This window comes from Eublepharis macularius, chromosome 7, assembly GCF_028583425.1.
Source record: "Eublepharis macularius isolate TG4126 chromosome 7, MPM_Emac_v1.0, whole genome shotgun sequence".
Lineage (NCBI taxonomy): Eukaryota > Metazoa > Chordata > Lepidosauria > Squamata > Eublepharidae > Eublepharis > Eublepharis macularius.
Window position 1 is genome coordinate 108,952,937 of NC_072796.1, and position 72,089 is coordinate 109,025,025.

Below are 72,089 nucleotides of genomic sequence, written 5' to 3' on the forward strand. Positions count from 1 at the left end.
CCTCGTGGCCTGGGAGGGGGCACTTTTGGTGCCAAAGAAAGCAGTGTGGTTTAAAAAGCACATTTGAGCGGCTGCTCCGGGCTCTGTCGCAATAGAGATCTGTTTGCCCCACTGGTGCTGGCCTCCACGTCCTGGCTCTGGGTCAGGCTAGGCAGGGCCCTCTGGTTTGGACTGTGGAGGGGTCTCTTAGGTATCAGTGGTGGAGCGGCTCTCCTTTTACGCTTCCACAGACAAAAAATTCCTTGTGTGTTCATTTTCAATTTTTTTTAAAAAAATTCAGCCCTTCTATCAACATAGTGATAAAAGCTTGCAGAAAAAAATTAGAGGGGGAGGGAGTGCCATCATGACACCAATGATGCCACCGATGAAGACAGCCCCCCCCCTTGAAAATCCTGATTCTTTAAGGCATGTGCAGAACAAAATAAGCCTGCTCTATAACTGTCAAAATGCTGTGGGAGCACAAACGTGCAGAAGATCTGCACCCAAACTGATTCCAATGCTTGGGAACTGACTGCTCAGAAAATAAGGAATAAATCGAGTCTGTCTAATGCATGTACAAGGATCAAAAGCATTACACTGGGTTACCAGAAATATACCAAGTGTGTGTTAAATTTAACTGCAACATTGTCAAGAAAAAAACCCCTTCTGTTCTCCTCACTTCTGCAATGCATGCAAAACATTGGAGTGGCAAAAACTAGAAAATAACTACCATACCGTGTGCCACACCATACAGGCTTTTTCTAACTCCTCCTGACTAAAGAATCTGCACTCCAAAATCTGGCACAATGTTTGTGAGTGCTAATTCTTTGCTAAACAGAGAAAACTTTCTTTGCAATCAAATAACAACTCTGATCCCCCCCACCTCTGATTTAAAAAAAAAACATGGAGAAACAGCAGGGAATAGCTGCTTGACCCTTTCTATTCTACTCCAGCCGAGCTGCTGATCCAAAATGTCATTCACCCTGTTTTTCACCCCACGATAGTCCCAGTGTAATTTCTTCTGCAGGTGATACTGCAGCTTTGTGAATTGTCTTGAGCAAAAAAAGCAACCAAACAAATCGGCCTGCATGAGTCTCTTTGTTATCACAGGCTCCTTCAACTAGCACCATTTGTTACACTTTGGTATTTTACAATGACGTCCTAAACAGTTACAGCCTTCTAAGGCCACTGATTTCAATGGGCTTCGGATGGTGTATCTGTTGAGATGACACTAAGAATGCTGAACCAAACCTTAATAACTTGGTAGACTCTTGTTCTGAGAATACTTGTCTGTAAAGAAGGAAAACAAAAGAACGGCAGGGAATGCCGACTAAGAGCCAAGCTACAAGTGATGCCTGACACAGGTTGGACACTTGTCAGCTTCCCTCAAGTTTTGATGGGAAATGTAGGCATCCTGGTCTTGCAGCTGTAATGGAGAGCCAAGCTGTAAAACCAGGACACCTACAATTCCCATCAAAACTTGAGGGAAGCTGACAAGTGTCCAACCTGTGTAAGGCATCACTTGTAGCTTGGCTCTAAAATGTGTGTGGGATTGAGCCCTCAGCCCTCCCTCGCTTCCATGCCTTCCATTGGTCCTTCAAAAATCAGTGCATCCCAATAGTCATTCACTGTTATTCCTTTTAACATCATCCTGCATTCATTTGCACGGAAAAGTGATATAAATGTGCTTAATAACTCAGTACACAATTTTATTTTATAAAAGTAACAGTGGGGTAAAGGAAACCAGTTTTTATAATAATGAATAGGAGAACTCAGTTTCATCTCTCTAATCTATGATGGAACTTTGCTGGGTGACCTTGGGCCAGTCACATGATTTCAGCCTAACCTACCCCACAAGGTTGTTGTGAGGATCAAATGGAGGAGAAGAGAACCATGTAAGCTGCTTTGGGTCCCCATTGGGGAAAAAGGCGTAGTATAAGTAAAGTAAAATAAATAAAATCTGTTGTTTTCCTTAGGCAGCACAATTGACCACTTTCCCATGGACTGTATATTGGGGCAAAGGGGAGTAGGATCCCATGAACCATAAAAAGAACAAGTTCACAAAACAGATTTCCACCCCCCCCCCGAACCTCCCATATCTCCCCAAAACTGTTCCTGGTGATCTGGAGACACTTGGAATAGAGATGGAGGCAACAGAGAGACGCTGCAGCACCAAGGGGTATCAGCAGAAATTACCACCTTATTTGCATGACTTCTGTTCACACTAGAGCTTACACAAGAAAGGAGGCAGATGGTTTCTGCTCTGATCCCCTCTGGCTACAGCCCACTCTTTCCCAAAGTGTCCCTTGATGCTCAGGAGCAGCTTTTTGAGGGTGCAGCTGGTCAGGAGGAGGAAGATGCATTTGATGAGTTTCTTCTATTCACAGCTGATTAGATGATTTCCTTCCCTCCTTTCTTAACCCTTGTGTAAAGGGTTATGAAGTATGCTTATATTTGTAATTTCTAGTAGGTAGAAATAGGTATTTACAGAGCACCCTTTTTGTAGTAAACCATTTCACCCACATTCATCACTATCCGTATAGCATCGGTGGGAGTTCCAGATAAGCCTGTTCATTGCTGAGTTTGTGTTAAACTGATAAGATCATCCCTAATGGGACTTAAGGAAAAGTGATAAATCTTTGCAGCATTTCAGGAATGTTGCTGTAGGCTCTGCAGGCTGGTCCTATTATTGGACAGAGGAAGCAAGAAGATCTTGGGGGACCATTGAAAGGTATGATTCTCTGTTTACAGCCATGGGGAGTGTAATTTGAATCTTACGCCTTTGGCACAGAAATGTCTCGGGTGCTGTCTTCCCTGTGCCCTCAGGATGGGTTTACTTCTGTGCTTAAAAGAGAAGGGAGGGGGAAGAGGGAAAAGATGCGCCCACATTATTGGATGCAGATGTTTCTGCAAGGGCAATGATACCAATAAACAAAAGACACGTTAACTGTTCCTTTGGTGAAACAATTACGTCAAGTTTCTTAATTCTGATGGGTTCAGGGCAGTTACTGGGTTGGCTTTTTGCTCCTTCTGCTTCTTGTGTTTCAGGTGAAAAAATACAGCTCCTAAAATGATACCTAGAGAGGGGCAAAAATGAAGAAGATGATGTTTAAAGCACACCAAACATATCTTTTTGCAAACATTTCACAGGCAAAGCAGGCCCAGACTTTAAGTCTCCCTAGTAAGCTAGATGTGGGGCTTGGGAGCTTCAGTTGAGCCCTGGCTCTTAATATGGCTTAACTCCAGAACCTGGTTTCATTGTTGGAGCCTCAAACATGGGAAGCATGCTGTTAGCAGCCAGAGCATTTCTCTCTCACTCACTATTGATTTTGCAAGAGCTTCCACAACTAATACTGCATAAAAGTGCCATGTTCTTTTTAGTTCTTAATGGTGTTTGTTTCCTTTGTATAATAAGGTTGCTTTATTTAATTCAAGCCTATTTTTTCTTTATAAATGCAAATCTCACTTAATTCAGTCTGTTTCAAAAATGTATGTCCTTCCGAAAGAACTGTGCTCTTTACAAATTTAAGGGCCAGATTCCTCCATTAGTCATCCTGGCTTTTTCCATGTTTAATTTACTTTAAAAACCAGCCCTCTGGGTTTTAACTTGTGAGGGGATCAACTTTGTCTAAATCCCATCGACTCTTGCCTGTCAGAATATGATGTAGCATAAAGAAATCTGCCCTAATTCTGTTTTGTTCAAGGTTTGGGGACAGTAAAGTGGATAAAGTCTAGCAGCAACTCACTGGAAATTAATGAATACATACAATGCATTCGCTGATAATTTCCACTCTTAGCCTCAAATTGACTTGGTATTGCATACTAAGGAGCAAAAAACACACACACCAGTTTGGGCAAGTAAGCATAGGCTCCCTTCAGACACAATACAAAACTGGGGTGCAGTTAAACTATCGATCCCTAGTGTGACTACAAATTCAGACCACTCCACGGACTATGGCCCTTTCCACACGCTTATTTTTCAGCGATTCAGATTCCATTCTGCTTCCCGTGATCTTCAGAGTTCCACACATGCAAGAGAATCATGGGACACAGAACTGAATTATTTCTGTCTTTCCCCCAAGTTTTCCCCCTGCGGACATACTACAAATTTTTTTGATGGCGCTTCCAAGTCGCCGCTGGTGCATCATATGCATGTGCAGAACTCTTATTCCTTTCTGCTTCTCCTCTCCCCCCTCTTTCCTTTCCCCAGGATCTGATTGACCAGTGGCCCGCCGGTAACCACTCCCACCCTCTTCTGCTCTCTGTTCTCCTTTTCCAGCATTTTAAAAAATTAAACAAATGAGGTAGTAATGCTGAAACGTTACTGCACTAATATTCCTTCTCACTTCTAAAAAACTCATCTTGGCTGGCACACAGGGAAGTTTTCAGAGAAGGACCGTAGTGCTGCATCCTCCTTTCTCAGATAACTGTGGAAACGGCTCCCTCCCCACCTCACCATGGCTGTTTTTTCCCATGCCTCCCTCAATAAAATAACTTTATTTACTTCTTTTCCTGTGTTTCTGCATTTCCTACACACAGCACAAACAAATCAAAAGAGCTAGGACAATTTAGGAAGTTTTCTTTAAGAAAAAGTACACCAATCAAAAAAGACTATTCGCACTAAACAATGCTAAGTTGATGTTTTTCTATGTTCCTGCCAGGAGTTGTCCTTTCTGACACTTACTACCATCTACCAAGTCTCCCTCTTCATATTCTGCTTTTTCCCACCAAGCCATTAGTGTCTAGAGTCTTATCCAATACCTTTCAAGCTTTCTAGTTTACATCCAATCACTACGGAGGCACATACTCCTTGCCAGCACAATCTAAACCTTTTCTGCACTTTCAGAATATAAGTATAGCCCCCAGAACTCCCTCGATGGGGATTTCAATTGGGTCTCAACATAGGCTTTTGTGGGGGGGAGGAGAGGGGAGTTCCATGCTCGGAATTTAATTCCAAGGCTTTAACAGGCACGATTTGGACAGGAACTATACCATGTGAAGACAGAGGAGTTAATCTTTCCCTCTGCAAGGGAAAAGCCATTATTTGCCCCATTATAGAAACTTATATACAGCCATTTGTACATGTAAGTTTCCCCAACAGGGCAAATAGCAGCTCCCAGGGCCATTTCAGGTCAGGAAAATTGCATGGAGAGAAGGCTTAAACCACTTCTTCCCATATGCTCCAGTCCCAATTTGAATTTGGCCCACACACTCACCTCAGAATTAAGTTCTGAACACAGAATGTCCTGTGCATATTTGATTGACAGGGCCAATGGCAGACCCATGGGGTAACACAAGGTCTTTATAACATGTGGATTGACTCTTGTTGCGTTATAGACATTTTTTAAAATCCATTTTGATTATCTTACCATAGTAGGGAGGAGAAATGCAACTATTCCAGGTAGCAAGAGTTGAAGCAAACTGACAAGTAGCCATGTCCTGGCCTGAGACCAATAAAACATTTTTAAAGGGCTAGGAGTATTTGTGGGCTTACCAAGTGACCAGTATGGAGAAGTTAGTAAAGAGTTAGGCTTTGACTAGAATGGGTTTGAGGCCAGACACTAAGCTGGGGAAGGAGGAAGAAAGCCATGGAAATTTTCCAGAGCTCCTTGGAGGAAGGGAGAGAGAAACATACTTAATAACAATAAATAATTGGCAAAGCTGTGTTAAGATTGCAAAACTAGAGTGAAGCACACCAAGTAATGGCTGGTGTGGGGAAAAAGTGACAGTCTTATAGTGCCTAAAGGCACCACCTGTTTAACTATATAATCAGGGGTTGTTATAGCAATATCTTAACCTTTGCAACGGGACCCCTCCCTTTCCCATCCAACAGTTATCTGCCAATCCTTAGGAGGTCAAAGAGGTGGTTAGCCCTTAGCTACAATTTTGCCCATTATCAACCATCCTGCTGCAACTCACCAATAACTACCAGTACACCAACCAGGATGCCAACTGCTGTTGCTACAGTCGGAAATGTATTGTCTCGATCGACATCTCGGAAGCACTCTCCGTCATCACCACATATGCACAGTTTTACTGGGAACAAAAAGCAAATTTCCTGGAGTTAGAGAAAATACCACTGTCATACATCTTAATTTAAAAAAAGAATTGAGTTTGAATGTATTTTTACCGTACCTTTCAGAATGACATCTCCAGTCCTTGGTGGCTTTCCATTGTCATTAATTTGTATTGGTATCTCATAGATTTTTGCTTCAAGATTCCTGTTCTTCGGGGAGATGTAAGCATGTTTTCCTGTCAACACAAACAGTAGATGGATTAAGAGGGAAACGGAGAACTGTGAAATCTGCACACAGTGGACACAATCCAAACAAATGATTAGAAATCTTAGTCCTGTTGATTTCAAGGGTAGAAGTTAAGTACTTAACTCTCCCATGGATATCCATGGGAATTAAAAATACTTAATTTTGTCTGGAGCACACTCATTAACTAGGTCAGCTGTAGATCATGACAATTACTAGTTTGATGTCAACCTTTATGTTTTATGACTAAGTAGAGATGGGCACGAACCGAAATATGAACCAAAATTAAGCACGAACTAGGCTGGTTCGTGTTTTGTGAAACACGGTTCATCATATCCCATTTCTGACGAACCGCCATGAACTTTAGGCTGGTTCATTTGGTTCATTTTTTGGTTCATCACTTGCAGACAGCCCAGTGCCAATCAATCAGTTTCCTAGTCAACAGGGGATGGACTTCCTGCAGACCTTCTGCTGACCCAGAAATGAACTTCTGCTGGCCTCGACGTGATGCTTTTCTAACCTGGATGTACCGTTTTCACGAACCAAACAAACCAATTCACGAACCAGGGGCAGGTTTGTGAAAGTTCATGGTTCGTGGTTCATGAAATTTGACAAACCACGAACCAAATGGTTCGGTTTTTCCTGGTTCGTGCCCATCTCTACTCCTAAGTGGTCTGTTGCAAAGAGCATCTCCTCCCATATGAACTTCTTGTGATTATGATCAGCTGGAGAGGTCCTTGCCCAGGTTTCAACTTGCAAGGAGGTCAGCAGGGCTCTTTCAATGGTTGCCCAAGAGCTGTGTAATGCTGTCGCCTGGGAAGTCTTTTTGACACCATCTGTTCATTCCAAAGAGGGGATGAAAACCTTCATGTTTACTTTTTAATAGTTTCTGTTTTCCTGTCCACCTTCATTTTCCACTGATGACTTATCTAAATTATTTTAATTTTATGGATGTATAATATTGAGAAAGAGGAAGACCCAACATGAGTTGGATCAACTCAATAAAGGAAGCTTCAGTCTAGGGTTTGTAAGATCTGAACAAGGCTGTAAATGATAGGATGTTTTGGAGGTTGTTAGTCTATAAGAGGGGTCACCAACTTTGTGCCCATGGGCACAATCGTGCCCACCAACACTTTCCCCAGTACCCACCAATTGTTTTCAGGAAGTATGTGGGGCCAGGTGGGGCTTTTGCAAAGCATGGCTTCTGACTGGCCACTGAAGTATTGATTGGCTGTGCAGATTTTTAAAAACATTGCTTTGGTAGAAACTGCTTCCACAGCATAAGGATCTTCACTGTGTGATTGAAGATAAGCTGTGGCAGCCATTTTGTGGCTGGCTCCATCTTCTGTAGCAGTCATTTTGTTGCTGTGCCCACTACACAGTGTCAGATTTTCAAATGTACATGCAGGGTAAAAAAAGGTGGGGTACCCCTGATCTATAGGGATGCCATAAGTGACTTGACAGCACATAACACATACATAATATTTTTATTCTCTTTTATTGCACCCTGGTTTAAAATGTTGGAAAAGTTGCTTTAAAATCCCATAATATAAACCAACTAATCCCCTGGCTGTATTTGCAAAAGCACTTCACATGGATTATTTATTTTTATTTATTCATTTCCACTCACTGCTCTTTCATTTAGACATCCAGAGTAATTAGGAAGTTTTAGTTTTTTTAAAAAAAAATTCCAAGGGTGAAGTAATTATTCTTATGATAGTGAAGGTTTCACTACCAAATCTATTAATCTGTTAATCTAACATATGATTGTGAGAATACTCTCAAGTCCCAAACATGACATTAAAGAATGCAAATAAAAATCAACCATTTTGCTACACTTTATTCTTACCCTGCTGATATCAACATTGAAGAGTGTAAAGTGGCTAGAAAGTTAGGGCGTGGTCAAATGTTCATTTCTTTAAATGGGATAAGTTGGAGCTTGTAATTAAACTCCCAACTTGATATTACTTGGGAGAGGGGAAAGTGCTTTTGTGTAACCTGTTATGCACCTGAGTACTAAACTAAAAGTGACAGCAGCAGCCATGTTTGATTATTCACACGTTACTGCTGTTCATATATGAAGTGCAGGAGGAGTGGAGGTCTTAATTTTACCCTGCCCTCTGAAGTGTGCATGGGTGAAGTGTACTAAACCCTGTCTCCTCTTCCTTTCCCTTACCACTTCATCATTTCAGATAGTTGTGTGTGTCCCCAGCCTATTCATTTCCAGTGCTGGAGCTGGCCTTTGAGATAAGTGCCTGCTGCAATGGAGCCTGAGGGCATGAGGTGGGAGGAAGGAGGTCAATCCTGATTTTTGTTATGAAAATGAGACATCTTCCACTCTATACATGAGTGGAACTGGGGCAGACATGTGAGCCACAAACAGGGCTGCCGCTGTCTGCTTTGTCCCAAGGCTTGGGAACAAATTGAGATATTTTATTTATTTTATTTTTTTACTTTAGTTATATCCTGTCTTTCTCCTAAAGCATCTTACATCAGATCAACAAACTATGTAGTTGTAACACAGCCTGAAAATTTTACATTTTCCTTCAGGACCTTCCCAGTTCCTCACAACCCGTACCAGCTTGCAAGTTCCCACAGGGAAGTCAGTTCTCAGGTGTGTGGGACCCAATTTGAATCAGGATAGCAGCAAGGAGAAGAGAACTCCAAGCACATGTCTAATTGCATGAACTTGAGGAGAACCAGGGGACAACGTAATGCGTAGGTTCTGAATGCTTAATTCAGGGTAACTGCAGAAGGGTTTGTTTCTGCATGTAGACTGCTTTTGGCATAGGCTTACCTTCCATTTTTGTAAGATTCCAGTCATGTTTCATTGCACTCCCACCCATGAGGGTATAAATGAACCTTTGATAATGTGAATGTTCATCGGGGTCAATGACTTGAATCTGCTTTCCCTCCTCATTTCCTTGGAGTGGGTGGCAGAAGAACAAGGAATAGTCTTTTGGCAGTGCCGGAGGGTTATCATTCACATCCTTAAGGTGTATGATTACTTGTGCTGAGGAGCTCCGAGCTTCATTAGCTATGGATTTGAATAAAGTACAGAATTATATTCCAGAGCTTGTAACCTCCCCTTATTTGTGCCAGGATGGTAATAATAATGAGTATAATAAATGACCAGCAAGGCTGCATTCACACTGGCTACTCAGTCTGGAATGGACACCATTTGCTTACTCAGTTTTACAGAAAACTTCAGGCAATGATGTTGCCACCTGTTGCATCCCCGTTTTCTGTGCTTTTTCTCCATCCTTTTTCATGTGATTTGCAGTTTATTAAAGATTAAAGGCCATTGCAGTACCAGCCAAATTGGTGTGAAAAGGCAAAGTGCTACTGAGGTTTCTGGGGGCTACTGTCCTTTTACATTACGCTCCTTCATTTTATAACTACTTTTACTTAATTAGTGGCTGCTGAATTCCTAAACTGATCTTAGATAAACAGTTCTTGTTCTCAAAGTAGGCTTCATGTACTGCTTTTCTCTTTGCAGCCAAAGTGATTGTTCTTTAATGTCTTTCTTTTTTCATGATCATACTTTCATAATTATACAAACAAAAGAAAACATGAATGGCCAATCCTTTTTTTGCAAAGGAAAAACAACAATTAAAACCTCCTGCCCATGGAATTGATAAATATCTATATATATGAACAGAAGTGTGCTGACTGACTCATCAATGCCCAGCTCAAACCCCTGGAACTAGAAACATGAAATTTGGGGAGAATGTTCTTTTCATGATGTAAACACCCACTAAGAAGGGATTTTAAGAAATTTGCCCCCTAAGGGGGTAAAAAGGGGTAAAATGTGTTTTCTCAAAGGGATACAGCTTCCCCTTGTGGCTGGCAGGCTGCTGCCTGCTTGCGCACCCGCTCACTGCCAGTTCAGCCACTCTTCCCTGATTGGGCCAGCCTTTCAAAGTCATTTGCATATGCAGCCTGATTGGTCCCCCCACACACACACATTCTAAACAGTATGCAGTTGCTATTGGGAGTCATTGAATGTGTTCTGAGGTAAAATGCACCTCCCAGTCTTCCCCTAAAAGTTCACTAGGGTTATCAACTAAAAAAAAAAAAACACAACCCAAAAATGTTACATACCCATAAATATTATAACTGGGTTTAAAGTAGTTAAATACTGTAGCAAAGCACAGGTATCAAGCTAGTCGATTTTATAAATGCTGCTACCACTGCAAGTGCACAAGAAATAACTAAGCAGAGTAGGAGAAATGACTTTAACATGAAGGCAAAATATGTAAATGGGAAGTTGCAGAGAAAACTTTCATGGAGATGGGAAGAACCATATTAACTGTCCCCAGTTCCTTGGTGGAAAGGCAAGACAAAACAGCTGTGGGGGGATTTGTTAAACAAATCTTAGATCATATTTCAGGACCTTGCCCATGAAAGTGGGCATTGTAGATTTTTATGGAATTTTAAAAAATGTATTCTGCCTTTCAACTATTTGGTCACTAAGTGGCACCACTAAAAAAGATGTTCAATATACTGGATTTTGAGAGATGGGAATGGGACAATTAATTGTTATGTCCTGTAAAAATATTGTGTATATTGTCCTGTGTACATTGCAAAGTTGTTAACTGATATTTAAAAAGAAGGGGGGTGTAGAAAATTTGTATCATTCAGAATCCCTGTAGTATATCCAACATTCCCTCTTTAAAGCATGTCTTCTCCTTCTTGGGAATCACCACCACCAAAATCTATAAATCATATTTTTGCTTACTTTCTTCAGTTGCAACTATTTGCACAATGTAGGTACGTTCAGTTTCCCGATCCATTGGAGCAGCTACATATACAGTACCATCTTCAGGGCGAATCATCAGCCATTTCCTGTGGTCATTTTTCAGTGAATACCTTTGCAAGAAGAGCAAAAGAAGACGAGCTTGTATTCAGTGATAGCATGGACCTGTCAGTATTTGTGTACTATCTATAAACCGAAAGGCACTCGGCGGGGCGTGGGGGGGGGGGGACGACGACTCCAAACGACAACCAACAATTCCCCAGTCTGCTATCACTATACAGTACAGGGATTGTAAACAATTTTAATAAAGTGCTAATTATTAAAGTGCAATAGATAATAAATGTAATCACTAAATACCATATACAACAATTCTATTCATATAAACTACAATCAGCCAATCAATGTACCATGAATAACATGTATAATGAATAAATAACAACCAGAATCCAGTTAATGAGCAGTTCTAACAGCAACCATACATTCCATATCAAAAACAATTGTTCAAGGTTCCTCAACCAAAATGTCCATTACAATTAGTCGATGAAATCCGAAGTGCGGCCAGCCACTCCCTCCACAGGAGTCCGTAGTGTAACTGCCTGTAGTTCAAATGGTGATCCGATTTATTATGGGACTATCTGCCAACATCTCCCATGATAAATTGGATCTCTTTCATTAAATCCATTTCCCACAATTATATTTGTTATCTATTGCACTTTAATAATTAGCACTTTATTAAAATTGTTTACAATCTCTGTACTGTATAGTGATAGCAGAGTGGAGAATTGTTGGTTGTCATTTGGTAGTTGTGTACTGACAATGCCACTTTTGTTGGAGATCCGTGTAAGGTGCATACAGGACCTCGGTATGCCTGGTTCGTGTGCTGCTGTCATAGCTGCTTTCTACTATACCTGACAAATGCATTTCATGTTTCTGCCATGAAGATCATTGAAAGGAAAATTAATGTTAATACTGTGCCCCTACATGTGTTTGTAGACATATATCTCCTCTTCAAACATTACAGTGTTTCTTGTTGAAGCATTCAGTGGAAGTCATCTGCCAAGCAAGCCACTTTGCCAAGTTTTTGCAATGAATTATAGAAATACCAGAAAACTGGTATCCAAAACAAACCAAACAACAAAACAACCAAAATGAGCTACGTCATTGTTGCCATCCATCTAGCCTCATATGGTGGGGGTATTTGAAGAAGGACCTTGAAGATGACTGGAATGAATGGGTAGGTTCATATCGGAGAAAGGTGGTCCTTAAATTCAAACTGACATTGGGTGCTCCTTCCTCACCCTTCCTTTCATTTGTGGCTAAGAAACACAAGAATTCCTGGTTTGGAATACCTGCAGTTTGCTGTCTGGGACAAAACAAAAAATTTATGGTTTGTTCTCATGCCTAGAAATCCTAGTTTTGTATGGAAGAGATCAAATTACAATTTGTCAATTTACACCATGTTGATATCAAAATAAACTGTGTATTATTCCAAACCAGAAAATCTTCATCTTCTTGCTTGAGGGGAGGAGGAAGTCTGTGAGCTCAAGAACCCATGGTCATCAAAAGAACACTGAGATGTAAATGTAATATTTTGCTTCACTGAACCTCGCTGGGATGATGCTTATGTAAAATGAAGCTAGGTATGGATCCTACAGCTCTTTACTTTTCCTGTATCAGCTTAGGACAGTAGAATCTTGAGCAAAGTCTGTCTTCTTGTCAGGAGGAGAGAAAAATGAGGAAATAATGACAAGGAGGCAATGGCAGCTAATTTGTGAACGCATGGAGCAGCCTTATATTGAGCCAGAGCACTGACCCATCAAGGGCTATTTCCACACGGCTTACCTGAAGCCGGGCCATGGCACAACGTTGCGGATCATGCCGGGGAAAACGCGAAATATCGCGTTTTCTCGCGCGAGTTTTGCGCGACGTTGTGCAAAACTCGTGTGAGAAAACGCGATATTTCGCGTTTTCCCCAGCATGATCCGCAACGTTGCACCATGGCCCGGCTTCAGGTAAGCCGTGTGGAAACGGCCCAGGTCAATATTGTCTTCTTTGACTGGCAACAGCTCTCCAGGAACTCATGTAAAGGTCTTTCACATCACTTACTTACCAGATCTTTTAACTGGAGATGCTTTGGATTGAACCTGGGGCCTTCTTCTCGCCAAGGAGATGCTCTACCACTCAACCACAGCCTTACCCCATTCAATAATTCAGTCAAATTATTAAAACACTGTGTCCTTTTTTACAGCTTATCTTTCCAAGTGTATACTTTTGTATACTTTTATTAAAGCAATTCCTTCCTACTGTGATCCTGAGAGACTTCTGTGGGCCAAGCTACACATGACGAATGACACTTGAACGGCAAGTGGATTTAGTGGAGGGCAAGTGAACAGGGAGAAATACACTTGCTGTTCAAGTGTCATTCGTCATGTGTAGCTTGGCCCTAAGTTGCTAACAGAAGACTCCAATATCCCAGCAACTGATTGAAAAGATAAGAGGATATTTTCATTACCTTATTCGGTCTCCTTCAGGATCGAAGGCTGATGGGATTACCACCTCAGTACCTACAGGAGCATTTTCAAGTATACTAGCTATGTAGACGAGTTGGCGGAAAACTGGTGCTTCTTTCACATCTGAGACACTAACTCTCCAGTAGGCAATAGAGCTTGAATTATACTGTACCCCAGGCACCAAAGGTTCAGGGTTCGTGGCACTGATTGTAAGGTTATATACCGGTGAAGTTTCAAAATCAAGAACCTGGTCAGAAGAGAAAATGATAGTGTTAGCAGCAGTAGAGTTCTTAATATATCTCCAGTTTAAATATGAGGAACAATAATTTTAATTTCTCAGCCTTCCCTTAAAAAGTGTTTATACTGCCTGCTTGGATGGATATACATTTAATGGTCTCTCATTTCTCTAGTGCTTAATTTCTTAACAAGCATAACAACAACAACATTCGATTTATATACCACTCTTCAGGACAACTTAACACCCATTCAGAGAAGTTTACAAAGTGTGTTATTATTATCCTCCCGAAAGTAAGTCCTGCTGCTCTTAACCACTACACCAAACTGGCTCTGTGTTGGGAGTCAAGCCACTACTTGAACATTTCCATCTAATCGCTAATACGGAGGTGTTGTGTGGAAGAAAATTCATCCTGTACCTCTTCAGATACATTGCAATCACTTCATAAACTTCAAAGCTAAGTGCTAGGAACAGCTGTTGCCTTTCTTACAATTTGTAGGTTCTTCCCATTTGCTCATGGACACACTCCTTAGCAACTTGTTTATGAGGTAAATATTAAACATTTTATTAACGATCTTCCCTTTCTACCCAAATTATTCACCTTATTAATTTTAACATATCCTTTGTTTGTTTTGAGATCTGTCTCTATTAAAAAAGTATTGTTTGGATCTCCTTTTGTGATTGTGTATATGATTTGAGAGCTTCCAGTGAATGGCTCATCAGCATCTGTAGCTTGAATTTCCAATAATATAGTTCCAACTGGTCTGTCTTCTGGCAAAGTAAAAGAACCGTACTAAGAAAGAAACAAGAAATAAAACATGAAACATCAGGTTTGGTGTGGTTGAAAGAACATTGCCTTTGAGTTGTTCAGGTTTATGCAGTGAATGGAGGACTTTGTGCATATGAACTTATCATTAATTGCTGCTGCATTGATCAGAGAGTTCTTTCTGTACCTTTCACAGTATGCATCTACTGCCTTGCACTATTCCAGTTTGCAGTCCCCTTTTTTAAACATTAAAAGAAATTTCTTATGATCATTCAAAAGATTCTGGTTTTACCATGATGCCACATTGTATATTGTCTGACATTTCACAGATGAAAATAAGTACAGCACTCCTTTCTGTTTCCAGTATTACTCATTTTTGAAGACTCTATTCATAAAGCTGCCTTATACTAAATCAGATTATCAAGGTCAGTATTGTCTACTCAGACTGACAACAGCTCTCTGTGGGTCTCAGGCAGAGGTCTTTCACATCATCCACTGCCTGATCCTTTCAACTGGAGATGCTGGGAGTTGAACCTGTGACCTTCTGCATGTCTAGCAGAGGCCTTACCACCTCCTAATACTCACTGACATACTTGCTGTATTAGGGCCAATTCACATGATACCAAGTTCTTGTGGCTGCCTCCAGGACTTGGTATCCCACATGTGCCAGGTGTTCTGAATCTCTCACTCTTGTGGTTGCCATATTCCCATCAAGACTGCAGTGTACATGAAGAAGGGGCATCAACCTCCACCCACCCATTTTTTTTCCAAACTGAAATGGCCCCAGGGAGCTACTGCTTGCTCTGTTGAAAGTCTTGCAACGTAGCCATTCATGACACACAAGTTTCCCAATGGAGCAAGCAGCAGTTCCACAGAGCTTGTAAAAAATGGAAAGGGTGGCTGATGTCTTTTCTCTGTGTATAGCATAGGCACAACCAGAATTCGATTCCATGTATTGGGGAGGCACAGAACTTGTGGTGCATGTGTAACACAGAGTCCTTGAGATGGCCACAAGGACGTTGTTGCGTGTGAATCAGCCCTTTATTTGCTAGCACAGTTCAGCCATTGTTTGAAAACACAGTTACACCCAACAACTGGTTGGCACTGTCCAATTTAACAGTACTAATCACCAGTTAAAATCAGTCTGGTTCATCTTTGGGCTACGTGTTTCACTTGTCATGCGGATACCACAGAAAATGTGCAGCGAGCTCTTCCTTTCTCCACCTTAAGGTCTAGGAGTACTTGCCACATAACCTAGAATCCTCTCAATTGCTGCTATTGTGTTCGCTCACAACAAGGCATGTCAACGTGTCTGCCTCCAGTGCCACATCTGTTTCAGAACTTATTAGCAGAGCCCTCAGACTGAACGGATATATCTAAAGAGATGGCCCTAGGAGTTATGGCAAGGAAAAAAGAGCTTTCCATAGTAACACCATTTTTGCTAGCACATGCTTAATCTACCCTTTAGTTCCACATTATCAGGTGGTTAAGTTTGCCAGCCCCCTTTACCTTGAAAGTCAGGTAGGGGGTAATTTAGCTATGAGACCCATACACATACTTCCTTTCTGAATTAACAATTCCTAATCTAGTTGGGCAAAATTTGAGTCCAGTAGCACCTTAAAGACCAACAAGGTTTTCCAGGGTATCAGCTTTTGTGAGTCAAAGCTCACATCATCAGATACATAGCTGCCCACCTGAAACTATGATCTAATTGGGAATGTGTGTGCAGAAAGCTGCTTCTGCATGCTTGCCCACCCTTATGGGACTGGAAGAACCATGATGGTCAAGTACATGATATTTGTAGATACTGTAAAAGCAAAGTAAATAAACTGTATACTTACATCTGATTTTTCAAACACAGGGATCTGATCATTGATATCTATGACATTTATTTCCACATTGCACAGTGTTTTGAATGCTGCAGAGAATACAACAGTGTCAAATACCAGCTGTTCTATATAGATGAGTGATTCTCAAATATTTCACTACAACATTTTAAAGTATATACAACTAAAACACAATCATAATTATGCAATGATTTGACACATTAAATTTGTTATGTGCATGAGGCAGCACTGTTCCCTACAGTCAAAGGTTGAGGTCCAAAGATCATTTTCCACTCAGAGAAGGGAAAAGAATATAACTGATTCCCCCTCCCATTGCAAATTCCTACCCTTCATTTTGTTCCTGAGGGACTCTCATCCTCCAGAATCAGAATTTGGCTGCTCAAGTGTATTGTGTGAGAAAAATTCCATTCTACTGGCAGGAATGCCTTATACTAGCGGAATGCAATTTTGGGTTCCAATCCAATCCAATGCTTTTTGGACTGACTAGGCTCTTGTATTTTTTCTTACTGAAGTGGTACCTTGGTGGTATTTAGTGATGGGTTCTGTAGCAATGTGTTTGAAAGCAATGTGTTTGTAGCATTATGTTTGAAAGGCCTGTTGGAGATAGAGTTGCCAATTATCAGCTGGATGCAGTCACTGGCCATTGCAACCCATTGCCCACCATTGCTAAAATCAGCAGTGGGAGGGAAAGGGGGGAGGAAGCCAGTGCCACACATGCTTTGACATCATTTCTAGCCAAAAGCAAGTAGTGACATCACTGTATCACAGTGACACTCTAAGAATCCCTATGGCAGGATTCCCAGAGTGGTGCATGACACCATTTACACCTTTCCACCCGAACTCGAGGCCCCTCCAACCTAGTAAACCTCCTGCCCATTTCCAGGCAAAGGCTGGCAACCATATTGTTGGATCTCTGCATAACTAGAAGTAAGCAATGTTGAATAGACCTGAATAGGATTCCGAGTAGATCTGCTTATGATTGCTCTCTAACAGTGTAACACTGCTTAGGACGATTAAAAGCCAGACAGTTGAACCACTCATGGATTCCTTAATCAGTTGACTATTCCAGAAGCAGCCTGCTCTGCAGACATCGCTTTCCTGCCTTGGACATGGTGAATATGTCCACAAACAACAGAAATAAGTAGGACAGTTCTAGACAAACTGCTTCCCCAATAAGGAACTCACTGAAGTTTGCAGTTTGTGTACTAAACCTCCTCTGTCGTTCCCCCCCCCCCAATGATTTGTTGGGGGAAGAATAATTTTCCAAGTGATATACTGACCTGGATCCGCCACTTCCACCTTCACAGAGTAGTTAGAAGCTACCTGTCTATTTAATGCAGAGCGAAATAACTGCAACTTCCCTGTTTCAAATTCGATGCGGAACATGTTCCCTAAAGGGACTTGTGGGCTCTGCTCTACAATGCGGTACTTCAAGCGAGAGTTAAGTGTGCCTTGTTCATCTCGGTCAGAAGCCTTCAGAATTCCTATATCATTCCCTGGGTGGTGGGGAAAATATTTGAAATTACTCAAGTTAGCACAAATGCACAATTGAACATATTTTTCTTTTAAAAATTGTAAAACTACTAAAAATATCTCAGGTGTAAATCCCAGGAAACAAATGGTAGAATAGAAATTCCCAAAAAAGGGATCTTCAAGAGCATTGTTTCTCAAACTTGGTCCACAAGGGTACTCCAGAGCTCCACAAGTCCTTTGAAAGGACATAGGCCTTTCTCTCACCCACCCAGCAAATATAAAAATGGAGACTTCTAAGTTGTCTAGGCATGAAGGGTAGGTACCCTGCATCTCAGGGGAAGGGATTGCCCTTCTTTCAAAGTATGTGAGCTCACTGTAGAGTTGCTGCTGCCCACAGTCACCTAGCTTCAAGATCACATCAGAGTGCTAGCCAGAAACCATGCTGATTAATTGCCAGGATCCAATATCTTGCCAAAGGAACTCTAATTGGCTGAGTGCCATCAATGAGATACAGTCCTCATAGTGATTTCAGGTATAAAACTGAACTTGTCTCCACTCTGTTTTCTTTCTTTTTAATTTTTTTAAATTTTATTAAAGCAAAAATAGGGTACAGAAGAGGAGAAAAAGGGGAGAAGCAAGGCAGATATGAAAAACTATGTACTACAAGGATTATTAAAATATAAAGTATCAAAGTCATGACCTTTACAGTTATTAAAATAGTGATTAAATATTTTACCAAAACAAACAACACATGCAAAATTCAAACTTATTTCTACTCATTATTTTAGTAAGAAAAAAGAACAATTATTAACACTAACACTGCTTATTACTTAATATAACTGATTATCACCTTTAAGAGCCTTAAGATAAAGTACTATTAAGAAATCTAACCTATTTCTGCTCCTTATCTTCATTACCTATTACATATACTTTAGCTAACAGCAGGGCTTTTTTTCTGGGAAAAGAGGTGGTGGAACTCTCTATTATGTCATGTGCGCACATGCCACTGGAAACACGTCATTCCAGAAGTGCTGCCTCTTCCCAGAAGTGACGTCTCTTCCCGGATGTGAAGTCACTCCCGGAAGGGTACAGCTACCCCCAGAGCACTCCCTTGATTTGGGCCCACTCACCTCCCCTCCCCGCCCCTTACCGGGCACCTCCCCACCCCTTACCGAGCCTGGTTTTTTTCTTTCAACACAAGAGTAACAGACTCACCCTTTAAGCTCAGCACTGCTGCTGCTGAACAGAGTGGGCTGAGGAGGAGGAAGGAATCGGATGGGTGGGGCCACCACCCACATGATCGTTTTGCAGAGCTGCCGGAATGCCGTTCAGGGGCGTTCCAGCTCAAAAAAGCCCTGGTTAACACTAACAATGCTGACTTTTTGCCAATATTTCAATATTATACAGTCTATTATCTTTATATAACTAATTATCTTGCAATCAGATTGTAAAATATATCAATATGCAATCATTTTCCAATCTGCAGGACTAAGACATCTTATAAATTTTTTCCATTATAAGCAAAACATTTCCCCCATTTCTCTTCACATTCTTTAATTGGCCTTCTATTTATGTAATTTGTCAATTTGGCCATCAAGGCATTATTTTGTCCTTCCAGATTTCCCTGGTTGGGCATTCTCTTTCTTTCCATTTACTTGCCATTACCACTCTTGCCACCATCAGCAAATATCGAAATAGTTCATGTAATGTTCTGCCCACATTGTCTGGTATAATTCTCAACAGCATGGTCTAGGGTTTCATAACAAAATTGAATCTTCTGAATATCAGCATGTATATCTTTCCAAATTATTTTACTTTTTTCCCATGTCCACCACATATGAAAGAGCCATCTCCTTCCTCACACGTCCAGCATGACCCTACATATTTATTATCCATTTTTTCAATATCTTTTGGTGTAATATATCATCTAAAAAACATCTTATACCAATTTTCTCTGAGTGTTTGGCTTGCTGTAAATTTTATGCCCATTAGCCCATAAATTTGCCCACTGTAAAAATGTTATTCCTTCTCTAAAATGTTGCATCCATTTTATTATACAAGTTTTAACTTGTTCTGTTTCTGTATCATATTGAAGTAAAAGTTTGTTAACGTGGCCCAAAATATTATTCTTTTTCTGCATGATTATCTTCTCAAAATCAGTAAAATCCCTTAATTGACCTCTATAATCCTTAAGAGCTTTCTTCAGTCTAGAGACCACTTGAAGATATATAAGCCATTGTATTTTCTTTCCTTCGTCGCAAATTTCTTGCCGTGATTTTATCTTTCCTTGAGAATTTATCAAGATGAAAAAAAGAGGATTGGCAATTGAGGCCAGGGAGGCTCTCCTGGCCTCAACTAGAGCCAGGGCCTTTTCAGTCATGGCACCAATCTGGTGTAACCCTCTATCTGTTGAGGCCCAGGCTCAACAAGATTTCTTATCTTTTTGCCAGGCTTGCAAGACAGAGATGTTCTGCCAGTCATATGATTGAGACTGAGTTATGGATGAGCCTTCTGGCTGGCCACCTAAGAAGAGGGAATGTAACTCCTCTCTTCCATCTGTAGGACCATTGCAGTTCCTCACCTCTCACACATAGAAACATTTTAGAAATGGATAATATGGGCTGCTGAACTGTAAGTTTGTATGGTTTTAAATGGTAAATTTAATGTAGATTCAAACTATGTTGTTATCTGCTCTGAGCCTGCTTTCGGGGAGAGCATACTATAAGTTAAACAAACAAACAAACACATTAAGAGGACCAAGGAGCCTTAGCTAATACAGAAGGTGGCTGCCCACATTCTGGCATATCTGGGGAGTCGGTTCTCAAAAGCAGATCCAATTAGAATGTGTTATAGTAGTCTAATACTAAATACAAAGTGATAATGCCTTTGCATATTGGAGAAGGATGTTATGAATGACAGTAACCACTGTTTCAGCAGTTTGGATTCTAAACATATGATACATTACATGCCTGGTGTAAGGCTTTCTTACCTACACGTTCGTTCTCCTGAACTTCAAATGTAGCCAGAGCTTTGTCACACACAGGGGGATTATCGTTAATGTCTTGCACTGTGACACTAACCGCCACTGGATGGGCTAGCCACCCTCCTTCTTCATCCTTTGCCGCTACAAAGAATGAATACTGCAAGAGAAACATTACTATTATGAATAACAGCAACATTTTATTTCATGTAATATGAAGGAAAGCTACAATTCCAAAACTTTATCTCAAACCAAACGACCCTTCTCAACGTTACTTTTTAAACTCAGGATTCTCTGATAATGCTCTGGATAGCTGCTTATGCTAAGCAACATCCTGAGTTATTTTTCTATACATCGTAATGATTAAGAGTATGGCTAAATTCTCCCATTTCTTATACCATACAAAGAGAATTGACATCAATGACCTTGTATTTTCCCAAGTCTGTTAAGCCTTCTGTAGTACCCATTAAACAAAACATTTGATATCCTATTCATTAATGAATTTTCGTCTTCAATTGAAAATTCAAATCATATGGCCATTTGAGAGCCAGTGCTCTTACCCACTAAAGATATGGGTACAAGTAGTGAACTTCAGGGAGACTCTGAGGGGGGGGGGGAGATAAAAGTATCCAACTCTTTGTTCCAGGTGCCAACAATGTTCCTAAGTCATGACCAAATGGTACAGAAGTTGCATATCTTGTATTTCTATTATAAAGTTTACTGTTGGTGACAACAACATCCCAGTACATTCTATCCATCCCAACTGTTTACTGAAATCCATATTGTCATGGGTTGGGCTTGCCCAAGCTGATAGTCCAAGCACTAACACGAGGCCAAATGAGCGTTCAAGATTCAAAAGCCAGATCCAGTTCGTAGTCAGAGCACAAGGTAAACACCAGAGGTGTGTCCAGAATCCAAAAGCCATGTCAAGTTCAATCCGTAGGTCAGAGCACAAGAGTGTCAAGTCAAGGTGCAGGCAAGAACAAGATGCAAGGTTCAAGGGAGTGGTTACAGGTCGTCAACACATTGCTTCCACACCTGGCAGTTTCCCCAGACTGGTTTTTTTGGCCAGGTGTGTTTTTCAGCCAGCTGCTGGGGCTCCATCCTAACGTTACTCATCATCGCTCTCCAGCCACTGCCGTTGGCTCAGGAGACGAGCACTGTGCTGTCTCTCCTGCAGTTTCAATCTCTGGTGTTGTCTGCGGCCTTCTTTGGGCATGGGTGAATCTGGGTGGGTGGGTAGAGGCCCTTGGCTGGGCTGTACCTGTAGCCTTGTTGTCCTTGGCTGAGCTTCCCCTGTGGTATTGGGGCCAGAGGGTGCTGGTGCCTCTGCCTCAGCTGCTGGCTGTGAGCTCTGATCCTCCAGCAGCTGTTGTTCTTGATCACCGGCTTCTGCTGAGTCAGGGCTAGGGCTGGCTACACAGAACTCCTCTTCTCCTGAGGAGTCCTGGCTGGCTACACAAGGCTCCTGTCCTCCAGAGGAGACCTCACCCTCACTGAGTCCAGACTGGGCCATGACACATATAGCAAGTAAGGGCCAGGGGGGAAAATCTTTCTCATCTACCTCCCCACCCCCACCAAGCAAGATTCTCCATCTCTAGCCCAGTTTAGAAATTAGAAAATGTAATGCTAGTAGTAACAGCAGCAGTTGTAAAAGTCTTCAAACATTATAGGAATGCTTTCACTTCAAAGATCCTGTGCAGTCCACTTCCATATACTTACTATTTCTCTTTCTTCTCTGTCCAGTGGTTCAGTCACATAAATGTTCCCATCTTGATTAACTGTAAACGGGAGTTTATTAGGGGGTTTCTCCTTTTTTACGATTTCGTATATTGCACCTGGCTCATTCCACTGAACCTGAGCAAAGCAGAGTAAAAATATAGGTTTAAAAACTGAAAGCTCTGATCTTGATATATGGAGGCGCAATAAGGACCTCTTTTATTAATGCTGGGCTATTGGCGTAAATTAGCTACAACTGAGAGAAATGCGGTAAACAGCTATCAACCAACAAAAAGAATGATTATGATACTGGTCTTCCTACAGGTCTACATAAGCGTGGAAGGTGTAAGCAATGTCCCCTTGTAATGACAAAGGATGAAGTGAAATAATTGGGAGTTTGGTCTCTACATGAGTTTGTTAATTGCAATACGGAAGGGGTGGTATATCTTTTCAAGTGTCCATGTGGTCTACTGTATGTGGGCAGTACAACACGCTCCATCAGGATACGTTTAAATGAACATCAATCACGGATAAAAAATTGCGTAGTGGAGGCTCCATTTGTGCAACATTACATATAAAAAACTCATAGAGAAAATGACATACATTTTACAATATTATTTAAGACTAATTCAAGATGTTCAGAGACTGCTGTAAGGGAACTTCGTAGGAAGGAGACCTATTGGATTTTCAGGCTAGGTAGTCTGGTACCAAGAGGTTTAAATGTTGCCAACGACTTCTCACGCTGTCTAGGCTGAGGTGGTATTAAGTAGGGTTCACTTTAAGAAAAGGTTTTCCCCAGTATGAAGGTGTGGTAAGGACAATATTTAATGGTTACCAGCAATGATATATGCTTACAGTGATGAAATGATTGGTTGGTTGGGTATTCAAAAAGGGACATTATGAAGAAGTCATCATGTAAGTGTTACTATGCCGTTTATTATTGTCAGTTATAAAAGCCATATGTTGTATATTATTATTAATTGCTGTATTTTTCTCTAGTGTCTGTACTCTTTGAAAAAGATATTTTGAAACGGGCATTATTATGATCTAGATAACCCGTTAGAGGAATCATTATTACAGAAGAAGCAATATCAAAGGACTGCTCATATATTGGAATCCATACAGTCAGCTGGAGTGAACTATTTATGATTACATTTCACCCTACAAGTTGGATGCATGGTGCTCGGGACCTTATATGCTACTGAAAAGACTAGTGTTTGTATGGTGCTGCATTGCATTTGCACTTTATATCTTTGTGCAATAATAATATTGGAAACACTTAGAGCACTAAGCACTTTATCAACTATTGTAGGAACCTGAAGGTACCAGTGAAAGTGGTTTTCTGACTGTGAATAGAGTTATCATAAGTATTTATGTGATTCAGCAATTAATTACTTCTACTATTTGTGGTGATGATACGTGTTGAGTATGTTATAAATAAATTTTTGAATGTATTAGTAAGATTACGCGGGTGATAATTTATTTGTGGGTTGAGGGTTATTGGCCTAAGACATAAAAGTACAATGCAAGTAAATTTGTATTTTCTCAAGCAAACCACTCAAGGGTCCATGGGGGAGGATACACAAAATAAATTCGTTAAAAGGATTACATGTAGCAACACATGGGAAATTGAAATTTAGGGGTTGAACTCAGAGCTGATGTTTCATCCACTCAGGCAAGGCACATCCACCCCCTTCCTGGATCCAACCAATGGCAGCAAACACTCAGGAGGCAGTGCCACTCACTTCCCCTGCTGCAGCTAGCCTGGAGCTAGTTCAGCCCCTGCAGCTGTCTGGATGGCTTGGGTTGGGCGGAGAACCAGCTGTGCTTTGCTATTCAGCCAATTGCAAGATCCTACCTGGGCAATGATGATGGGGTGTGGCTCAGTAGAATTCTCTGTGATCTTGAGAGGGGGAGGTGCTTTCCAAAGATTTTCCAGCACAGTGACATTTACATCAACATTAGTCCTGAAAAAATTTGCTGACTGTCCTGCCATATCCTGTACCGAAATGTCGAGGAGAAACGTGTTCACATCCTGGGGATTTAACTTACTAGCCCCTAGAAAATTTAAGAGAGCACATAGGGTTCAATGGACTTTATTTAACTGGTACAATATTCACAGGAAGGAAGGAACATCTCAGCTGCTTGAAAAATGATTACGATCAATTAACTCAAGATTCCTCCCCCACTTGTGAGTATAGATACAATGCAAATTCCCTGCAAAGTATGGTTAGTAATCCAGGACCAGTTTCAAGAACATGCATTCCTTCCCCATTCCTTCTTTCTACAGTAAACTTCTTTCTCACTCTTGTTCATGTTAATGATGGCTGAGGGTTACATGTCTGCCAACAATAATCATGGATAAAGCTAACCAAGTTCCCTTGTAATTGCATGATCTGCAAGCAGCAGAAGGGCAAAATGCCCACCCACCAGGAATCTTAGATCTAGATTTTTTAAAATGTCTCATCATGACACATACACACTTCCAGCTAGACAGCAAGAGATACAGAGTGATCTGCGCTACTTTGCTACTTGAAAGCATGGTTTCTTACTGTAATTTTTGAGGGGACCATAGTTAGAATTACTGTGCTTACCACTGGCTCCTTCCAAATGGGCGAACACCTCCTTTGCTCTGGCTTAAAGAGGTGGCTGAAGGTACAGCCTTCATCTGGAATCTCTACCAGCAAGCTGCAGCCAATTTGAGGGAGAGACTGAGCTAAGCTCCACATTTCTCCTTCCCTTTAAACTGTTTAATGGGCCCCCCCCAGCTGCATTGCACTGGTCAGCCATAAAGGGGAGAGTAGCAATTGCTGGGGGGGGGGAACAACTGTGGTTATCCCAGTGCATCTGCATCAATTCAAGGGATCACGGAGGGAGGGGCAGGGAGTATAGCCAAGTGTCCCCACCCACCTCTACCCCACCCTCTGTTGCTTCTGCTGCAGTGGTTCCTTTCCCCACCCCTGCGTGGAAGCAGCCACTGTTTTCTCATTAAATCACCACCCCAAAGCTACTTTTATCCCTGCTGGGGGAAAACTTAAAAGTACCTACAAGTTTTCCACAGCATGGGTAAAAGCAGTTTGGTGGTGGTGATTTTGGGTGGGCTTTAATAGCCCTTCTCTTTCCACTCTGGCCTTTCCCTTTAAACTACAGTCTCAGCAGTTGCATGGCCTAAAACTGAAAAGAAAAAAAAAACTGAGAAGAGAATCATGCAACTACAAGGAAGTCAGAGTTCCACCCTTAATAGCCTGAACTTGGTACTATCAAGAGTAGATTTACATACCGGTAAGGCTTGTAGATATTGCTCCAGTGACATTGTCAATTTGAAAAAGCATCTCAGGGTACGGGCTGGGGAAATGGTGAAAAATGCTGTAGATCAGCTGTCCATGTGGAGTGTTGGGGTCATCGCGATCATGAGCAGTAACATACATGAAGGGCTTTCCTGTTTGGATTAAAACACACAGAGAGACACCATAAAAGGATGGAACCAAACGATGTCATTCTTCACTAAAGGCCATGTGGGGGTGAGGGGTGGCTTCCTGATTTTAAATTTAGCCATCACCCTCTTCAGAATGACAGAGATAACCCAAAGGGCTAGTCTAGACAGGGCATCAGGAAATCTGTGGATGGTTACAATACAGGAAGGAGGGAGTAGGAATAAATGAACAGTTCTCACAATGGAGGGGAGTTAGCAGTGGGGTCTGTATTGGGACCGATGCCGTGTAATTTGTTCATAAATGATCTGGAATTGCAGTGTAGTGACCCAAGTTTGTGGATGATACCAAACAATTCACGATGGAGGCTCTCTAAATTGGGTGAATGGGCAGCAATGTGCAAATGAAGCCCAATGTAGATAATTGTAAAGTGATGTATATTGGAAACAAAAGTCCTAACTTTAAATATAGGCTGATGTGTTTTGAACTGAGACCAAGATTGAAAGAGATCTTGTTGTTGCAGTGGATAGTTGAATGAAAATGTGACCTTCTTGACAGGGTTGCCTTTAGACATTTTAGCATGCCATACAAAATATTAAAAAGTCTCTCAAGACATCTTACACGAGTAGGATCAAGTGAAAGATCTTACATTTGTTCTCCCATTGTGGATACACATGCACTGCTAGGGAGACTGAGTACACTTGAACACAAGACCACACAGGAAGTAAGTCACTTGACTGTCCCCATGTAAGATGTCTTGGGTAGAGAGACTCAAAGTTACATTTCAAACCGGGACATGCACTTCTTGGGCCTCATGACCACTTCTTATCAACTTGGCTTTTGCCCTCCGATTTAATGCCCCTTGAAATTCCATTTTACCTCTATTTCATTTTTCAATCAGTATTGCTAGGTAACAGGCTTGTACATGCGCCACATCACCGAAACATGAGCAGGAAAGACCTATGCAGTACACTTAGATCTTCTTTGGTACTTCCAATGCAACAAAACGCATAGTGAAAAGAAAAGTTGCCCTTCCATTAAATTTCAAACCTGGGGGGGTGGGAATCTAGCCTGTTCGTAATGGAAACATGAATGAAACTTTGGACTCCCTTTGAGTTCTTTAATTCTTCCGCAATTTTTAATGGTCTCTGGCAGCATTGGAAAGCATCACAGCTCAATAATCCCCGTTTAATGTAATATTGTTCAACTTGGCCCTCTAAACAGTGCAAGACAATACTGAATACTCAACTACATATGTAAATACATACCTGCACGGGAATTTTGTCTCACTACTCCATAGTATTTTTCCTGATCAAATTGGGGTGGGTTGTCATTGACGTCTTCAACATTTACAGTGATGGAATATGGGCCTTTCACTATCACTCTGTTTGCATCCAAACCTTCCACCTAAGTTGGGGGAAAGAAAGAAATGATTGAACAAAGACAGTTCATGGTTTCCTTCATGCATGCATTAAGGTAGAACTTCACCTTGCAGGGGATATGGAAATACCGTTGTGCACAGTTTTCTTTTTTCAGTTTTAGGCAGTGCAACTGCTGGGACTGTGGTTTAAAGGGAAAGGCCAGAGTGGAAAGAGAAGGGCTATTAAAACTCACTCCAAACCCAGTTTGGCCAGGGATCCTGGAGGTTTTTTGCCATCTTCTGGGGTTGGAGGAGGGGTCACTGGGGGTGTGGGAGGGGTGGTAGTTGTGAATTTCCTGAATTGTGCAGGGGGTTGGACTAGATGGTCCTGGAGATCACTTCCAACTTTTCTATTCTATGATTCTAAGAAGTTTTAAAAGCTCATAACAAAAGGAAGTTTGGCCACTCATCTTCTTGCAACCCATGTACTAGGCACATTCATCTAGCCATAATGCATAAACCAATCACTCAAAAGGTGTTATCTAGGAAAATCGAAGATTCTTTCTGGGGTCATGATATAGGTAGAGTGATTTGGGGCTGAAATCCCTGTCTCCACTCACACAATCAAGTAATCAGTGGAAGTGGATGCACTCTGTCACTATCTCAAGGCCATAGCCAGGGTGAAGCCAGCTGTCTCACTTATCTGTCTGAAGTACTGGTTCAACCCACTTTACCACATTGCATAAAACAGGGTTTTTTTTGTGTAATGTGAAAGAGTCTATTGAAGAATGACAGTTTATGAGAATATTTGATAATAATCAGTGGTGACTGGTGTTCCCAAACAGTAGTGGTGCTCCAAGCTCCACACACACTTTGCTTGTGCAAAATTCCCTTTTGTGGGTCAGTCTGGCTGTTGTCATGCTTAAATGATCCCAGAAATCCTCCCTTCGCTACTATGACTGAGCATAGCGAGGTGCTGCAAAGGGGTTGGAGTAATTTAAGAAAAGCGAAAGAGCAAGGTTTGGGTCCAGTAGCGCCTTAAAGACCACCTAGATTTCCAGGGTATGAGCTTTCAAGAGTCGAACTCCCTTCATCAGATATCTGACTCTCCAAAGCTCATGCCCTGGAAATCTTTTAAGTCTGTAAGGTGCTACTTGACCAAAGCTTGCTCTTCCACTACAGACCAACACAGCTACCCACCTGAAACTATCCTTGAGGAAAGCATTTAGATTAAGACAATAAGTGTTTGTTGCATGTGCATAAATGATTCCCTTTTTTAAACAAACTGTTCTTATTTCATTCTACATTCCTGAAACTGATAATTCATAAACATTAAAAAACACATAGACAGTTAGGCGTAGGGATGGCTTTCTAGAAGCATCTGTTTGTTATGAGTGAATGATTGGAAAACCTGCACTGTCTTTGAAGCCCTCTATATAGGGCCCCTCCATGCATTTACTGAACATATGGGAAGGGAGAGGAGGCATGAGTGTACTGGCCCTGCCCCCTTCCTCTGTGTAATTGCCAGTTCATGAGCATAGTGCTCATGCACTGAGGAAGGAGCCGCACATATGCACCATCCCTGTGATTGGCAACATTTGGAAAGCAGCAGGGAGGGAACATACAAAAGGACATATCTTTTGTGTGTTCCCACCTTGGAGACGTGGACAGAGGTGCGGGGCCAGCATGCTCAGGTCCACTGTGCCCCATGCATTCAGTGTACCATGCATGCTCAGGCCCCGTGCATTCAGTCAGTGCCTGGCCAGGTCATGTGCAGACAGCTTGCCTTTCCACAAAACCTTCATTGGAAATGAATGGTGGCAAAAAAAGAGAAAGAAAGCAGACATTACAATCTTTTTTAAAAAAATAACCTGTTTCATACATTTGCTTTACCTGTAACTTGTAAACCTTTTTCTTTTCCCAGTCTACAGACCCATTTAGATACAGAATCCCATCTTTTGGTAAAATGTCCATGATGCCTTCTTTTTCACCCGTCAGTCTCAAGCTGGCGACAGGTGGCTCAAACGTAAACTAGTCAATGGGAAGAGAGAGAAATCAGAATCCCAGGGTTGTTGTTTTTTTTAAAAAAAAACTGTCAGATTCCCCTTGCCCTGGGTGGTGTCTGAGAGCCAAGCTACAAGTGACACCTTACACAGGTTGGACACTTGTCAGCTTCCCTCAAGTTTTTATGGGAAATGTAGGCATCCTGGTTTTACAGCTTAGCTCTCCCTTACAGCTGCAAGATCAGGATGCCTACATTTCCCATCAAAACTTGAGAGAAGCTGACAAGTGTCCAACCTGTGTCAGGTGTCACTTGTAGCTTGGCTCTGAGGCTGTCACACCCCACCCACCCAGGGAACCTGCTCCAACCAGACTAAGGTCTCAAAGGTTGGGGAGATCTGCCACACTCTGTCCATCTGTCATTCTGGCACTCCTCTAAGCTCTCGGAAGCAACCTTTCCCTCCTTCCTTTGCCTTTTCTGGGCTAGCCTAACAGAGAATTTCCTGGGGTTTGGCTGCCCTGGGGAGTGATAGGAATCTGAGCCAACAGTCTCCCTTGCTGGGCCTTCCTTTCTCTTGCCCCACCCTTCCCAGAGGTTTTAAGAGGCTGCTTTGCCACACAGATTGCCACACAGATTCTGGCTAACCTTCCTCACGGGGTTGTTAATGAGGGTAAAATGGAGGAGAAGAGAACAATGTCAGGCACTCTGAGTCCACATTGGGGAGAAAGGCAGGGGATACATGAACTAAATAATAATAAAGGCTTTTAATATGAGGTTTTAATCACTGAGTGTATTGCATGGAAGTCTGAGGGCTTTCTCTTTAATTTTCCCAGTGGAAATTGTAGGGAGCACAAGCTTCAAGAAGCTCCAGCAGGTGCTAGGTTCCTTCTATGGCCTGTTCCTGGGGGCAGTCTGCTGCATTATACCTTTCTCCTGAGGTGCATACCAAGCTGGCTGTGAGGTTATGCTGCTGCAGCTGGTGTACCTCTGGGCGTGGCTCTTCCCTTTTCCCCTTCCCCATAGTCCTTGGCTGGGCTGCCTGCCTCAGTATTGCCTGGGAGGAGCTCCTCTGGAGTAGATGAGTATGGGGGTGGGGCAGCCACCCCTGGACATAGTCTTTGGTTTTCTTTTTCCCTTTGGTTAATATTCTATTTTAGAAGCCGTTTTCAAACATCTTTGATCATTTTCATATTTGTTTCAAATGAAAGAGAAGGTTTGAGACGCAATATTACCCGATATAAATATTGCACTCCTGGTTTGTTTCCTTCTTGAACAGAAAAAGTACTGTCCTGTAAAGGCCCACTTAGATCTTGGCAAACAATCTGTGGGAAAGCATGGAATGGAAATAGATTATGAATATGTTCTATATTTATTTATTTCATTTCATTTATAGTCCTCCTTTCTCACTGAGACTTAAGGCAGATTACATAGTTTGAGATTAGTCCAATCAATATCAAGAACATTTCCATTATTCAATACAGAATTGAATAATTGCTGAAACAGAAGATAATCAATTCTAGGACTGACATTAGATAACATGAAGCACAGGTAGTATATAGGAGCGCATATTCAAAGCAATAGATAATATGCAAGGCAACATAGTGGTGAAGTCTATGGTCCCTAACTCATTAGCAAAGCATCAGAGACCCCCCTCCGTACAATATTTCCCTCTTATCTGAGTAAATAGCCTTTTTGAATAATTCAGTTTTGCATTGTTTGTGGAAAGCCAGGAGAGTGGGGGCTCTCCCGACCTCCTCAGACAGGCTGTTCCACGGGGTAGGAGCCACCATAGAGAAAGCCCATGTATGGGCTGCTGTTGATTTTGCTCATGTGCAGGATGGCACCTGCAATAGACCCTGTTCTGATGAGTGAAGCTGCCGTGGAGGGACATAGGGAGGGAGGCGGTCCTGTAGGTATGCTGGGCCAAGGCCGTGAAGAGCTTGGTATGTAATAACCAATACCTTGAATTGAGCATGGTAACTAATAGGTAGCCAATGGAGTGACTGTAGGATGGGAGTGATGTTCATGCTCCTGCTAACAATCAAGCTGCAGCATTTTGCATCAACTGGAGCCTCCTAGTTAACTTAGATGGGAGACCAATGTATAGTGCATTATAATAGTCAAGTTTTGATGTTACCATACCATGGATCCAGGTGGCCAGGTCGGCCGTGTCAAGGTGAGAAGCCATCTTCCAGGTTAGAGTGAGATTGTAGTAAGCATTTTTTGCAGCTGCCTTAACTTGTTTTTCTAGTAGTAGTGCTGGATCCAGTATAACCCCTAAGCTCTTAACTGAGTCTGCAAGGGTCAGATGAACTACTGAAAGCGGGAGTACAATGTCTTTCAAGATCTCTGCCTTCTCAACAAGCATTACTTCAGTCTTGTCTGGGTTCAATTTCAATTTGTTATTTTTCAGCCATTTCACCACAGCTGTTAGTCAGCGAACTAAGATTTCTACTGTATCCTGTGGGGAAGTGCCTACATAGCTATGAATGAGTTCTCCGAAAGGTTTTACATAGAGATTGAATAACACAGAAGATAAGATTGCACCCTGTGGAACCCCACAAGATAGTTCCCATTCTGGAGATAGCTGATCTTCGATGGCAACCCTTTGAGTCCGTTCCATGAGTAACAATTTAAACCAGTCTAGGGCACAACCTTTGATGCCCACTTCGGTTTCTAAGTGCCTCAACAAGATGGCATGGTCTACTATGTCGAACGCTGCAGACAGATCCAGGGGGAGCAATAAGGAGGCATGGCCTTTGTCTATATTCTGATGGAGACCATCCACTAACACTACTAGTGATGTCTCTATCCCATGCCCTGGTCTGAATCCAGATTGGAAAGGGTCTAGAACACTAGAGTTTTCCAACTGTAAGGAAACACTGGCCTATCAATTCAGGATAACTGTAATTCTTTGTGGATGTAGCAGTAGCAGAGGTATTCCATTCCTGGTTGGGGACTGGAACAAGAGGAAGAAATTTGTTTCCAAAAAAGCCTCTTTTGTGGATTTTTGTTCTGAATGTTCCCTAGATGTTTATTTTTATTTTACCAAATTTATACCCCAGCTTTCTGCAATCATGAGATTGTCCTGGTGTCATGTATGCTTGCCTGCATACCTGCCATTAATGTGGGGGGCATTTTGTGCTGATCATAAATGTTTGCGGAGTTTGTATTCTGTACACTGTATTGATCATCTGAGAGTGTGTAAACTGCTAATATGAAATGTACTGAACCAGTGGGGGTTGTCTGTAAGTGTCCTTGGATGCAAGCTGCGGGCAGCGAGCAATGTATTTTTTCTCAGAGACTGAGATGATTTCATTCTGTACTAAGTCTAGCCTAAACTAATCAGTTCCCATGCAACTCTTTAGGGTTTCCGCGCCACAGTGTTAACGGACCCAAAGGGCGGGAAGTTTCCCTATAATTAGCACTACCCCTTTTTGAATACTCACTTCTGCCAATGCATTCATATAGATCACTTGGACTGTATAGATTTCTAATAAAAGTTACTTCAACCAATGCACCTGAGTGCTTGCTGTGAGGGACTTGGGGGTCTACCTGCCAAGGACTGACACCTGGTCTTATCCATGTATAAAAGCAGATTTCTATACATGGATCTATACATGGGATGCTGGCCCCAAAGGAAAAGAAGAAGGTCATAACACACAGTGGATGTGGCAATCTTTTCTGGATTGGTTTACATGCATATACTCTTTTGATCGTGGGTTGATTAGGGTTACACACCAACATGAAGCTTTCATGGGCCAGGAAGGTCATTTACATTACAAACGCCTCTCCTACTCTTTCTTTTCCAGGTCATTGGCATAGGTAGTAAGGGGGGGGCTGGGGGGGCTGGGGGGGCGCTCCCAGCCACCTATGTTAAATTTTCCATGTAAAAATGCAAAATGTGTAAGTAATGGCATTAGCTCACTTTCTTCCTGGTTACTGTTTTCTCTCCAAGAACTTCCCTCCCTGTCATCTTTCCCTTGTCAAGCATTGGAGCAAAGACCTGTCTTTTTCTTGTTGTTTTGAAGACCTTTTTTTTTTAGTTTGTATGACTGCTTAAAATCATTTATGGCTCAATCAACTAAATATGAGAGCTATGAAGTATCAGAATTCCAGGCTCGGATGTGCGTTGTCATTTTAGCTGAAAGCTGTGAAAGAAAAATCACTTTCATGTATTCACTTCAGACTATTGTTGCAATCTGACTTTTGCTAACATTTCCATTCTTGTTCATGGGGGGTGGGGGTGTGGAGGGCAGTGCCATGCCATGGAACTAGCCTGAAGCATTTTAAAAAACATTTTAATAAAAAAGAGAGAAATCCGACTGTCTTTCTCTGATGTAAAATAACAAAAGATTTGAAAACAAAATGCGTAAAAAAAAATTACTTAAAAAACTGGCATACTTATCCAAGCTTCTTTCACTGCTCTGGAAGTCTAAATGAGCTGGCTCTAAAAAGCTCTAAAAAGCTGTATACTTAATTTCATACACTTAAGGGAGCTTTGGGCTTGCGTTCCTCAGACTATTCCTTAGGCCATATGAGAAATCTCTTTTGAAAATGCATGGAGGCTCAGAAACATTTGATGATATGGCATAGGGGTCCTCTGCTCAATGAGAAAGGTTAAAATTCCCCTCTGGGTAGCCAAGGGCGAAGCTACAAGTGACGAATGACACTTGAACGGGAAGTGTATTTCTCCCTGTTCACTTGCACTCCACTCAATCCACTTGCTGTTCAAGTGTCATTCGTCACTTGTAGCTTGGCCCCAAGTCTTCAAACAAACTGGAGACAGCCTTTTGGATTCTGTGTTCATTATTATTTTTCTGAACAAGGTAAGCTTTAGCAAAATTCCAAAATGTTATAGCCACAATCCAAAAAAGCAGGTTCAGATAAGCAGCTCCATAGGGGCTTGGCTCTGATTTGGCTGGCAGTGGTGGCGATATGATGATGACAGGCATAAGCCACACCCATTTCCCCTTTTTGTGTTCTTATTGGCTGGGAACAAGCCTCGCTTCTGCACCACTGAGAGCACCTCAGGAGCTCACCTCAGACCCAGCCAGAAATGGCACAGGTTCAGGAGGCCATGACAGGCACAAGGCACACCCATCCGATCCTCCCATGCTGTGGGTGGAAGAGCACAAGCTGCCCTACTTGGATGTTGGTACCTTGGCTTCACTCTGGGTCCCTGAAAAGATACCTGGGTTGCAAACCAGCTGTGCTGCTTGAACACTGGAGCTTTGAAGGCAACACTTCCCACTGCAGTAAAAAAGAGATGTTGCTTTTTGGCAGTGAAAACTTCAACACTGAGTGAAGTTCCATCTGTACCTGCCGTTCCCCCTTCATTTATCTAATATTTCTTTCCCCAGTGCATTGCTTGCGGCTGCAGCAGCTAACTAGGATACAATCCCTGTCAAGAGATCACCATTCCTTGTAAATGGGAAGTGACAGAAGACTTGTTGTGTAATGGTCCAAGTTCTTTAGGCCATTAAGGTGTTGCACCTGCATATCGCGTACGAAGGTTGATTTCTTCATCTGGTATCATAAATAGATACTGCAGAGATCATAAAAGCAAGTTTGTTTTACAGCCATTTCTAACAGATGCTCTACTGCCCTAGAAAACTAAAAAATATTTTTTTAAGTTTCATTTGAATGGTAACATATAATTATAGCATGTATAGTGTGAATTTTAAGGTTATGCCAAGCATAAACTCTCTTAGCATACCAGCATTTTCTTCTGACTTCTTTTTTAGTAGCTAGCTAATCGAAGAGGCCATACCTAATACTTCACTTCACTTAACTTCTTACTGTTTTTACAACTTGAATCATAAATAGCAAACCCTCATCCCAAGGGAAGAAAAAACCCCAAAATTAATTATCATGTAAATGAACAACAGCTGCCAAAAATTTCACCATACACAGAGCAGTTTGTTTATCTTTGAGTAGCCAAGATGATTTCGTTTCTGGAGAAAGAGAATTCTGATTAAATAATGGAGAGATGAATTCAGCTCTTAGTTCAGAACATTTAGGACAATCGAAGAAAATGTGGTCTACGGAGGCAATTTTATTGCTACCCCAATTGCAGAGTCTATCTGAATAGGGAATTCCACTGAATCTTCCTAGCATCACAGCTGAAGGAAGGACATTCAGGTGCACTAGCATAAAAGCCCTTCTATACTTGAGAATAGTTAAGTCAGGTAAGTAGTTTGGCATTTTTGTTGGAGGAAGAATGCCAACTGAGAAGAATGAACACACTCTGTGGGCTCTAATCAATGTGAACACCTAATATTGTGTTCTGTCCCAGTTTGTACTCTACTTTTATTAAGAGTTTAATTTTTTTTGTTTAGAATATTTATAAGCCTCAATTGAATTCACAGTCTGCCATGGAAGTGGTTGAACTTGGGCCAGTCACATACTCTCAGCCTAACCTACCTCACAGGATAGTTGTGAGGATAAAATGGAGAACAGGAGAAATGGGGGGCCCAGACTTACCTGTGCCCCCCGTTGCCGCCGGCGGGCGGGGGAGCGGGAACCGCGTCGGCCGCCATGCTCGCTGGCTCGCCCGGCATGCCCCGGGCGAGCCAGCGACCAATCGGTTCAAACCCCGGGCCAGCCAATCGCGGCGGCCCGGGGCCGAGCCGACGGTGGGCGGGGCCGGCCGCACGGCCCGGGCGGCGGTTCCCTCCAAGGTCCGGCAGCCGGGTATTTAACCGGCTGCTGGACACGCCCCCGCCCACTTCGGCGGCGGCGAGCGTGCTGAGCAGTCGGCTCCGCACGCAGAAGACGAAGAGCGAAGAGAGGAAGGAGGCGGCGGCGTCGGAAGCCCGGGCGAGTCGCGCGGCGGAGCAGGTTGCTTGGAGGGGTTTAGCTGAGCCCCTCGCGGCTCCTGTCTCGGCCCCGCGGGCCCGGCAGAAGACGAGGCGCCGGGGAAGAGGCGCAACCGGTCGACGGCGGCTGGGTGGGGGTGGCGCGGCTGCCCACAGGAAGCCAACGGGGCGGGCCTCAGCAGCTGGAGCTCGCTTTTCCCGGCCTCTCCTCTTGCCCAGCTTCCCTGACCCTCCCGGGCTGTGCTGGTTGGTGGGGGGGTGGCCATGGCACCAAGCAGGAAAGGCGCCCCAGCGGGGGCCGGAGCACGCGGCACGCCCGCGGGGGCTCAAAGGGCGCCCAAAGGGGCTTCTAAAAAGGCCCCACGGAAGAGGGGCGGCGACATGGGCGGCAGGCCCGGGCCGGCGGAGGGCCGCAGCAGGCCAGCACCCTCCTCCCCATCCTCGTCCACAAGGAGGGCGGCCTCTCGCAAGGGGGGGCCGCATCCCAGCCAGGGGGCGGGGGAGGCTGTATCAAGGGGCAAGCGGGCAGGCAGCCAGAAAGGGGCCACCGCCAGAGGGCCCAGAACTCAGGCAGCGGGGAGGGCAAGGGGCCTGGGGATGGCTGGGGAGGCCAGCCCCAGTGCTCTTTTAGATATCTCCCGGGCTCTGGAGCGCCTGACTGAGCGGGTGGAGCACCTGGGTAACACTGGGACGGGGACAGCTCAGCCCGCTGCCGAGCTGGGCATGGCCGCTCAGCGTAAACCGCGGGAGAAGGCAAAGAGGGGGCGCGGAGGCACTCCGCGGCAGCAAGCCCGTTCCCCCTCCAGCTTGGAGAGCAGCAGCAGTGGGGAACGCCGGAGGCCTTCCAAGCGTAGCAGGACATCTCGCCGAAAAGGGAGACGCCGCCATCACCGGGAGGAGACAGACAGCGACTGGACATCAGGTGAGACCTCCTCCGCAGAGGAAGGGGCAGAAGGGGAGGATTATTGGGAGGTGGCAGCCAGAGTCCCAGGCCTCCCAGGCTGGGCCCAGCGGAGGAGGGACAGGCCGCGGCCAGGGGAGGGGGATCCCAGGGAGGTTTGGGGGTCCGAGGAAGCCCCCCCACGGGTGGCCCATTTCACGGACGACGAGGACCCCCCGGGGATTCACTTGGCCCGCAGGGTCAGGGAGCGCATACTGGACGGCTACTATGTAGACGTCCTTTCCCTGCTCCGCCCAGAGGCGGAAGATGGGAGGAGCGCACCTCCGTCCAAGAGGGATAAGCGGGGGGGCAAGAAGGAGGGGGCGGAACGGTCTTTCGCCAACTGGCTTGAAGGATTCACGGTCTATATGGGGGTCATCCAGGCCGCGTACCCCGAGCGGGGATGGCACCTGACCAACCACCTGGGAAATGTCCTGAGGGCTCGGGCCTTGGCGGGGGAAGCCGCTGCTATGGATTATGATGAGGCCTTTCGGAAGAGGGCCTCCCACAACCCCAGGGCCCGGTGGGACCTCATCAGCCAGAAGCTTTGGCTGTGGCTGGTAGGCCCCCACATGAAGGGAAAGAGTGACTCCCGGCGGGCAGGCCGGTGGCAGCCTCGCAGGGACAGGGCACGGGGCGTGTGCTGGGAATATAATCAGGGGAAGTGCCAGCGCTCGAAATGCCGCTTCGAGCACAATTGTGACGCCTGTGGGGGGGCCCACTCGCGCCCGTCCTGCCCCCGGGGGGAACCCTTCACACCCCTTTCGCGGGGGCCGGTCCTCCAACAATTCCCGCAAGGACGGGGGATCGGCCTCATCCACCGCTCAGCCCGCCAGCAGTAATTAGTTCCCCCTTCGAGGGGTTGGGGCTGGCCCGTACCCCGGTCCAGCTCCGGGCCCTGCTCCCCCTGCTGGCGCGCTACCCTAACAGAGAGGCCGCCAAGTTTTTGCGGGAGGGGTTCGCCGTGGGCTTCCGCATCCCCTACACAGGCCCGCGGGTGGCTTCCTCATCGGGGAATCTTAAATCCGCCAGGGAGCTCCCCGAGGTGGTCGCAGCCAAAATCGCTAAGGAGATAGCAGCTGGGCGGGTGGCAGGCCCCTTCTCTAGCCCCCCCTTACCCAACCTGAGGGTGTCCCCCCTGGGGGTCGTCCCCAAAAAAGCCCCTGGGGAGTTCCGGCTCATACACCATCTGTCATATCCCAAGGGATCTTCGGTCAACGAGGCCATTCCCCCTGAATTGTGCGCGGTCAGGTATGCATCGTTCGACCATGCAGTGCGCCTGGTCAGGGCATGCGGACAGGGAGCTCTCATGGCTAAGTGCGATGTTCAGTCGGCTTTCCGTTTGCTGCCAGTACACCCGGGGGATCATTGCCTGCTGGGTTTTAAGTTTCAGGATCACTGGTATGTGGACAAGGCCATGCCCATGGGGTGCTCCATCGCCTGCGCGGCCTTTGAGACCTTTAGCACATTCCTAGAATGGGTGGCTAAGGACCGCATGGGGTCTCCGTTTGTTACTCATTACTTGGATGACTTCCTCATCATGGCCCCGCCCAACAGTTCGTGCTGCGCTGCCCGGCTCAGCACCTTCCAGGCCCTGGCCGCCGAGCTGGGGGTCCCCCTGGCCCGGGAAAAGACCGAGGGCCCGGCCTCGCGGCTCACCTATTTAGGGATCGAGCTGGACTCGGTGGCCGGGCTGTCCCGGCTCCCCGAGGACAAGCTGGTGCGCCTTCGGGACCTGATTGCCAGCATCCTGCCCCGCTCCAAGTGCACCCTTAGGGAGCTGCAGTCTGTTATCGGCCATCTTAACTTCGCCTGCAGGGTGGTCTCCCCGGGGCGGGCCTTCTGCGCCCGCCTGGCGCATGCGTGCCGGGGGGTCACCTCCCCTCACCATCGGATACGGATCACGGCAGGCCTCAGGGCCGATTTGTGGGTCTGGCTCGACTTCCTGGGCAAATTCAATGGGATCTCTCTCTGGCAGGACCCGCTGGACTTGGGGACAGACCTGCAAGTCCACTCCGACGCCGCCGGCAGCCAGGGGTTTGGGGTCTACTTCAGGGGCCGCTGGTGCGCCCAGCGCTGGCCGGCCACGTGGGCGGGGTCTGGAATACTCCGGGACCTGACCTTCCTGGAACTGTTTCCCATCCTGGTTGCCGTGGCCATGTGGGGGGAGCTCCTGCGGGACAGGCGGGTCACATTCTGGTGTGACAATATGGCGGCAGTGAAGGTTATCCGCCGCCAGTCTTCTCGCTCTGAGCGGGTTATGCGATTGGTCCGCCTTTTTGTATTATACTGTCTGGATTTTAACATCGCCTTCTCTGCCCAACACATAGCAGGGGTAAACAACGACCTGGCAGACGCATTATCTCGCTTCCAGATGGAGAGATTCTTCTCGCTGGCACCGGAGGCTCGTCGCGAGCCCGACCCATTCCCGGAGGAGCTGTGGCTGCTTGGAGGGAGTCCATAATGCAGGGGGTCCTGGGCTCGGTGGCGCCTTCCACCCTCCGAGCCTACACCGCAGCGGCATCCAGATTTCAATCCTTTTCCGAGGGCTGCGGGGGTGGGGCGGCGGGGCCCGTGACCCAAGATATGGTTCTGCAGTATTTGGCCCACCTCCGCGACCTGGGCCTATCCACCAGGACCATGCGGAGGGACCTGGCAGCTATCGCCTTCTTCTGTAAGGCGGCGGGTCACCCGGACCCTTGCGGCGGCTTCTTGGTGCGCAGAGTGGTGGAGGGTTGGGCGCGCCTGGCCCCCCCTCCTCCTGACCGCAGGCGGCCCATTACCTTAGCCACGCTGAAGGGGATCCTCCGCGTGGTGCCAGACCTCTGTTGGTCCCCCTTCGAGGCCCAGCTGTTCCGCGCGGCTTTTTTATTAGCATTCTTTGGGGCATTCAGGGTGGGCGAGCTGGTCGCGAGCTCCCGGTCGGGAGACAGTGCCCGGGCGCTGCGGGCCAGTGACATTGATTGGACCCCCCGCCGGGTATCCATTACTGTCCGCCAGTCCAAGACGGACCAGCGGGGGAGGGGGCACACCGTCACCCTGCGGCCCTCTAGCAACCGGGTCCTGTGCCCAGTCCGGGCAGTGGGAGACTACCTGGGTCGGCGGCCTGACCTCCGCGGGCCATTCCTCATACACAGGGATCACTCCCCTCTCACCCGCTACCAGTTTGCGGCGGTCTTGCGCTCCTGCTTACGGGCCCTGGGGTTCCCTCCCCAGGATTTCGGAACTCATTCGTTCCGCATTGGCGCCGCCACGGAGGCGCATGAGCGGGGTCTGCCCACCGCGGCCATAAAGGCCATTGGGCGTTGGCGGTCCAGGGCGTTCCAGACTTACATTCGCCCCTCGGGGGATGCCGGTCATTAATGTACAGTCTTATGTTTTCTGTGACAGGGCGAAGGAGGACAGTGTGGATCTGTGGGCACAGCATCGTGCACTGGGCTGGCAAGTACGCGGAGGCATCTGGCTGGGGTCGGCACATGGGGCTGGAGGAACACCTCAACCTTCGCTGGCTCGGCGTGCGAGGAATGCTCTGGGAGGCCCTGGTCCCCATGCTGCAACGGCAGGCACGCCAGTCTGGCCCGCCGGACGCGTTGGTCATTCAGCTGGGCGAGAACGACCTGGGCAAGCGGGAGGGCCCGGAACTCAAGCGAGCCATGTGTGCCGACCTGGGATTCCTGCAGGGTCTCTTTCCACGGACTGCTATCCTGTGGTCAGACTTACTCCAGAGGTGTTGTTGGCGGGGGGCCCGCTCCCCCGGGAAGATGGAGACTGTCAGGCAGAAGCTGGCACATGCCATGGGCCAGCACGTGGCGGCGGTCGGAGGCTCCTTTATCGCACACTGGGACATCTCTCATCGCGTGGCCCCCCTGTTTCGTCCGGACGGGGTTCATCTTTCCAGCTGGGGCAATGACATCTGGTTGCAGGACCTGCGTGACGGCTTGCTGGAGTGGCTTCAGCGGTAGGAGTGTTGGCGGGAGCCACTCGTGGCTCTGGTGGCGGTTGGGCATTGGATCGGATCCCATTTGTTGGGGAGCCAGGCCCTCGGGCGCAGGCTCCCCAGGCAGGGGATTCCCATAAGGAATCTTGGGAGGGAGTATGAAGGCACGCCCAGCTCGGGGGCTGCCGGGGCATCCTCCCTCCCAGGTGGCAGGGGGATCACCAAGGGTGTACACCAGGTGACCTCCCCCCTTCTCAATGCCACTCCTCTGGTCCCCTCCCTCAGCGGGCGCCTGAGGGGGGCGGGGGGTCATCGGCTGGCAGGCGGGTCAGCCGATGCAGTCCGGTGGATCCGATCCACATGCCGCGCCAATACTCCTGTCTCTTTGTTATGTTAATAAAGTTGTGGCCATTTTTTACCCAGCCATGTGTATGTGTGTGCTGTTATTTTGCCGCGCGAACCTTCCCGCTCCTCTGTCTCGGCCATAGGCGGTAATGAGACCAAGTTTGGTGTAGTGGTTAAGAGCACAGGACTCTAATCTGGAGATCCGGGTTTGATTCCCCACTCCTCCACTTGAAGCCAGCTGGGTGACCTGGGGTCAGGAGCTCTCTCAGCCCCACCCACCTCATAGGGTGTTTTGTTGTGGGGATAATAATGACATACTTTGTAAACCGCTCTGAGTGGGCATGAACTTGTCCTGAAGGGCGGTATATAAATCGAATGTTATCATCATCATCATCATCATCATCATCATCATCATTATGTGAGCTGCTTCGAGTCCCCATTGGGATACAAGTGAAGTTCAATTAAAAAAAATTAAAAGGCCACCTTTCCACCAATGGATACTTCAAGTGTCTAGCAAATGGATAAAAACATAATTTTATAAGACATCGTTTGTCACAAAATCACCTAAAAACAGCAAACACTTTAGGATGTAAAACAAGAAATGTCATCTCATTTTCACTCCAATTCAAAAACCTTCCAAAAAATAAACTTCTTCAGTCCAATCTGGAAAAGTGACGCCTTTCTTAGATCCTGGGAAATCATACTATCTGGAGGGGCGGAGGGGGGATGAAAAAGCTTTCCCTGTGGGGTTCCAGATCAATGAACCTCAGCTGGGCCTGATTCCTGCTGGAAAGCACCATGTCTGGCCCTCAAAACTTTATGAAAGAAATAACATCCTCAGATATATTTCTTACTCCTTTTCTATCATTCTTAGGATTTTAATCTCTTTGTTTTAAATCCAGTTATCTACACACCCACCTACTCACCAGTTCTGACAGTTAAGATAGCTTTTCCATTTTGATTTCTCTTTACTGATTTGGCACCCACTCACTTATTTCACAAATCTCTTTTGAAAGTATTTTTCAATATTTCCCTATACTTTCTGTATATTTTGTCTATCACTATGAGGAACGTACTAAAGAGCTACATACTTCACTGCCCAACTTAGTATGGTTTAAGAACAACATCACTAAACCCAAACTGCAACGGACAACTCCATTGTAATGGAAGGAGGGAAACACCTATATAATGAAAAGCAGGCTTACTGTTCCCCTGCTGCCAGCTGGCACTTCTTGCTGGTGGAGGGAAAATGGAGGGAAATGGGGAGGGGATGTTAGCTGAGTCCTCCTCGTGTGTTGACATTATTCCCTGTGTGCCCAGAAGTGATGTTAGTGCATCACTGGCAGACAGTCTGGCATTTGGGCAAAACTCTATGCTTAAACCATAGAATTTTGAATAAATAACATGCTGTCTCTGGCATCCCCCAGCAATGCACTGATGTTGCTTCTGGGTGCATGGGAGTGACATCAGTATGTCACTGATGATGTAATGACATCACCAACAAGTCCCTCATGACCAAGTAAGTATCCCCCACTGCCACCAGTTGCCAGGGGGACCTAGCAACCCTACATGAAAAGAGTACTGTATACAAAGCTTGAGAAGTTTCCTGACTGGAGGAACAACAAGCAATATCTTAATCAACCAAACTTGAAGTGGGTTTTTTTCCTGATCTGTGCCTATATGCAGTCCCACTTGGACCATAAACCACACATAGAAAGTGCACAATAGGAAGCATACCACTTAAGAACAGCCACAGCTCAGAAACAAGGCATATTCTTACATGCATTCTCTAGTTTTAAAAGGATTTTTTACATACACGGGTCCTCGGGTCGAATCAAGAGGTGTGTTCTAGTGTTCTTTGCTACCCATGCATAGGCAAGCCCAATCTGGATCAGTACTGCAACATGTAGGGAGAAAAGGCTTAGACCAGCTCCTGCACTATTTTCCTGACCTGAAATGGTCCAAGGGAGCTGTTATTTGCCCCACTGGGAGGCTCCACCATGTACTGAAGGCTACACATTGCATTTCAGGTTAGGAAATAGAAACTGGTCCCACATGTACCTGGGAAGCACAGAATTCTAAACACATCTCTCAGCCCAACCCAGGAATGTCCCTGGGGAAAACCTAACTTGTAGTTAGGTCCTCAGAAGAGCTAGAAAACACAACTGCCTGAAACTTTGGCAACTGCTGCCAGTCAGAGCCGATACACCACTGGACTACATAGATGAATGATCTGACTCAACCAGTTTTATATATTCAAACATTAAAAAACCAAGGCTGCTGAGAAGGTCGATCTAGAGAGACAAATTTTCAGGGGTGGGGACTTTGCTGAGAGCAATTTGATGTATTGGTTAGAATAGGAATAGGATCTGGAAGACACAAGTTCAAATCCGTATACTGCCATGAAGTTTACTGAGTGACCTACAGTTGCCATGTTCCCACTGAGGATGGGGAATTTCCTGCCTCCAGCTAGCCCTTCCTACCGCTACTTGGCTGGGTGACAGGAAAAAACAAGGGGATTGCCAGCTTACTGGTGCAGTGATGTCACATCCACATTTCCAGTGATGTTCTAGTGTTCAGTCAAAACTCTACAGTTAAACCATAGAATTCTGGCCAAATGCTTGAGCATGACGGCATCACTTCAGGTTACACCAGAAGTTATGTTTGCGTGTCACAAAAGATGTCATTAAATTGCTGAAGGGAGCCCCCAACAGTGAGTCTTCTGCCAGTTGTCAGTCTTGTGATAACAACCCTAGAGCGACCTTGAGCCAGTCATTCTCTCTAAGCCTCATCCACTTCACTGGGTAGTTGTGAGGACACTATGGGGAAGGGAGAACCATATACATTATCAAGAAATTGTTGAAGGAAGGGTGGAAAGGAACTAGATAAATAGGAGACGGGAGGGAGAGAAGAGTGACTTTGAGCCAATCATGATCTCTAAGTCAATTTTGAGGATAAAATGTGGAGGAGGAAGACCATATACACTGCCCCAAAATTTTTGGAGAAAGGGTAGGATATAAATATGAGGCATGGGATGAGTGAAAGGTAGAGTACACATAGGCAGTTCACATAGGCTATGCTAAGAATTAGTTGACAGCAAGTTATGTTTTGTTATAATGCTTGGTTTGGGACTGGGTCATATGAAGAAGGCCCCAAAGGGAAACTTTACTTGGGTGCCTGTGATGGTTCTCAGCAACTCTTTGGGTAAAATCATGAAATAAATGATCAAAGGATTATTGTTAGGGTTGTCAAGTTCAGCCCAGCAACCTGCGGCAGCGTAGGTTACCATAGAGTTTCCAGGGATTCCTAGAGCTACTCATTCTCATTGTTGGGTATAATGTGCTGGCAACTAGGCTGTAGCCTTACTTTTAATTCTTTTTCTCCCACCACTGCTTGGAGCAGCAGGCAACACAGCAAACCACCTGCAGATTGCCCACCATAAGCAGTCAAATGGTAAGCCTAATTGTTAACCATACCATCTTGATTCATTTTCAACCAATCGTTATTGTGGAGGAAGGCCATGAGGTCTGGAGTACACCCACTGTCCTGGCCTGCTCTCAGCTTCCATGATTGTCAAGGCCTATTTGCATTTAACAAAGTACAGGACATAGACAGTGTGACAGGAACCTCCATCCCTGCACTTGTATGCACTTACGAAGTCCATCAGCTGAAGGCATAGGCCTCAGAAGTAGAGGCAGAAAGCATGATCCCCACCCTAACCATATGCCCCTGATACAATCTTCCTTTTTCAAAACAGGATCTCCTAGTTTAGAACTCTGGTTGAGGGTCTCCTGCCTCCGTTATTGTTGCATCATAAGGCCTAACAGATGTCAGTAGGACATGCTTTGTATAAAATGGGTGAAAGGGGATAAATACAGCTTTGTACATCTAAGCAACATTTTTACGGGATTTTGTCTTTGAAGAGATTTGTCATATTTTATTGAGAAGCATGTCCTGTTTGGAAAGATCAAAGTCTAATCCTTCAACTTCCAGGGTGTAAAGTTCAGTTCTTATATCAGCATAGAGGCCCTTCCCTGTCAATTGAAACATTTTATATGAGCTGTAAAATGTCCAAACGCCTCATGAATCATTATTTAATGAAGCCGAAAGGAGGGGCACTGCTTTCTATGTCTTTGTGCCATGTACTGTTTGGCAGCTGCCCCAGCCCCACAGGAAATGGCTGCAGCAAAGTCGGGTTTCAACCGTCTGCTAGCAAAATCCTGGGCAATAAACATTTGAAGGGCAACATGGCAGAGATGTAATGGCACCAGGATGGTGTTGATTGCCCCCATTCCCCCCCCTACTGTCCCCTGAATGGCAGCAAGAAGGGCAAGTACTGGGCAGGAGGGCTCCTGCCAAAGTTTCATTTTCCATGGAAGATAATACAAAGCCGTGATGGGACTAGGCATCTCTTGGGTCACCTGGAACACTGGGGCCCAGAGTAGACTTGGTAGATGGTAGGGCTCCATCATCCCCACTCCCAGAAAACCTCTGAAAATTTTTTAGCAACACTCCTTTATTCTGGACAATGTCCTACATAATTTGAGGGAAGTGGTTAATGGCACCCTTCCTGTCACATGGCCTATATACCCAGCTCTGTGTTTGGCCATCCCAGTATGCACCTTATTGCTGATTTTATGGCTTGCCTTAATGAGCATGCCTGCCTTGATGGCTGGCGTCCCAGTCCCTGACCTCATTGATCTCCCATAGTCTGGAAGCTTCCTTTCATCCCGCCCAGGTGTCACTGCTGCCATTTGCTTGCCTTTCACAACCTGATGGATGACAGCCTACACCTATGCCATTTGTGCCATTTTTGGCTGCTCATGGTTGATCCTACCAAGGCCTCATGACCATCCATGCCTGACTGGCTACTGCTCCCACCTCCCTCAGCCTGCCATATTCCCTTCCCCCTCTAGCATCAGTTCTACTGTCCCCTACTCTCATCACAGAAGCCCTGGTCTGTGCTGATTACCTGTTGATAGCAGAGGGGAGACATTTGACCACATATCACCTGTTGGGAGAAATCTTGACTGTGTTTCATGTCTGCAGGGCTTAGGGTTGCCAGCTCCAGGTTGCAAAATTCCTGGAGATTTGGATGCTGGAGCCTGGAGAGGGCAGGGTTTGGGGAGGGGAGGGTCCTCATTAGGGCATAATGCCATAATGTCCACCCTCCAAAGCCACCATTTTTTCCAGGGGAACCAATCTCAATGGCCTGGAGATCAGGGCCATTTTCACATAGCCATGCACCCAGAAGATCGTGCAAAACTCACTGCATAAAAGCATCTTCCTAGCACGATTTCCCAGCACGATCCCATTTAATGGCCCTTTTTCTGATGTCATTGGGCCATTAAAGAGGATTGTGCTGGGAGATTGTGCTAGGAAGACGCTTCATGCCGTGAGTTCGCACAATCTCCCAGAGCGCATGTGAAAACGGCCCAGTTGTAATTCCAGGAAATCTCCAGCCACCATCTGGAGGCTGGCAACTCTAGCAGGGGTGGGATGGTGCACCTGGAATAAGCCCCACCACCACCACTAGTGGTATTTTCAGGGAGCTGAGTATATCGCTGTTTACCTGGGAGTCTATTTTTTGCTTTGTATATTATCACCCTTGCTAGATCAAGGCACATGTGCCTGACGAAAACAATCTTTATGGCAAAGACAATAGAAACATGGAGAAATTTCTAGAGCATTACTACAGAGGCCATTTCGGTGAATTTCTCTCCTGCTCCTCAAGGGCAAAGGATTGAGGTAGATGGTAGGGATTTACCCACTACAGGAAGGAGAAGGACAGGATTAATCAATGAGGTAATGCAGGGAGGAGTTTGTGGAGGCTTGTTCTACACTGCAGAGTCCAATATCTTCTAGATATTCACCAAAATACAAGCCGAGAGACTTCTTTCGCACAGCATCTAGCTGGAATCTTGCACATGGATGGAATCTGATAGGCTGGGGCCTCTTGCACACTTGTCATTCCCAAGAGGATAGCCTGCTCTGGCTATCCTTGCACCCATAAGTTATAACTAGGGTTGCCAGGCCCCCTCAATCTCCCAGTGGGGGATCAGGGCCTGGCTCTTACCTCTTTTTTGATGGGGGGGGTGCCTGCACGCAGCACTTCCGCAAAGTGCGATGACATCACTTCTGGGAAGTGACATCATCACACCCACGCCGCCACCCCCAGCATGCCCACACTTCGTGGGGGCTCGTGTTGGGGACTGCTATGGAGCGCAGGAACACTCCTGCACTCCGCAGCTCCTCAAAACGGGCCCATTTTGAGCCGCTGTGGAGCACAGGAGTGCTCCTGCATGCTGCAGCATCCCAAAACGGGCCTGATCCATGCCAAAACGGGCCTGATCTGCAGCCATTTTGGTGCAGATCAGGCCCATTTTGGGGTGCTGTGGCATGCAGGAGCGCTCCCGCGCTCCACAGTGGCTCAAAATGGGCCCAATGCAGGCCAAAATGGGCCCAATCTGCGGGTGCATGCAGCTCCGCAGGGGAGCATGCACAGAGGGTGCACACCCCCCACTGGCCAGGTAAGTGAGGGCGGGGTGTGGGGGGCGAGGGCGGGGGATTCCCTGCCCCCACTGGGGGTCTGGCACCCCTAGTTATAACACCTCTTCAAAAGCTTAAAAATGGAGGTCTTACTGCCCAACGAGGCCAAGCATCCTGCAAATGCATATAACTTTTAGCACAATGTTCTGCAGAATCTATTCCATGCCAGCAGAATGTGTGCCTGTTTGTGAGTGCTTGGGAAGCAGTGGCCTTACTATTGTTCGCCCCTCCCACATTTTAAGTAAACCCAGTAAGATATGCACTCACCACACCAGCATGGGACAGGTGGAGATTTACAATTTCCAAATAATATTTTTAAAATGTGAAAGCAAAATAGTCACAAAATGGCTGCACATTGCCTTGGGGAGCTTTAGTGCTGTTCAATTGCTATATGAGCAGTCCTGCGCTTGTATTGTATAACTAAGGAGATCACAGCCTCTGAACAATTTTACATATATGTAATAATAGGATAAAATGAAGGTTTTAAAAAAAGTTAATCAAGTAGTGCATGTATTAGAGAGTCGTTCCTCGTGCCACAAATAAAAAAAAACAGGCGCCTCTTATTCTCTTGCAGTAACGTAATAAATTTTTGTATTTTTCTGAGTACAAACATTTTGATTATTAGAAAATGTGATTCACTCTACAAAAGAAGCACAACTTTGAGAGGAGGCATACAGACAGCTACAGTCAGTAAACACTACACAACTCATGACAAACACAGTGTTTAACACGTACCCAAAAAATTATGCTGCAATGCCTATAAAAATCTCCCCTGCATTCAAAAACTCAGCTGAGGGACAATTTTTCCAGTGTGTCTACTGTTGAGGAAAGATCATTTGACATTCCTGTCAAGATTTTAAGGATCAGGACAGATTACAAATATTATAATTACATAAACTGAACACTCCATCAAACACTCTTCTCATCCTAATATTTGTAATTACTGCAGCATAGGTTTTTCCTCACATGTACCAGATGCATTAAAAGAAAACAAAAGCTTTTCCAACTTACCATGTGAAGAACAAAGAGGAAGAACAAAGGAGGTCCGTATAGCTTAAACATCTTGGTAGGGCCTGCTATGCTGACTCCTATAAAAGTTAATATAATAAATTGGAATTAGGGATGATTGCAACCTCACTGTATCTTGGAAATCCCTGTTCCGTTTTTATGTCTCCCTTTTACAGTTCAAACCTGTGAGTCTTTATTTTAATTTCATTCGTATTTCTTCATTGTCATTTAATGGGAGGGAGTAGTGCTAGCTTAGGTGCAGAGAAGAAAACAAGAAGAAGGGAAGTTTTTCAGAAACTAGTTTTGAACAGATTGCAAGACAAAATCTTAAAAGAAAATAATAAGCAGTGTTGTTAAATAGGGAGGTGTTGTTAAATAGTGAGGGAATTCAAAATGGTAGATGGTGGAGAGATTAGAGAGACATCCTGCATGCTGCTGTGAACGTGAGTGCCATTTGCTGTTCTCCCTCACGGAGACTTTCCTGTTACATGTGCACACTTTTTAGTCTTATTTTTGCATCAGCTGCATACAAATGGTGTATCACTTATAAAGATGCCACAAAAGAAACAAACAAATCAGGAACATCGTCAGTGAAAATGAGCAAGGAATTGAAGCTAGGTGCCAGGCGAGACCTTGTGGGCAGGAAGGAAAACCACCACTGAGATTTGTACATTCCTAGTTTGAGTAGGGATTCACATCTATCTGAGAACTGATTCAAATGTTATCACGTTTTCTAGCCCCCTGCTCCCACCAAGAATTGTTCCACCTCAGGAATTTTCCTGACAGGATGTCCTTTTTCAGAGGGACATGGCTGTCATTTGATGATGTGCTTCACTGGTGTGCTTATAACAGCAGCTCATAACCTCATTGTCACATAATAGAAGGGAATGCTGGGGGGGGAAATATGCTGCCCTAGTGGTAAACAGATTGCAAGACAAAATAGTAAGAATAAAAAATAATAAACAGGGAGAAAGCACTTTTATGTGATAAGGGAATTCAAAATGGAAGATGATAGAAGGAACTCGGGGGAGGGGTGGCATTTTATGCGCTATTGTAAGTGCATATTGTAATTAATCTCATTGCTGCTTTCATAAAGAGATGATGAGATCATTAGTGTAGGCACCCCCTTTCTCCTTTCAGCCTCCATTACCTTTTTAGAAGACCTCACTCAGGAAAAAAAAGTTGGACAAGTTGACAACCAAGGAACTTGATTTTAGATTTTGAAAGATAAAAGTAAAAGCTTCTATCAGAATCTGAACTGCAATACTCCCAGTAAGAACAAAAGGAAATCAGATTGCTAAATTGATTAAAATAAATCAGTTCTGCCTTTACAATCTTCAAAAGAAATTGTCAGGAAGATTATCTCTTACCTGGTGTAGGGAAATCTTGTATTTTCAAAAAGATATATTTATATACCTGCCCAGCTTGGTGGTGTCTACCTATATCTTGAAAGTGCTTGGCAGTTTCACAGAAGTTTGATAGACTTTCAATCAAACATTAACTTTGTACAGTGACAAGTCATGATCTTTAAGGGAAAGGTGTGGCTTGAAATGGCAACCGTAGCAATAAAAGGTAAGAAACCAGTTTCAAACAGGGATGATTTATCTCCCATACCTTTCCCTCCAACAAGCTCTTGCATCACATACCAAGTTTTTATAGATTAGGTGGTAGAAACTAGGGGGGACAGGCCTGAGAAGGACTGTATCTTTCATCAACAATGGTAATGAATGTAAAGAAGATATAATTCTCCAACAGTTATAATCTGTTCATCTCATCATTTCATTTTTAATATTACTGTTTCTAATAATAACAGTGAGAGTCTCTCATGCCAACCAAGAAAAGAAAGAACATTCAACACTGACTGACTTCTGCTTTCAAAATAATGATTCCAGAGGAGCAGCTTGTTAGTTTGTTGCCTCAAAACAAAACAAAACAGAAGTCCTGTGGCACCTGAAAGACTAGCAGAATTTTATTCCCTCACAATTTTTCATGGGCTAGACAATCACTTATTCAAGAAGTGGGTTGCAGCCCATGAAATGTTAAGTCAGAATAAAATTCTACTAGTCTTAATACTCCAAAGGCTCCTATTTATTTTTCTTTTCCTCCACTAAGGAAGCTCTAATCTCAATCCACATTTAGAATTCACAGGGATCGCTTTTAAAATGGATGACAAATTGAACCCAGTGGGATTTACATTGAAACTAAAATACTAACTAATTAACTAACTAAAACATGCATAGGATCAGCAAGATCCACTAACAGATGAACAGATGTGGCAAATCAGGCACTACTGGTATCATGGTAAAAATAATGAAATACTGAGGTAACTGATAAATATCACAGAACTTTTCCTTGGGATCCATGTTAAAAAAAATAGGTCTGCCACATAACCTTTAAGACTAGAGCTGAGTCTGCCTGAGTCTATTTTATCAGTTCAGTTCAGCATAAATACAGACAGACAGACAGACATGCACGCACGCAAGCACGCATACAAACAAATAAACAAATACTGCAGTGTTTTTTCCTGAATGCCTGTACCACATTTTCTGCCATGAGTAGTCACTCTGGCCCCTATGCGGCTTTTCCACAGTTTTCCTGGAAGCACTTATACCAAGACTTTTTAAAAAATTCTTCCTTGCAGTTTGGTGTTTCCTTGTGCACACTCTTTATTCTGTTTTTGGATATTCCACTCTCTTCCCCCATCTCTCCCCTGCTAGCCCACTTCATTGTGATTGGCTACTCTCATCTATCCAGCTACTCCCTCTTTCCTCCTTTCCATCTCCCCTCCCATCCTCTCTTTCCTCTTTTTTTAAAAAAAGGTTAAGTCCAACGCAGGATCAATGAATCACTGGTTTGAAAGCAGGGAGGGGGAAGTTCTATTTTCATTCTTTTTGCAGAGAGAGAAATTGACCTACATTCATCAATTTCAGCTCCTAGCTAAGTAGAGGAGGCCAGTCAATTTCACATCCACACATGTTGCTAATAGAAAGTTTTAAAAAGCTGCCTCCTTGTTAAGGGTGGGCTGGTTGTTATCATCCATACCCCCCACCCCAGTTCTCAACCTGAGAACCAGCTAGAATGTAACTGCCCAAATATGACCAACCTTCCCCCCCCCCCCAAAGAACGGGGCTACACGGACCACACATGAAAGGCATGTGAACAGCCACATACAAGCCGATTCCATGCCTTTTGGCTTGACTTCAGGGATAGTGAGGAGTTATGTCCCCCAGTGCAGAAGGGGCTTGAGTTCAGTTCAGCAAGTGACACGACACAGCTTTTCAGCATGAATACCGCCAATGTTTTATGAGAAAGACTTGGACTAATTTTGACTTTAAATCTCAGTGGTAAATCAAGAACAAAAAGAAGTTGCGTGCAGTGCCTTCTTGCCTGTATGTGGTGGACTCAAAAGCATCTGCAGCATTTGATCTTTCCTGCATGCAGAATTACCCGGAGCAATGCCTGCAAAGTGGCCCTGTACCAGCAGAGGACTGCTGAAGAAGAATATGCAGGAGGTGCTTGGTTAGCCGTACGGCTATTTCCTTACTAAAGGATCTCTTGAGATACGTGGCAAGGGTTGCTCTTACTTGCAAATGTTTACAGACTTATTTGAACGCTTCTCTCTTGCTGGATTCTTTAAACAAAGCATCTTTCTGTTGCTGTCAAAACAGGGAAATAAAGGCCATTCTGATGGACCAGCAAAGCGAATTCTAGTCCACGAAATTTTATATTAGAATAAAAATATGTTAGACTTTAAAGTGCTACACGACTCCTGTTGATATTTTTGTCATCTTTCTCTAAGTTGTCTTTTTGTGATTGTTGGTACTGTCAACAGGAACAAATATTTACTAAATGGTGTTGTAAATTTTAAGCATGTTTCAAAAATTGTTTTTATTATGTGATTGCTTTCCTTGTCCTTTCCAGGAGTAGTGCTTCAGGTGTTTAGCTTCCTTTGGACGAGAGAAAACTGAAGATGTCTGCTATCTTTGTAATATCTGTTTTACTTGAAAATATGCAAGCAGGACATAGTTGTCTTTCTCTGAAAATCTTATTTCAAAGACATTCCCTCTGTCTCAGCAGTTTGTTATAGAGGGGAGAGTTCTGTGGCACACAAGGAGTGACTCTTCCCTGTCCTGCTGCAATAGAGTAAGTAGCTCTGCGTGCATATTGCTTCATGAGCATGGACCTGTTCCTGCAATTGCAACGAGTGATGCTCCCTGTACATGCAATATTTCCATTTGTGTGCAGCAGAGGCTCTGGATTAGGGCAAGTGCCAACAATTTCTACATCCCTTTACTGGAAGTATAAAGAAGAAAAAGCACAAGACGTTTCAATCTTATAAAACCTAGAGGCTGCAAAAGTAGCTCTGAGTGGGAGTAATGCAGTAAGACAATAGGGGCCTATCTCCAGCTGTTTCTTTAGAGTGTGAGTGATGAAAGGGGATCAGCAATCAGGTGTTCCATGCATGAGTCAGTTTTTCCATATACAGCATTCCCCATCTCAGCTGCGCACCATTTCTTCCACCTACCCATTTCTCAACTTTTGACGTTTCTCTTCGTCGCTCTTTTGCCTCATTTGACATTCCATTTTCTGTTAATTTTACTCATTTCCTCAGTTAAGCTTTCTGTGATTACATCACAACTATATAACTGTTTTATGCAGAGTGCAGAAGAGCCCCAAAATAGCAGCTTCTGCTTTATGCCAAACATTATTTCGTCCACAATGTTTTGAAAATAATGCTTGAAATAAGCCCTTCACATTTCCTCACCTCCATCCACGTATATACATTTTTCCTGGTCCAAAGTATCATTATGATTCAGCGTTTGAACGGTGACCGAGATTATGAAGGATGTAATTAGCAGGGCTGATGGCAGAGGGATGACTGGGCCTCATAAATAGGGGTGGCCTAGATGATCTTTTGTTCTCTTACAACTCTGTCAGTCTATGAATCTAAACAGTTGTCCATATTGGGTTGGCTCCTTCATGGATTTAGCTTTTTTCCTTTGTAAGATACAGATACAGCTCCTTTTTTTTCTTCCTGGAAAAAGCTAAAACAACTCATATTTTTGAAGTATTTGAACACATAGGCATGTGATATAACTGTTGGGTGGTAGATTTGCAATATATAGGAAACAGTACCTCCTCATAGCACGTAATTAACTTGTAAATGTTAATTATCCCTTGCCGTATAATGTGGTGATGGCCGCTAGCTTAGCCGATTAGACAGATCCATGGAAAATAGGCCTGTTGATGGCTGTCAGCCATTGTGGTTGAATCAGATTTCCATATTTGGAGTTGGTATGTCAATGTTGGTATGTCAATTTGAGGAGGGCTCAGGAGGGGAAGACTTTGTGATCTGGCTTTGGGCCTTCTGTGGAATCTGGATGGCCAGTGTGGGGCAAAGGGAGGCGGGGCTAGACGGATCATTTGTCTGATCCTGCAGGACTCCATAAGAAAAGGCTGTGAAGGAATGGAACGAAACAAAATTCTCCCAGACTATTCCCAGTATTACATTTTTAATATTATACAATGCTATCATGTTATAGGTTATATTAACAACGTATGGAATTAGATTCGCATTGCACAGAACAATGTATAACATGCATTAGGTAAATTCCTTTAAAATATTCTTTTTTTAATATAATTTTTATTTTATTGAAACAAAAAGGAGATATAGAAAGGAAGGGGGGAGAGAGGACAAGCAAAGCAGATATGTAGCTACGAGGATTATTAAGATATAGAATACAAAAATCATAACCTTTATAAATAGTAAGATAGTGATTAGAGTAATAATTAAATCGGTTTTGTATACGTTTTTCCAATTAAACAACCCATAAAGAATTCATACCTATTTCTACTCATTGTATGAATAATAACAAAAGAGACAAAGAGAAAGAAAGAAAGAAAGAAAGAAAGAAAGAAAGAAAGAAAGAAAGAAAGAAAGAAAGAAAGAAAGAAAGAAAGAAAGAAAGAAAGAAAGAAAGAAAGAAAGAAAGAAAGAAAGAAAGAAAGAAAGAAAGAAAGAAAAAGACAATCATGGACAGTAAGAATGCTTATTACTTAACATAGCTAGTTGTCTTACCCTCTTAGCATATTAAGACAAGTACTATTAACAATTCTAACCTCTTTCTTCTTTTTATCTTAGAAAATGAAAAAAAGAAAAATCCTTATTTTCTCTCTACTTATCATTGCCATTTACCTATATTTTACTTAACAATGTTGACTTTTTACCAGTATTTCAATATTATACCATTTATTCTACCAATTATCTTTATGTAACTAATTATCTTACCTAAATTATAAAATATATTAATATACAATCATTTGCAAATTTAGAAGACGGGCAGCCCAATCCTAAGAAGGGCAGGGAAAGTGAACAGGAACCGAACTAAGGCTTGCAACGGCGCATCTAGCCCGTACGCCCGCGTAAGTGGCCTTCCGCCCGCGCTGGGACGTGGCGCTGGCCCGCCGGCGGGCCAGCACCGGTGCAAGCCACAGGCGCCCGGGCAGCGGCGCAGGAGTGGCGTAGAGCCCTACGCCGACGCAGGGGGGGGCGGGGAGCAAGGCGGGGTCAGAGTTAGTCCACTCCCTAAGCTCCTCCAGAAGCGGGAACGCCCACAGCGGCGCAAAAAAGCTACGCCACGGAAAAAGAAGGCGTAGCCCATAGGCGTCCATGGAACGGCGAAAAATCAGCCCCCTCTCTGAGCGCCCTGCCCCGCCCCTATGGCCCGAAGGAGCATAGGATGAGAACTATCCCGGGGACCAATCAGCGTGCGCGCCCGGCGTGGACGAGCCCCCCTCTCCGCACCCAATCACAAAACATCCGGCCAGCGCCGCCCAAACCCCCAGGTAAGTGAGCACTCGGCCGGAGGCTCTGCCCGTCTGCTGAGTGGCATTGCCCTTTGAAAACCGAAACGGGCTGAGGGCATTCACGTTGGCAGGCGCAGAATGCACTTGGGGGACTTTGCGAAAAAGTGGGGGAACTTCTCATAAAGGGGAAGAGGTGCAAAGGTCTGCCTAACTCCCTTTCTACCGTGATAGAAAGAAAGACTCAACAGCTAACTGGACTCATGCATGCTAGTTGCTTCTAACTAAGCACAAACAAACTAACCCTTCCGCGGCAGAAGGGAATGACACTTTGCAAATTAACCGCATGCTCTCCCGTTTCCTTGCAGGTGCCCTGACTCTGGCGCTCCCACCTGGTGATGACCGACGGAGCGCTGACAGGTGAGGAGGAGGTGGGGGGGGCGTTCCACAGATTAGTGCAAACCGCCCATTCACCTGAACCCACCCGCTCACTTGCCGCTTTGGGTGAGGCCCAGCAGGGGTGGGGGCCAACCATGGCCGCCCCTGGCTGCCTCAGAGGCAGGCGCCTCGAAAACCACATGTGGCCAGGTGTTTGTTGTGACCAGCTCATTCCCTCCCATAAAGGTAAAGGCTTCCCAAGGCTGAGTGCATCCTCGCCAGACCGTCAGGCATCAGCTGCTGCCCTCGACCATGTGCAACCCCCCCCGGATGGCGGAGTGTGGGGCTTGCCTTGCCAGTGGAACGAGGCAAAGCCCACACGTGTCTTTTTCCCCCACAGGCACGTCCAGGGCATGGCTGCTCCCCCGCGCCCCGCCCTCCCCAAACATCTCTGACGGACGGTTGGCTGCAGCCCAGGAAGCACCGTCGCGCCGCGGCCTGCATCCCAGCCCCGCCCCTCCGAGTGGGAAGGAGGGCTGTGTGGAATGCTCCGGCTCCCTCGCCAGCCTAAACGCAAGCCCGCTCTTTCCAGTGCAATAAAACGAGATGTACAACAACTGTCTTCTGTGTCTGCGAGTCTGACTTCGTCCTCCGCCCCTCCCCCAACACTCCCGTCACATCTCCCCACCTGCAAATTGCCACAAATGTATCCGACACACCCCGTCTTGCCTCCCCGCCCCCTCCCTCCCTCCTCCTCCCCCCTCCTCCTCTGTATTTGACCAGTGTCTGTACCACCCATCTGCCGAAGAGAACTTGATTCTCAGAAGCCTATGCCACAATAAAATTGGATAGTTTTAAAGGTGCTACGGGACCCTTTTTGAATTCGCTACCACAGGCTAACACGGCTAACCCCCCTGTATCTATGGCCAGGTAGAGGGTTGGGGCGGGGCATGTGAGCGGGGAGGGGGATCAATCCCCGGGGGGGAGAGTAGCTGGCACCCGATAAGCCAGGGAGAGGGTGGTGCGAGCTGCCGCTGCAAGGGGGCGGGAGATGGCAGGGGAAACGGTCCGCTCACTGGAACCCTAGCCCCCACCAATGGAGAATCCAGGGTGGTGGCAGGCGGATGCCATATCCCGGGCAGGAGGTCTCGCGCGCCTGGGGAGGGTCGCCCCCATCGCAGCCGCAGCCCCAGCAACACAGTCCCATGAGCGGCCGCCTCCCAGAGTGGGTCCAGCCCCTCGGGCGTCTGCAGCAGTCCCATTGGTCATTCCAACACCTTCCACCCCAGGGCGTCCTGCCTTGCATCCAATCCCGTGGAGCAGTTGCCAACCTCCCACGCCTCCCCTTCCTCACGTCTGCTGGGGGAGGTGGGATGATATAATAATAAAGGCTGATTTCTGTGCAATGGGTGTCTGTGTTCTTTGCCTTGGGATGGGGACGAGGGGGCAGGCCCGCTGTGTCTGCCTCTTGGTGGCAGCCTCAGGCCAGCCCTCCCCTTCGGCGCCACTGGGGGGCTGTCCCCTGCTGCCAGAGACTGGCTGCTGCCCTGGATTCCTCATGGCAGGGCGCCTGCCAGTCCCATGCCAACCTCTCTGGACGCGGCCGCCACGGACTTGGTGCTACATTGGGCAAACGGGGGAAAGGCTTCTCAGACTACGCCCACCCCTCTCCTTCCCGACTGCGAGCCCCGCCCGACACACGAGCCGAGGCAGTCTGCCGGCATGGGCGCGGTTTGCCTGCTGCTCTGGGGCCTGGCCGGGATCGCGTGCTGCCCATAGGCTGCGCCTTTCCTGGCCCCTCCCCCTGACGCTTGTCAGGAACAGCGCCCTTTGGCTGTGCCTGGCAGCGGCCGTGCATCAGACCCACCCACAACACTTTCTGGTTCTCCAAAATCGCATCTCTGCGCCGCTGCAGGCGCCGCTGCGGCCACACTTTGCTGGCACAGGATCCGGCCCGGCGGCGCCGCCACACCACCAGTGCAGCCGCGCCGGCGTTGGGGCTGGCCATAGGATTGCGCTGTGAAACAGTTTATAAAGTTTGTCCATTATAAGTGAAATATTTTCCCCATTTCTCTTCAAATTCTTTAGTTGGCCTCCTATTTATGTAATTTGTCAATTTTGCCATCACTGCGTATTCTGATATTTTGTCCTTCCAAATTTCTCTGGTTGGGCATTCTCCTTCTTTCCATTTGCTCACCATTACCACTCTTGCTGCCGTCAACAAATACCGAAATAGTTCATGTAGTGTTCTATCAACATTATCTGGTATTATTCCCAACAACATAATCTGATGTTTCATAGCAAAGTTAATTTTCAAAATCTTCTGAATCTCCGCAGGTATATCTTTCCTGAATTTTTAAAACTTTTTTTACATGTCCACCACATATGAAAGAAAGAACTATCTACTTCTTTACACTTCCATCATGATCCTACATATTTATCCATTTTTTCAATTTCTTTTGGTGTAATGTACCATCTAAAAACCATCTTGTATCAATTTTCTCTAAGTGTTTGGCTTGCTGTGAATTTTATGCCCTTAGCTTGTAAGTTTTCCCACTATTTCTTCTCCAAAATTTTGCATCCATTTTACCATACAAGTTTTAACTTGTTCTGTTTCTGTGTCATATTAAAGTAAAAGTTTGTAAATGTTCTTTAAAATATTCCTGTTGCAAATGCCTCTAGTTTCCATGGCTATAATCCAACTAGGGATGTGCACGTGGAAGAGGGCTTCCTGATCCCTAGTATGGGCAAATACGTCCTGCTGTCCCTTTTCAGCTGCAAATAGATGTACACAAATATCCTCAACCAGACCTTCAGCAGCAGCACCAACCATTACTTTGGGGCTGAGAGGCCTGCGTTCTGTTCCCTCCCCTCCATTTCTAATGCTCCAGTGCATGGAGAGGGGGGGGGGGACATCATTCCTGCATTATGAGGAGAATGACCTGATAAATTTCTACTTTGGCACACACGTATGCTGTTGGCAGAATGGCCTGTGGAGCCATGAGGAGGATGGAATTTCAAATAAATCTTTCCGGGATGTTTGCAGATTAGAGAGCTGGAGAATGTGAAGTTTACAGTATTTGCCTCTGCTGATGGCTGGAGGGAGGGGGAGTGTCTGTGAATTGAGGGTGAGAGAACTTCTTTCTCCTTTCCCACTATGGGTAAGGGTGACAGAGAGCTAGAGAATTTGGCTTAGTTGTCCCCACAGTGTCTGGTGGATGAGGCAGCTTCTACAAAGGGGGTGGTAAAATACTGCAGTCATGACATGGGAGTAATTGCTTTGCTGTTAAGGACTGGAAAAGTTTTTCCCCATAGACTGGAAACTTTAAGCCCTTTTCCTCCTAGTCCTCAGGAGAGGTGTCCTCCCCCACCCCACCCGCTGTAAAATGATACAATACTACAAGAATCGCACTCAAGGGAGGTAGTTTCCATTGCTCATATTATTTTTTAAAAAGAATTCTTACTTAAAGGAATCAAACTGTTTGCTGTAATTGCATCTGAGCAGTTGATTAATGCTCCCAATGTGTAATGAAGGAATCAGGTGAAATAAAATGGTTTAAAATTGTATACTTCCCCAAGCAGAAGTTGTTTTACTTGGATCACAATGTGTGGGGACTCTGGACAAGCCTCCCAATGAAAAACTGTTGAAAAATTATATTGCCCCGATTCAATTTCCATCTTCTAAGTGGATATATGACTGTATCATTGGAAAAAAAAATACCCACAGTGGTATATTAGGAAAAGATTCATTGAAATGCTCTACCAGAGATTCACAATCCCATTCTCAGACTGGAGTTTAGGTTTGCTCAGCCTGAACCATTTTTGTGACTGTTGGTACTCTTGTCATGAACAATTATTTACTAAATGGGTGTTGTAAAGTTTAAACATCTTTTAAATTTTGTTTTTATTATGTTTTTTTTTCCTTTTCCTTTCCAGGAGTAGTGCTAAGGCTTTTAGCTTCCTTTGGATAAGAGAAAACTGAAGATTTGTGGTATCTTTGTAATATATGTTTGACTTGGAAATATGCAAGCAGAGCATAGGGGAAGCAAATACACTCCACTAGCAGCAACAGGTAGCATTGCCCTTTGAGCAGAAGCTCTGAGAGTTGATACTTCAGTATATGCTTTTCAAATGGAAAGTCTTGGGTTCAGTCTCCGGAATTGCCAGTTAAATATCTCATAGAAAGCCCTCTTTTTGAGACTTTGGAAAACCACTGTCAATTAGATAATAACAATAACATGGTTGTTGTGGGTTTTCCGGGCTGTATAGCCGTGGTCTTGGCAATGCCAAGACCATGGCTATACAGCCCGGAAAATCCACAACAACCATTGTTCTCCGGCCGTGAAAGCCTTCCACAATACATCAATAACAATAACATTTGATTTATATACCACCCTTCAGGACAACTTAATGCCCACTCTGAGTGGTTTACTAAGTGTGTTATTATTATTCTCACGACAATCACCCTATGAGGGGCCGAGAGAGCTCTGAAAGAGCTGTGGCTGACCCAAGGTCACCCAGCTGGCTTCAAGCGGAGAAGTGGAGAATCAAACTCGGCTTTCCAGATTAGAGTCCTGCTGCTCTTAACCACTACACAAAACTAGTGAACAATACAAAGCTAAATGGACCAATGATCTGAGTCAATATAAGGCAGCTTCAAATGACTTTGCTTTGGATAGATATCAGTTGTTTCAACAAGGCTTCATCTCATTTCCAGCTAACCCTAACTCAGAGTCTCTCTACAAAAGTTATCTTACATGGGGACACTCAGGTCACTTACTTTCTGTGTGGTCTTGTATTCAAGTGTATTCTGTCTCCCTAGCAATGCATGTGTATCTACAATGGGATAACAAGTGTAAGATCTTTCACTTGAGAGTCCCCGTGTAAGATGTCTTTTGTAGAGACTCTAAAGCTCTTTGCACTCTGCCAGAAAAAATCCTGCCCTCAAGTCATAGCTGACTTATGGCAACCCCTGATGGGGTTTTCCTAGCAAGAGACTAACAGAGGTGGTTTGCCATTGCCTGCTTCCACCTGCCTCTCTCTAAATTCAAAAGAAAAACTGACTTGAAACTATTCCTCTACCCACCCCTGCTCCCATATCTGGAGGATGTCACCTTCCAAAGGCTGGAATAAGGGTCCAGACCATGTAGGAAACATCTCCCATCATTAAAGATTATTTCTTTTTGTTAACACTCTGGGCCACTAATCACCTGTTCATGAAGAATGATTGGCCTCTTCTTCATAATGATCAAGACAGCCAAGCTCACAGCAATCTGTGCTGCTGTTTGCTATTGTTTTATGGTAGAGTTGTTAAAAATGCAATGTGAAACATCTGTAAAACTTAAAAATGTTACATAGCAAAATTTCTGCCTGAAGTTTTTCACATGTTTTGATTATCCTTCAGTTTTAGCTGGAATGTCACCTCAGCACATTTGTGTGAGATCCAGTTGGGTTCATTATTTTACCTAAGGGCCAAAACCACCTGTGATCTCATCTCAAATTTATGCAGTCCCCATACTTTCTCATCATGTAATTAAGCTGCAGAAGGTAGGCTTGGAGGCAGCAGTCTGGACTGGAGCCCTGGCCTTGGATTTGCCCCTGCACTATTCCCTGACCTGAAATTAGGGCTTCAAAACTCCAGATGGGGCCTGGAGATCTCCCCGTGTTTCAACTGGTCTCCAGACAACAGAGATCCTGCTGGTCCTTCCCCTCCACAAACTCTGCCCTCCCAGGCTCCACCCCCCCCCCTTCTTCAGCAGAGGCTGGTAGTGTTTGTCCGTATTAAGATTTTCTTCAAGCAACATTGCTAAAGAGGCCAAGACAGGCCAAGCCAAGATTCTGCCCTTGCTGGTGCCCCTTCCTAGCTTTAAATCACAGGATGGTCCAAAGGCCTCTTCATTATTCTAGAGGCCCTGGGGAATTCTCTTATTGAGACAGCTGGAGACATCAAAAGGGCACATGTCTATTCTGCTAAAGAGGCCAAGTCAGGCCAAGCCAAGATTCTGCCCTTGCTGGTGTCCCTTCCTAGATTTAAATCACCGGATGGTCCAAAGGCCTCTTCATTATTCTAGAGGCCCTGGGGAATTCTCTTATTGAGACAGCTGGAGACATCAAAAGGGCACATGTCGACGTTTGCCTTTATGGCTTGCTGTTCATATGCCAAAAGATGCATCACTGTGTTTTGACGTCCTGGTATGCAGTATCAATTGGCCCATCCTAAGGTAAACATTGGTCCTGCTGAAGGGGGACCAATATAATTTCCTGTTCATTCCAAGCCTATTTAATGATCAACCCATTCCAGTTGTTTAAGTAGTTAATGAGTCAGCGAACCAACAGTCATGAAGAGGGCTTGGAGTATAAGCTTCACTTTTCATCCGGTCTCACCGTGTCCTATAAATGCTGTCATCAGTGAAACTAGCTACTTAGTTTGCTTTTTTAGAGATATGCTACTTACTGGATTTTTTGCCACTAACAATTGATACTCACGATTTCCTAGCATCGTCCCCCAAATGTCTGTGTTGTGGGTGGCTGTTGACAGAGGGTGGCAGGTCTCCTTGCAGGCAAATGCTTCCGCCTGCAAAGGAAATCTCTCTCTCTGGGACTTTCTCCTCTGCTTTGACAAACCAAGAGATTTTGGAAACAACTGGGCCATCTGCCTCGAGACAGGAAGACATGAGACAAAAGGACAAACTTTATAAGGAAGCTGTGATAGAAAGGTGTCTGTGTGGGAACAGGTCTGATTTAGGCCTCCCAATGGGCCAAGAATTCTGGTAAATTCATGGCAAAGTGAATACAAAATTTATAGTCTAGGGACCCAAGCTGATTGTGAAAAAAAATCTCAATGAAGCTAATGGAACAAGTTAATTGCTTGCAACAGGACTTAATTAGGGCTAGTTTCAGATTAATTTGGCCTGCTTGTACCATATGACTATGATTATAGTTCTTTGGCATTATTTTCCTGCCTGACAGTTGGCATTCTACTTATTTTTTTTACTATTAACACGTACAGAGATGTCATTTTCAAGATCTCTCTAAGTCATATTTCCAATGTAATCTTGCCCCTTGAAAAGGTTATTACAGTGCCTCGTCATTTCACATGATCCCAGTCGTATGCTGCTCTGTTGGTTTTATTGTACGGAGGCTCCGTGGGTTTCAGCACCATTGCCGTCATTCTGTCAGGTCTATGACTCATGGATTCCACAGCTACTGCCAGATCTCTATAGATGACATTGCCATTTTCTTATTACTTTCTACTACTGAAACTCTGATGTTTAGAAATGCTTTTCAGCACAGAAGCTGAATCACTGGCTCAGCTGACCAATATCCGGCACTGTTATTTTGCTTTTCAAGTGCATTGGCCGCTTGATGCTTCTCTGGTTTGTTTGGAGAAATTACTTTCTGAAGGCTGAACAAACTAGATGTGATTGTAGCAGAGCAACCACCCTTTATAGGCAGGGAGAGAGAGTTCACACAGAAAAGCAACGGGTGGGAGGAGGGGGATTGTTCTGCCTGGCACGTTTCACCCTGCAATGCCTTTCCCCGAACCATTTTTCTCTTTGCCGGATTTATTTCTTGTTAGAACACAGCTAGGATAAAAGCAAGCCAGTGCAATACAGTGATTAGAATGTCAGAGTAGGATCTGGGATACCCGAGTTCAAATGCCCATTGCCCACTTTACCGAGAAGCAAAGTGAATGATCTTGGGCCAACCAAATGCCCTCAGCCTAACCTACTTCACAGGGTTGTTATGAGGATAAAATGGGAAGAGGGAAATCATATAGGAAAGGCAGGATAAAAATAAGAGAGCAAATGGCTGGGGGAAGAATCAAATCCTTGGAAGAGAGAAAGTATTCAGCATTCAAAAAGCCCTAGAATCCTCTAGTCATTTGGGGCAATTGCGTTTTCGAGATCCAGGTCAACCACTGAACCCTCTTCTCTTAAAGATGCCCTTAACAGAATTGGTCAGATTTCTCTGTTATAATAAGCATTTTCTAAACGTTCTATCTGAAAGCGTAAGTATTGCCTAGCAAAATAGGTGTTATCTCTCAGCTTCAATATTTATCCTGTGATTAAGTACTAATATAAGTAACATGCAGTTATTTTTCCTGCCAAGTATGTGAACACTGATTGTTCTCTACAATTCCTTTGATTTGATAGCAGTGGAACTTACTTTAATATTTTATAACTTGAAACAACACCTGTTGTGTGAAAAAATACAACAGGCTCTAAAAATCTGATTCAGCGGGCCCCCTCCTGGTGCCAAGCGGGCACTTTGCAGCGGCCTGGAGGCCAAAGCAGGAGGGCACTGAGGGGAGGCGTGGGGAGGAGTGCTTAGACCATTGATTCGGTGGACCCCCTCCTGGTGGCAAGCGAGTGCTTTGCAGTAGCCTCGAGGCCAGAGTTGTTGGCAAGGTGCCTGTGTGAGGACAAAAAGCGAGTCATCACCAATATGGCTTGCCTTTTATATATTAGGATGCTGTAAGGTCTGCTGCTCCTGGATCGCCCAGGTGAGCCTGATCTTATTAGATCTCAGAAGCTAAGCAGGGTCAGCCTTGGTTAATAATTGGATGGGAGACCTCCAACAATGACCAGGGTTGCAGAGGCAGGCAATGACAAACCAGCTCTGTTAGTCTCTTGCTGTGAAAACCCTGCCAGGGGTTGCCATAAGTCAGCTATGACTTGAGTGCATTCTCCACCATCAAGGTCTGTTGTTTGGGTGCCAAAGCGACTAGATGGGGGAAGAAAAGAAAGAAAACTCCCCAGGGTACAACCCAGAAGTGGCAATGGGTAGCTCCAGAAATTGCCAAACTCTGTGGTAAAACTCTATGCCTCATTTTCATTTGTTTTTCCTGCCACTGTTTGGAGCGGGCAACACTGTAAATCACCTGGATCTCTGTCACCTATCTGCAATCATTTGAACATTCAAAACTAAAAGACTAGGAGTTCCAGGTCCCCAAGGCCAAACTGGGGTTGGGGCTGTGGGAGACAGTGGGGTACCTTCTCCTGCACACACACTTCATGCCCACCTGTTGAGCCAAAAATGATGTCATTAATTTTGGGGAGCAATTTTTAGAGAATTGCCCGCAGTGTGACCCACAGCTTCCATGATGTCATTTTCTGGTGAGATGAGGAAGTATGCACACATTTCATGCATATGCCTCTCCTCTGGTGCCTCCCCCCATCAGCCGCATGAGTGGAGGAGGGAGACAGGGGTCCATTGTCCCCAGCATGGGAATGACAAATCCTAAAAAAGACACAAATTTACCATTCTAGAGCTATATTTTCTTGCCCTTTGTCACATATAAAGCAACTGCACTACCACTGAGAGCCTCTCTACACGAGACGCCTCGGTGCGTGTTCATCAAATGTAGGGAGATGCAATATTAGCTGGAAGGTGTAGTTTAAAAAAGCAGAGCTGGCAGAGATCGCTCCTCAGAGGGCTTGTTAATTTCATCTTTGTTTTCTGAAGGCTCTGTCAATTTCACCTCTCCAGTCTAAAACTGTGTGGGATTGCAACCCTGAGGGCAGTGGGAAATGGAAATGGGCTGGAGCTGCCTTCCAGATCTGGGCTTGGACCTGGAGAGGTTATAATGGGCTGAGGTTTCCCTTCTGGCATTTCATACCCCCTTCACACAGCTCTAGAGTATAGCAAAGCCCTTGCCTTGCCACCGGCTCTGTCTTTTTAAACTACCCTTCCTGGCTACCATTGCATCTCCTGACACATGTTCTTCACATGTTAGTCTTGTGTAGAGAAACTCTGTGTCACAGTCCCTTCCCTTCCCTTGTGACCCAAAAGTCAGCCTTGGTTTCAGCACAACCTACTTCACAAGGCTACAATGGTAAAATAAAGGCCATGTATTCCTCCCTGAGCAATTTGGAGGAAGTGGGAGATAAACAATGTCACAAATGTAAGTTCACTTTTGTCCCCAAGGCAACTTGATATGTGAGGATTCCTTTCCCCGGTTAACACGCCTTTGAAATCCTGGCCAGCTGCACCTGTTACCTTCCTGTCCTCTTTTGCCCTAAAGTCTACAGAAATCCAAGTCAATGCTTTTTGCGTCCCATGTGCAGATCTGAAGATCCTGTGCCTTGTTTAGGGAGGTAACAGGTGGGCTTCCAGGCCACATTCTGTAGCTCAGGCCAACATGTCTGATAGACTCCCTTAGCCCAGTCTGCAAATCAAAACTTTTCCTTGTGAAAACTAAGGAAAGATAGCCACCAAAAGAGCAAATCTTGTTAGCATTCAAAGGCAATGAAACCTTTTATTGATTTATTACAAGGCTTGTAAATAAAAGGTTGCTTAATCTGAAAAAGGTAATATATAGAAAACAGTAATAAAACCAAAATGTTTCTTTTTTTAAAAAAAGAAATCAATAAATACATCCCAACACTGGGTGTCTTACCCTTCCCTTCTGTAAACCCATTAAAAACACAATATTTAAAAGAGAATAAATACAAACACAGTGTAATACAAAGACTAGATATGAGCAAAAAAGGAGCTCTCTTATAAAAAGGAGATTATAGGAGGATAAAAGGAATTTTGTTTTAAAAAATTGGCATTTTGCACTTAATTTTTAAAAAATTCTACCTTTTCAATATAATAAATAACTCTGCAGTATGGCATGACAGAATATGATATCATGGGTTTCTGCTTTAAAAGAGAGTTAATTGGCTCTATATGTAATACGGAAGTACTTCAGTATTTAAACTATTGTTAACCAATAGCATCTCCTTCATTCAAATCTTAGAAACAGGGTGAAAATAGACCAGATACTGAGGGCGCCTCTGGACATGGGCACTTGTTTTTAAAGGCTCCCCACAGTCAAATGGCTGCTACAGGGGACTGCTTCTTTTTTAAAAAAGGAGAGCCCAAGTGGGCTTGGAATGGCACCACAGAGGGAGGAAAAGCTCCTGGCTTCCCCCTAATGCAGGTGTCTCACATGAAAATCATGCAAGGGGAGTTATTTTGCTGCTACTGATGCTCCATGTGGAGAATCTGTTCCTCATAGCAGCTGTGTGACTTCAGGGAGCATATTAAAATGAGTGCGTGCCCATGTAGAAAAGTAACATCTAGAGGAGCCCGTAGAGACAGGTTTCTTGATCTTCTCGTGTCTTTTAAAGCTCTAGTAACAGCTACATCATTCCTGATGCCAATTGCGGCCATACAGGGAGGGAAGAGGGGTCCAACCCTTTCACTCTTGTGTGGTTTTTGAAAATTTAAACAACAAGGTTCTCTCTGTGTTATAGCCCTTTGAATAAAAAGGGTGGGTGGAAGAAGCATATCAATCTTCTTGTTTTCCTTTAAATTGCTAAAAGCATACCTGGGGGTGATTTGTGAAACTATGTGGGAGTGAAAGAGTTAAACTTCCTCTTCCTTCCCCTCTGTGGATCCAGGGCCAGTTCAGTGGCCTAACCACTCAAGAAGCTGTTTGAAGCACTACAACAAAGAGGGCATCAACTCACCACAGAAGCTGAGCTCACTCGTGGCCATCAGCAGGGAGGGCAGAGATGGTCACTCTCCTGAACCCGGCCAGAAGTGACCAATGAGGCAACAGATGTAACTTTCTTGGGGTGACAAAATGCCCTGAACTGGCCCCACATGGCCCCAATCCCACTTCTGCTCCACTGTTATTTAACTTTACATAACTGACATGCTCCATGATCTCTGCCCTGTCTGGTTCCACCCTGGCTTCTACTTATGAAATTCACACAACGGTTCCATGATGACCTGTCCCAGTATAAACATTTACTGACATTTACCTAAACATCTGATTGCCTGAATGTTACTGATGCCTCCCTAAACCATTGGGATTGATGATGTTATAACAGAGATTCGGCTGTGGGCACTTAAGGAAATCAAAACAATTGGTTGACTAGGAAGAAGGAATCTCTAAGAATGTCCATTTCCCTTTTTGCAGGTTTACAAAATTCAGTTTACAAAAATGTGTAACAAAAATAACAATGAAATACATATCGTTCATTTTCCAAATGGCGATTTCCAATTCTTGGGCCATTATCCAAGGCAACCAGAGGAATATATCTCACGTCAGTGCAGAATGTTCTTGTGTTTAAGACAAAGTTGTTTACTGACACACCTACACACACACACACTTAAACTATAAACCCAAAAAGTATGAATGACTTTTTCTTCTTCCATGCATGCATTAGGCTGTGCTTATTGCTGACACATTTCATCACAATAATCACGAACTGCAAATCAAAGTCAATTTATGTTGCTTGTTGGCCAATCTAATATAGATTGATTTATTGTTCAGAATGAAGTTGAGTCGTGTCCATGAAAAAGAACATCTGGAATGGTTCAAAGTTCCTAAAGGACAGAGAGATCATGGCAGGACTTGGACTTCAGCTTGAAAGCCATGTTCTTGTTTTTCTTGGCAACAATTTTGCCCCAGAATCGCCTGGCTTTCTTAGGGATGCTTTCCCTCCTCTTCTGATATGCCAGCCTCTTCTCATTCTTTTCTTTGCTGTCTCTTCTGAGCCTCACTTGGCGCACAATCCCTTCAAACAGCTCCTTCACATTGTGCTGGACAGCTGCTGAAGTCTCAATGAACTTGCAGTCAAATACGACAGCACAAGCTCTGCCCTCTGCAAAACAGTTAAATGATGTTATATGTCAATATCCTACATGGAGAAATTGGAGTTTGAAACATTCTCTAAGAAAATGAAGGAAGAGCAATATGGTGGCCACAGGAGACAGCTGAGAGGAAAGAAACTCCTGATAGCACCATCCCTTCATCTTCCTTTATTCCTCTCCTACAATCCATTCTAGGAATTGTCATTTCTAGAACACCTGATAGTTAAAATTGCTATTCCCTGAATGTACAATTGCACTGAGATGCGAAGAACTAGAGGGAAAGAAGGTGAAGTTGAGCTGGTTATCTCTAGTTATAGCCTGCATCTGGGATCTTCCTGCTGAACCAAGATGGCCAGGGCCCCAATGTGTATACCAAATAAAAAAGAGTCCAGTACCACCTTTAAGACTAACCAACTTTACTGTAGCATAAGCTTTCGAGAATCACAGTTCTCTTCGTCAGATGCATGTGTACACCAAAGTCCAGACCTGCCAGCACCACTATCTGCAGTAATGTAAGCCAAATGTGTTGCTTGGGAAAGCTGAATAGAGTGGCTTGCACAGATGATACACATTTATCAAATCTGCATGCATCTCTTTTGCATAATTTGTTCGGTGTTTGCCATTCATCAGAAGGGATGACATTGTACATCACACCATTGCCCTTCAGCCAATGGCAAACCCACCAAGCCAAGCCTCCTCCTTTGTTTTCAGAGATTTCACACATTTCAAGCTGAGAGAAAATTCTTAGGATCACTAATGAAAAACAGGACATGCCAGACTTGCCTGGTGGAATCACAGTATCTGTCCAACATTTTTGTGAAATTCTCTAACCATGGACATTCTACTGCTTCCTTACAGAAATGCTGCTGGTATTTTGTTTGTAGCAGCTAAGTTTTTCCTAAGGTTTCGACCAGCCGGATCAGACTCTGATCCCAAAAAGTCAAATTTTGCAGTTTTCATGGCATTTTCCAAATTGTGCTGACTTTGGACATAAATTTGTCCAAAAATTTAAAGAACTAAACTAAGTGACTGCATAAAGCATGGGGGGGGGGGTCGATAGCAGCATGAAAATAAATGTACTCCTACAGTTGGTATGATTTTGTAAAGGGAACCATTGTACAGGTTATTAACAGTTAAAAAATTAGTAGACTGACATATAAAAAGTGGTCAGCCAGATATCTGAAGAAGTGAGCTGTGACTCACGAAAGCTCATACCTTACCACAAATTTTGTTAGCCTTATATAGTTGCTACTGGACTCCCGTTTTTTTCTACTGCTACAGACAGACGAACACGGCTACCTATCTTGATCTATCTGCATCTAAGTGTTTCCTAATAGCAGTTTGCAAAAGCATAATGGTTGAAAGGCGGATTACTCTGCCCATGCAAATGACCACTACCCATCAGTGCCACTGAATCCAGGGGGCTCCTCCTCGTGGAGGGTTTTAAAGCACCCGAGTCAACACTGCATCTGACTGTATCATAGATTATTCCAGCTATAACCTCAACCAGCTGCAACTAGGGTTACAAACCTCAAAGAGGGACCTGGAGTTCTCCCAGAATTACTACTGCTTTCCAGATTACAAAGATCAGTTCCCCTGGAGGAAATGGCAGCTTCAGGTGGCAAAATCTGCATTATCATATCTCCACAATCTTCTGCTCTCCCCAGGTACCATCCCCAAAGCTCTGGTAATTTCAGAAGACAGAGTTGGCAACCCTAGCTCCAAGAGTTATTGGGATTTTTTTGTGAGAGTGTGAAAAAATTTCCTACAGATAACCCTAGTTCCTATGCAAAGTTAGATTTCTCAGAGTTCCTTGAGAGAAAATCACAGTAAAGCCATTTTTCATTTTTAGTATAGACACGTTTAAGATTCCAAACCCTCTGGGCAGGGTCAAAACAGTGGAAGCTACAGAAACAGGGTTACCAGTTGCCATCTAACTGTTCATACCTGCAACAGAGACTTCGCGACACCGAACTAGATCACTTTTGTTGCCCACTAAAATGATGGGGATGTCTTCTGCCTGACGGGCCCTTCGGAGCTGTATTCTGAGCTCAGATGCTCTCTCAAAGCTTGCACGGTCCGTGATGGAATAGACAATCAGATAGGCATCACCAATTTGCATGCAGTGATCTTGGATCCACCCATTCACACCCTGTTCAAATAAAACAACCACATTGAACAAAATCTGGGATCCTTATCTGGGAGCCACAGAAAAGAAGGACATATTCCTGGAACACGTCAAAGATGCTTTCACCAGTGTAGTATGGAGATCAGGGTACATTAGAAGTGCTGCATATGAGATCCGCTGGTTAAACATTTGGAGGCTCTAGCTTGCGTGCTAATTCTCCCTCTGAACTGCAAAGTCCCCTCTCCCCTTATTTCAGTCATAAAATGACTAGCCGCAATTTTCCAGCTGTAACAGAGAAACAGCACTCTGTACACATTCGAGTGAGCCTTTTTCTTGTGAAAAGTACCTCTTTGCTGCTCAGCAAGCTACGTCTACCAGTTGTCTCTCATTTACACAGTGCAAGTATAGGCAAGCTCCCTTTCTTCATGTGCATCCAGAACCCCCTTTGGCATCTATCTATCTAAGCACACATTCAGCAGCATTCTCATTATTAATTCCATAGCATAGCCCAAGGTTTAGCCCATATGAGATGCAAGAAATCCCCCAACATTTCCAGTTGAAGGATCTCAGGCAGCTCAGCTGGAAAAGATGTCCACTGAGATCCTGGGCTGAACGGGCCAGCGATCTCACCAATTCACTCACAAGGAAGCTCTACTGATTTCAGTTGTACACTTTAACTTGATTCCTCTGATGGCCATTTATTTTGGTACATAATACTAACTAACTACAAAAAGGACGAGAATCTGGTCAGGGATATGTTCCTCACCATCTGGCTCTTTGTATGTAACGCAAAATTGCCAATTTCCTGTTAGTGCATAAATAACAACTCCTATTTGTCCCAGGAGCAGCTAAATTGGTGTGTTATTCGTTTATTCAGATTTCAACCCACAGCTTATTCAAGTCTTAGAGAACAGCATCTGATGTAGTCGAGAGCTGATTCAGACAACAATCAGGCATGAGAGCTTGTCTTCAGAGTTCCAGTTGTTCTGTATTTGTTTGATTGGTGTTATGGAAATCCTGCAAGTGCGTATCAGGACAGCTCCTTGCCTGCTGCAACTTCTGCCACAGGCAGGATTGAATTATTTGTGCACCAGACCCACATGCTTGAAAACCAGCCTTGCAATGGCAGGTATTAATAACCATGATAACAATCTAATAATAAGCAATGGCTACATGCAGGATGGCAAAGAGCCGTCTTCTTGCACTCAGGGTGCACTCAGGTCAAACTAGCTAAGAAACCATCAGCACTTCTTCACACGTCCAC

General features: G+C 44.7%; 2 protein-coding genes across 2 annotated transcripts in view; both read right to left on the reverse strand.

The window, feature by feature from the left end:
* Positions 1–1,504: 1,504 nt before the first annotated feature.
* Positions 1,505–50,362, reverse strand: CDH17 (cadherin 17). Its single transcript, XM_054986053.1, has 18 exons — positions 50,292–50,362; positions 48,925–49,001; positions 30,554–30,643; positions 29,213–29,350; positions 27,228–27,366; positions 25,809–25,967; positions 24,387–24,586; positions 22,532–22,666; positions 20,819–20,969; positions 17,637–17,852; positions 16,351–16,427; positions 14,345–14,536; positions 13,511–13,755; positions 10,981–11,111; positions 9,037–9,276; positions 6,115–6,231; positions 5,899–6,015; positions 1,505–3,056 (listed from the first exon to the last, which is right to left on the reverse strand). Exons 2-18 carry the CDS (start codon positions 48,973–48,975, stop codon positions 2,947–2,949), a joined length of 2,508 nt encoding a protein of 835 aa, XP_054842028.1. The 5' UTR covers positions 48,976–49,001; positions 50,292–50,362; the 3' UTR covers positions 1,505–2,946.
* A 16,035-nt stretch (positions 50,363–66,397) lies between these two features.
* Positions 66,398–72,089, reverse strand: part of GEM (GTP binding protein overexpressed in skeletal muscle) — a 17,314-nt gene continuing 11,622 nt past the window's right edge. Inside the window, exons 4-5 of the mRNA XM_054985039.1 lie at positions 70,645–70,849; positions 66,398–68,708 (exon numbers count right to left, since the gene is read on the reverse strand). Of these exons, the coding sequence (XP_054841014.1) occupies positions 68,431–68,708; positions 70,645–70,849 (483 nt within the window). The 3' untranslated portion in view covers positions 66,398–68,430. The remainder of the gene's footprint in view (positions 68,709–70,644; positions 70,850–72,089) is intronic.

Bases quoted from the DNA above. Each gene is read 5' to 3' on its own strand.
- CDH17 (XM_054986053.1), bottom strand. From the start codon at position 48,975: ATGTTTAAGCTATACGGACCTCCTTTGTTCTTCCTCTTTGTTCTTCAC. The intron at 24,587-25,808 runs GTATGTAAATCT...TAAATTTTCTAG, and splicing joins AATATCTACAAGCCTTACCG to GGGCTAGTAAGTTAAATCCC. The intron at 9,277-10,980 runs GTAAGCAAAAAT...TCAAATCCATAG, and splicing joins AATAGTTGCAACTGAAGAAA to CTAATGAAGCTCGGAGCTCC.